General features: G+C 41.5%; 1 pseudogene; it reads right to left on the reverse strand.

The window, feature by feature from the left end:
• Nucleotides 1-21,699: 21,699 nt before the first annotated feature.
• LOC126212943 (5S ribosomal RNA) lies at nucleotides 21,700-21,817 on the reverse strand (annotated as a pseudogene).
• Between the last annotated feature and the right edge of the window lie 50,272 nt (nucleotides 21,818-72,089).

A 72,089-nucleotide genomic window follows, 5' to 3' on the forward strand; every position in this document is an offset into this window, starting at 1 on the left:
TTTGTGAGTTAATTAATCATCGCATATATCAATCCAAGACAGTTGTAAACCAAGAAGACTTAAAAACATAAGGTCGGTTTTGCCTCCATTACGGCTAACACGGGAATAACTATTGAATGGAGTGGCGACGTAATAGACTTACAAAGAAACACAAGAAGCTAAAATGTGAAAAGTCGAACTTTACAATACTTAACGGACACTGGACTGAGTGGGAGCGTCAACGAACTGATTTACACAGAAATTTAATTCCATTTTTTGCCTCAGAAGCGTGAGACAGCGGGTGGTCGATCAAATGTAATAATGCTGCATCAACATCTGTTATTTAGATTCTGTTTTATTAGGCAAGCAGTTTCAACGTTCCAGTGACGTCATCTTCAATCCTGTCGCATGAATGACACCAACCAAATACCTCTCGTGCATATATAGGACAAGGCACAGATATTCGTATATGGTTCCGTAGATATTCGAATTTCACGCCCATGAAATCATCCATGCGACAGGCCTGAAGATGACGTGCTTTGAACGTCGAAACTGGTTGATTAATAAAACAATATCAAAGTAACGGCTGTTGATACAGCACTATAACAGTTGATGCACAGAGATTCTCAAGACAGACGACTCACGGTGGTCTCATAAAAAGTCGAGATTTTATTGTTTTGATAATTTACTATACGGTCTGTGTTTCGCATCCGTAAATGAAGATGGAAAACCCGAGAGTTTGAATAAGCCAGACCTTTGCGGGGTTCTGTTCTGCCAGATGTTGGTGAGCTTCTTCATAGTCGCTCGTCCTAGCGTGATCCGTCTTCGTATCTCATGTTCACAACTTCCTATGTCGTAAATGTTTGATCCAAGAGAGATGAAAGAATGCACGGCTTCCTGTTACTTTAATCGATCTGTGAGTTGGACCTGTGCTCCTAGATAAATTACAGTGAACGTGGACTTCCTGAGATTGAGGTCAAATCCATATGATGGATCAATGTTCTTTATTTTTATTAGTAGCTCAGCAAGCTCATCTTCACTGATGTATAAAAGCAGGGTGTCAACAGAAAAACGGAGGTTGTTAATAGGATGAATATATTTAAAACACCTCATATATATATTTTTGTTTTGAAAATATGTTTTTCATGTCTGGCAAGGGTTGTTGCATTAGGTATGTATGTATCATTGGTAAAAATGTTGTAGCTTAGTATTCTGAAATGAATTACGTCTCTTAGACTGATTATTTCTAGCTCAAATGTACACTAACGTATGGTTTTCTGACAAAACGTGACCTTTTTATCACAATTATTCATCTTAATCGGTTTCCTCTCATCGTTCGCTACCTCTGACCGTAGCACACGTAGTAGCGGACCGATGTACCTTAAACCTTTAGAAGCCACTACTCGAGTGCAGTTCCGAGTCACTCACAAACTTCTCTATCTCAAAATTGCACCATTGTTTGCAGAAAGTGATAATGCTGAAGCTGATAGCTTGCAGACAGTCGCGGGTACCGACCATTTGTGCGTAGACTGTGCAAAACGTCTGTGACAAATTTGTGTTTTCTCGTGTTTTCAGAAATCGTTAGCGAGCATTCCGAAGTGCCAATAAACTTTCGTCAGTGAATATTCTCAAGTGTCAATAGACGATCGTGGTGAAACTTATCGGGTGTGTAGAGAGGATAAAATAATGCAATATGTATTTTTTCGTTTGTGCCCAATTTCACTTTTCAAGGGTACAACACCCCCCGAAACATAATTTGGCAAATTAGGTGTACAGGGAATATCTTCGAAACGGTGATGCATAAATGTTTCTCAAACAAAAGCTTATATGTAATTAACTTTCTTGAAAACTGTGTAAACGAATTTCGTAATAATTTGTAATTTTGCTGAATACCCCACCAACATTAATTAATTTTGAAAAATGAAACCTTTTGTTGCAATATAAACTAAACGAGCTTTCAAGCTACGTACATCTCAGTGTAATAAAGCTGATTTCTAAAATACTATTTTTGGAAAAGAAGCTGTAGGCAATGTGGTGAGGGAGTATTTTCAACATACCTAATCAAAATAACTAAACAATCAGTATAGTTCTAATTACGTATTTTAATTATACTTCTTTTAGGTTTTGAATTGTTTATTTTCAACATACCTAATTAAAATATCTAAACAATGAGTATAGTTCTAATTATTTATTGCACTTGTTTTATGTTTTAAAGTGTAATGTTATTTTGTACATTTATTTTTGTTTTTTAATTTACCGTTTCACATACATGCAGTTTGTTAATTGAAATTAATAAGTAACTCATTAATATAGTACAAAATCATTACAATAATGATCATCTGTAAATAAATGCTTAAAACATAACGTTTTCTTACACCATGCACATGAAATGAACGAAATTTCTTCACATGATATACACGACAGAGAAAACGATACAAAAGAAAATTCAACAGGATTTCAAATTGTTACGGGTGACTGTCTAAATACCCTGCTTTTTATCAGGCATATTTCAGTACACTGATAAGCCTTGGCGAAGAGGATTACGTACTAATGACTGTAGCTTGATTAGATTGTTTCTCGAGTGGAGATTGACATCATAATCACCCAGCAGTATTAGATCTGAAAATATTCTGACAGAGTTCTTCCAACATCGAAAGCCATGTACATCTCACGACTGCACCTTTGCCGTCGAGCCCTTTGGGGTCACCAGATGAACAAGTTCCTTGCCCCCATGTTCGAAGCTCTACACGGTTTTTTCACAACGACAACCACAAGAATCTAACAATAATACAGATTTTTCTCTCTCAATGGGAAGGAAAACATCTTTCAAATATCTTTTGACCTGCTCATACTTTTGTTTACTAGATTTCGATGCTGTCGCAAGGACATTTGGGGCTTCAAAAAGAGATTCTAGAATTCTTGGTCCAAACTCACCGTTAGATTCTTTTGCAACAGTGGTGGTCAGTGTGAAAAAGGCCGTTTTGAGCGTCGTATCCGAGGACAAGAAACCTCTGGTGATCCCAAAGGGCCGGCCGGAGTGGCCGAGCGGTTCTAGGCGCTACAGTTTGGAACCGCGCGACCACTACGGTCGCAGGTTCGAATCCTGGCTCGGGCATGGATATGTGTGATGTCCTTAGGTTAGGTAGGTTTAAGTAGCTCTAAGTTTTAGGGGACTGATGACCTCAGAAGTTAAGTCCCATAGTGCTCAGAGCCATTTGAGCCATTTTTTTTATCCCAAAGGGCTCGATGGCACAGGTACAATCATGGAAGGTACATAGCTTTCAATTTTGGAAGAACTCTATGAGAAGATTTTCAGATCTAGTTCTGCTGAGTGGTTATGTCGTCAATCTCCACACGAGAAACAATATAACCAAGCTGCACTCACTAGTACGTAATCAATTCTCTTCACTAAGGCTTATCAGTGTACTGAAATAAGCCTGATACAAATCAGGATATTTAGAGGGTTACCTGCAACAATTTGAAAACCTGCTGCATTTTGTTTTATACTATGTTCTCTGTCGCGTATGTGAAGAAATTTCGTTCATTTTATGTGCAGGGTGTAAAATAACGTATGTTCTAAGCGTTTATTTGTAGATAATCATTGTTGTAATGATTATGTACCATATTAATGAGTTACTTATCAATTTCAATTACTTTCAATTAACAAGTTATTCTTATGTGAAACAGTAAATTAGAAAACAAAAAAATAATGTAGAATGTAACATAACAGTTTAAAACATAAAACAAATATATGTACGATAAATAATTAGAGTAATGATGATTGTTTCGATATTTTAATTAGGTACGTTGAAAATACTCCGATAACACATGGTGTACAGCTTATTTTCCAAACATGGTACTTCAGAAACCAATAGATATATGTGGCTTGAAAGCTTCTTTAATTTGCGTTCTCGCAAAAGTTTTCATGTTTCAAGATTGATTAATGGTGTTGGGGTATTTTGCAAAATTTCGAACGTTAATTACATACCGACTTTTATATATGAGAGACATTTTTTTATATATAATCGTTTCAGAGATATTCCCTCCAAAACTAATACGCCAAATTGTATTTCGGGGTGTGCTTTGCCTCTTAAAAGTGAAATTGCTCACAAACGCAAAAATACATATTGCATTATTTTTGCCCCTTCTACGCATTCGCCAAGCTTCATCAGGATCGTTTACTGACAGTTGAGAATGTTCCCTTGTCAGCGATGAGGATCCTGCCTGACTGTTTAGCGGTTACCACGAGGTCAGTGAGCGTCGGTAGATGTACGTAATGCAGCGAGTCAGCTTCCCCACGAAGGCGTTGCTCGAAAGTTTTTCCGTCGGCAGTGGAAGACGGGAGTGCTCGTTAGATAGCACTTACGTAACAGAGATCTACGGACTGTTGGCACACGCTGGGTAGCGAGTCTTCCTCAGTTTAGTGAAGAAAGGACAGAGATTCGCAGCAGTTTTCACGCTCATGCATTGCCGTTCCGAAGTAATTTACTGCTCTTTTCCTTGTTTCGTTATTCATCAACCTTTCTTTGGCTTGAACGGCCAGTGCCTACTGTAGTGTTATGTTCTTCATAGGTATTTCTCAGACAGATAAAGCAACGGGGTAACCCTTTCATTTGTTTTGTTTTCACTGCTGCCGGTGGGCACCGTGAGAGTTCGCTGTTTCAGTACGGTCGTTGTTTGTATAGACTTTTCGCCGACCTTTTCTTGAAGGACGTTGCCCAGGGTACACCATCTTGGAGGACGGCTACACGTCGCACCAATTCCAACTTTAAAGTGGCAAGTGGAATGGACTACAGTAACTTTTTTAAAATCAAGAATGGACTACCTCAAGGCTCAGTCCTAGCACCACTACTATTAAACCTCTACACCAGCGATGTGACTAACACAGTGGGGAAAAAATTCGGGTACGCTGACGTCCTGGTCATAGCAGTGCACAGCCAATTTCTCAAACAAGGGCAAAGACTTTAACAGGTGACCTTGAAGTTCTTAACAAATTCTACAGAAGATGGCGTCTGCACCCAAACCCTTCTAAGACAGAAGGCTGCTCTTTTCACCTCAACAATAAAGCCGCCAATGAAAGGCTGACTGTATTATTTGACCAACAGAGGGTGAAACACAACTTCCATCCTAAATATTTGGTGTAACTCTGGAGAGGACCCTAACATACAAAGAACACCTTAAAATTGTTGGTCATAAGCTCAAAACACTTAATAATATTATTAGGAAACTGGCAGGTAGTTCCTGGGGTATAGATGCATCAACTCTAAGAACAGTAGCAACATCAATAGTCTACACCACTGCAGACTATTGTGCTCCTGTCTGTCAGAGAAGTCACCATACTAACATGGTAGACGTGCAGCTCCACGATACCGCGCGTATTATCAGTGGCACATTAAAATCTACCCCAATACCGTGACTCTCCGTTATCGGCAACATAGCATCGCCAAAACTACGATGGCAGAAAACAGCTGTTAAAGAATGTAAAAAAACGACACAAATAGATGACGAAAAATGCCTACCTATTCAAGACGTCATTAGAAATTTACCAAATCACCGATTGAAGTCTCGAGACCCGATAATCTGTTAATCTCCAAATGATTCCTCCATCTTAGTGGCCTGATTCAATTCTCGGACTGATAATGTGATTCATCTTTAGAAGCCCGAACGAAATGGACAGTGTTTGAAAAGAGCTTATAACATGAATGTCAACGAAGATAATGGAACGTCATCAAATTAAATCAGACGATTTAGAAACGAAACACTAAAATCAATAGATGACCATGGTCAAAGTAGAAATGACATAAAATGGTGGTGCAATCTTCTATAGAAGTGAAACTTGGACGATAAACTATCTAGATAAGAACAGAACAGGAGCTTTGAAATGTGGCGCTACAGAGAAACAGTGAGGAATAGGTGGGTAGTTAGAATACAGATTAACGCGTACTGTACATAAGTGAGGAGAGAATAAATTTGTTGCACAACTTGAGTAAAAGAAGGGATCGGTTGATAGGACATTTCCTGAGACACCAGCAATGTTCAGTTTGGTAAGGGAAGTGTGTGGGATAAAGATTGTAGAAGGAGTCCGTGAATCGATTGCAGTAAGCAGTTCCAAATTGGTATAGACGGCGGTAGTTATTTAAAGATGAAGAGATTTGCACAACAAAGACTAGCGAGTTGAGCTGCATTAAACCAGTCTTCCGAATGAAGACCACAACAACGATGACCACGTGGATAAATAATTGGAGTATCCTTCAAAAGTCTCTGTTGCTGTTTAATAACTCACTCGGACAGTTCTCGTCAACCTTATGTTCAAGCAGAACTACAGGGTGGCGCAAGAAAAACCGGCCCCCAGTACAGACTCCTCGCCAGTTAAGCACGAATTGTTGGCCGCCACAAGCAGGTAGAACAGTACAGAGATACACATGTAACAATTAGATAATAAAGAAATAACAAATGATATAATGCAAAGGTGTCCCCCCCCCCCCTTGAACCATGGACCTTGCCGTTGGTGGGGAGGTTTGCTTGCCTCAGCGATACAGATGGCCGTACCGTAGGTGACACCACAACGGAGGGGTATCTGTTGAGAGGCCAGGCAAACGTGTGGTTCCTGAAGAGGTGCAGCAGCCTTTTCAGTAGTTGCAGGGGCAACAGTCTGGATGATTGACTGATCTAGCCTTGTAACACTAATCAAAACGGCCTTGCTGTGCTGGTACTGCGAACGGCTGAAAGCAAGGGGAAACTACGGCCGTGATTTTTCCCGAGGGCATGCAGCTTTACTGTATGGTTAAATGATGATGGCGTCCTCTTGGGTAAAATATTCCGGAGGTAAACTAGTCCCCCCTCTGGACGGAGACTACTCAGGGGATCGTTATCAGGAGAAAGAAAACTGGCGTTCTACGGATCGGAGCGTGAAATGTCAGATCCCTTAATCGGGCAGATAGGTTAGAAAATTTAAAAAGGGAAATGGACAGGTTAAAGTTAGATATAGTGGGAATTAGTGAAGTTCGTAGGGCAGGAGGAACAAGACTTTTGGTCAGGCGAATACAGGGTTATAAATACAAAGTCAAATAGGGGTAATGCAGGAGTAGGTTTAATAATGAATAGGAAAATAGGAATGCGGGTAAGCTACTAAAACAGCATAGTGAACGCATTATTGTGGCCAAGATAGACACGAAGCCCACGCCTGCTACAGTAGTACAAGTTTATATACCAACTAGCTCTGCACGTGACGAAGAAATTGAAGAAATGTATGATGATATAAAAGAAATTATTCAGATAGTGAAGGGAGATAAAAATTTAATAGTCTGGAATAGACTGGAACTCGTTAGTACGAAAAGGAAGAAAGGAAGAGAAGGAAACGTAGTAGGTGAATATGGAAAGGGGGGGGGGGGTAAGAAATGAAAGAGGAAGCCGCCTGGTAAAATTTTGCACAGAACATAACTTAATCATGTGACTACGAAGGCTTTCCCGGCGTAATAATTTATAAAATTCTTCTCGGGTATGCAGCCGGATCATGACGTCTTCAAGACACAATATTTCCCCTGTCCAACTGGCCGCCATCTTCAGGTGACAGCGCTCGTGCACAATCTCGCCGGAACTTACTTCCCAGCGCAAGCGGCAGCCCCTATATAGGCCACAGAAGACTCACAACGCGTGCGCAAGAAGGTGCCGTCGCTGCCTTCTAGCGCAGTAAACATGCCGCGCCGCCAGTGGTGGAAAGAGGCGAAATCGAGATATCGCTGTCAAAAGTAAAAGAAATTTCAAAATTTTTATTCCGACGATTGAAACACAGACCGTTGTTTTTTAATGTCAGATAACACCGGGTCCCAAGTCTTACTTAAAAGATAACCCTTGTCTCTATTAATAAGATTGTCAGATGAACGAATCTCTATGGATTCTTTTAAAACACAGTCCCAATAGCGAGATGCAGGGGCAACCATTTGTGTCGCGTCATATAGCATTCTGTGTCCCTCGGTGAGACAGTGCTCCGCCACTGCGGATTTCTCAGGTTGAAGCAGCCGTGTGTGCCGCTGATGCTCAACACATCGGTCCTGAATGGTCCGGATTGTCTGACCAATATAAGCCTTCCCACAGTGGCAAGGGATCTTGTACACACCGGGCTTCCTCAAACCCAAGTCATCCTTAACAGAGCCAAGGAGCGCTCTAATCTTGGCTGGCGGCGGGCGCCGCCTCCACAGAGAACATCTCCTCTCTCGAAAGGGCAGCCGTCCGGTCCATTAGAGAAGACGAGGATCTGATAGTTCTACCAGCGGACAAAGGCAACGCAACGGTTCTTCTGTCACGTGATGACTATCTGGGAGAGATGGATCTCTTACATGAGGACTCAGCATACAGAACATTGCAGGACGACCCAACTGAACGGATAAAACGGAAGACGCTTTCACTGCTGAAGAAGAGTTCTTTACCTGACGACGTTCTCAAAAAACTTCGTCCTGGTGCTGCCGTGCCACCGAGACTATACGGCCTACCCAAGATTCATAAGAAAGGGGTCCCGCTTCGTCCGATCGTGAGTAACTTGGGTGCTCCTACCTACAATCTAGCCAAGTATTTAGCATCTGTTCTTGGCCCTCACGTCGGTAAATGCGAACATCACATTCCCAATTCTATGGTGTTTATTCAGAGATTGAAGTCCTTGTCTCTTAGTCCCTGCGATTTGCTTGTGAGCTTTGATGTTGTGTCGCTTTTTACCGGGGTTCCTCTGGAAGAATCCTTGCAATTAATTGGTGAGAAACTGGATGAGGAAACAACCAGGCTTTGTCGCCACGTGCTGACGTCGACGTACTTTTTATTCAATGACAAATATTTTGAACAGACTGACGGAGTGGCTATGGGGAGCCCATTGTCCCCAATAGTCGCCAACCTTTTTATGGAAGATTTGGAGGACATGGCGCTGAAGACGGCGTCCTTAAAACCAACCTGTTTCTGGAGGTACGTTGACGACACGTTTATGGTGTGGCCTCATGGGAGAGAAGCTCTTGACCGCCTCCTAGATCATTTTAATTCCCTGCATCCTAGCATCAAGTTTACCATGGAGGTGGAAAGTGATGGAAAGCCTCCGTTTCTGGATGTTCTGGTGTACAGAAAGGATGATGGGGCACTGGGACACAGTGTTTATCGAAAGCCTACGCACACGGACCGTTACCTGCATGCTTCTAGCTGTCATCCATCGTTCCAGCGTACGGGGATCCTGCGGACGTTGGCGAGAAGAGCTTATGCCATTTCAGATGGAGAAAGCTTGACACAAGAATTGGACCACCTTTAGGTTGTGTTCAAGCAGAATGGCTATACAGATAAACAGATCCGTCGTGCTTTCCAGTTTGGACCTTCGCCTGAACCACCAGAAGATACCTGCAAATCGGTAGCTTTTTTGCCTTTTGCTGGGAGCATTTCCTCGAAGATAGGAAGAATTCTAAAAAGATATCATACCAAAAGTATTTTTCGTCCGCCAGCCAAGATTAGAGCACTTCTTGGCTCTGTTAAGGATGACTTGGGTTTGAGGACGCCCGGTGTGTACAAGATCGCTTGCCACTGTGGGAAGGCTTATATTGGTCAGACAATCCGGACCATTCAGGACCGATGTGTTGAGCATCAGCGGCACACACGGCTGCTTCAATCTGAGAAATCCGCAGTGGCGGAGCACTGTCTCACCGAGGGACACAGAATGCTATGTGACGCGACACAAATGGTTGCCCCTGCATCTCGCTATTGGGACTGTGTTTTAAAAGAATCCATAGAGATTCGTTTATCTGACAATCTTATTAATAGAGACAAGGGTTATCTTTTAAGTAAGACTTGGGACCCGGTGTTATCTGACATTAAAAAACAACGGTCTGTGTTTCAATCGTCGGAATAAAAATTTTGAAATTTCTTTTACTTTTGACAGCGATATCTCGATTTCGCCTCTTTCCACCACTGGCGGCGCGGCATGTTTACTGCGCTAGAGGGCGGCTACGGCACCTTCTCGCGCACGCGTTTTGGGTCTTCTGTGGCCTATATAGGGGCTGCCGCTTGCGCTGGGAAGTCAGTTCCGGCGAGATTGTGCACGAGCGCTGTCACCTGAAGATGGCGGCCAGTTGGACAGGGGAAATATTGTGTCATGAAGACGTTATGATCCGGCTGCATACCCGAGAAGAATATTATAACTTAATCATAGCTAACACTTGGTTCAAGAATCAAAAAAGAAGATTGTATACATGGAAGAGGCCTGGAGATTCTCGAACGTCTCAGATAGATTATATAATCGTAAGACAGAGATTTTGGAATCAGGTTTTAAATTGTAAGACATCTCCAAGGGCAGATGTGGACTCTGACCACAATCTATTGGTTATGACTGTAGATTAAAACTGAAGAAACTGCAAAAAGGTGGGAATTTAAGGAGATGGGATCTGGATGAGCTGAAAGAACCATAGGTTGTAGAGAGTTTCAGGGAGAGCATTAGGGAACCATTGACAGCAATGGGGAAAGAAATACAGTAGAAGAAGAATGGGTAGCTTTGAGGGATGAAATAGTGAAGGCAGCATAGGATCAATCGGTAAAAAGACGAGGGCTAGTAGATTTCCTTGCGTAACAGAAGATATACTGAATTTAATTGATGAAAGGAGAAAATATAAAAATGCAGTAAATGAAGCAGGCAAAAAGGAATACAAACGTGTCAAAAATGAGATCGACAGGAAGTGCAAAATGTCTCAGCAGGGATGGCTAGAGGACAAATGTAAGGATGTAGAGGAATATCTCACTAGGGGTAAGATACATATTACCTACGGGAAAATTAAAGAGACCTTTGGAGAAAAGAGAACTACTTGTATGGATATCAAGAGCTCAGATGGAAACCCAGTTCTAAGCAAAGAAGGGAAAGCAGAAAGGTGGAAGGAGTATATAGAGGGTCTATACAAGGGCGATGTACTTGGGGACAATACAGGGTGATTCAAAAAGAATACCACAACTTTAGGAATTTCAAACTCTGCAACGACAAAAGGCAGAGCTAAGCACTATATGTCGGCGAATTAAGGGAGTTATAAAGTTTCATTTAGTTGTACATTTGTTCACTTGAGGCACTGTTGACTAGGCGTCAGCGTCAGTTGATGCTAAGATGGCGGCTGCTCAACAATAAGCTTTTTGTGTTATTGAGTACGGCAGAAGTGAATCGACGACAGTTGTTCAGCATGCAATTCGAACGAAGTATGGTGTTAAACCTCCTGATAGGTGGTGTATTAAACGTTGGTATAAACAGTTTACAGAGAATGGGTGTTTGTGCAAAGGGAAAAGTTCTGGACGGCCGAGAACGAGTGATGAAAATGTAGCACGCATCCAGCAAGCATTTGTTCGCAGCCCAGGAAAATCGACTCGCAGAGCTAGCAGAGAGCTGCAAATTCCACAATCAACTGTATGGAGAGTCCTACGAAAAAGGTTAGTTATGAAACCTTATCGTCTGAAATTGGTTCAAGCAATGTCTGCAGCTGATAAGATTAAAAGAATCGATTTCTGTGATTTTTCTTCGAAGGTGCTACTGTAACTGGACTACAGTATCTGGAGATGTTAGAGAATTGGCTGTTCCCTCAGCTCGAACAAGAAGCACAACAATTCATATTTCAGCAGGGTGGAGCGCCACGACATTGGCACTTATGTGTCCGTAACTACCTGAACGTCAACTACCCGAGGCGATGGATCGGCCGCCAGGCAGCCCGTGACAGAGCACTTCATCACTGGCCTCCAAGAAGCCCTGATCTTACCCCCTGCGATTTTTTCTTATGGGGGTATGTTAAGGATATGGTGTTTCGGCCACCTCTCCCAGCCACCATTGATGATTTGAAACGAGAAATAACAGCAGCTATCCAAACTGTTACGCCTGATATGCTACAGAGAGTGTGGAACGAGTTGGAGTATCGGGTTGATATTGCTCGTGTGTCTGGAGGGGGCCATATTGAACATCTCTGAACTTGTTTTTGAGTGAAAAAAAACCTTTTTAATTACTCTTTGTAATGATGTATAACAGAAGGTTATATTATGTTTCTTTCATTAAATACACATTTTTAAAGTTGTGGTATTCTTTTTGAATCACCCTGTATTATGGATATGGAAGAGGATGTAGATGAAGATGAAATGGGAGATATGATGCTGCGTGAACAGTTTAACAGAGCACTGAAAGACCAAAGTCGAAACAAGGCCTCGGGAGTAGACAACATTCCATTAGAACTACTGATAGCCTTGGGAGAGACAGCCGTGACAAAACTCTTCCATCTGGTGAGCAAGATGTATGAGACAGGCGAAATACCATCAGACTTCAAGACGAATATAATAATTCCAATCCCAAAGAAAGCAGATGTTGACAGGTGTGAAAATTACCGAACTATCAGTTTAATAAGCCACGTCTGCAAAATACTAACGCGAGAATTTTTTACAGACGAAAGGAAAAACTAGTAGAAGCCGACCTCGGGTAAGATCAGTTTGGATTCCGTAGAAATGTTGGAACACGTGTGGCAATATTGACCCTACGACTTATCTTAGAAAACAGATTAAGGAAAGACAAACCTACGTTTCTAGCATTTGTCGACTTAGAGAAAGCTTTTGACAATGTTGACTGGAATATTCTCTTTCAAATTCAGAAGGTGGCAGGGGTAAAATACAGGGAGCGAAAGGCTATTTAGAATTTGTGCAGAAACCAGATGGCAGTTATAAGAGTCGAGGAGCATGAAAGGGAAGCAGTGGTTGGGAAGGGAGTGAGAAGGGTTGTAGCCTCTCCCTGGTGCTATTCAATCTGTATATTGAGCAAGCAGTAAAGGAAACAAAAGAAAAACTTGGAGTAGGACTTAAAATCCATGGAGAAGAAATAAAAACGTTGAGGTTCGCCGATGTCATTGTAATTCTGTCAGAGACAGCAAAGGACCTGGAAGAGCAGCTGAACGGAATGGACAGTGTCTTGAAAGGAGGATTTAAGATGAACAACAACAAAAGCAAAACGACGATAATGGAATGTAGTCGAATTAAATCGGGTGATGCTGAGGGTATTAGATTAGGAAATGAGACGCTTGAAGTAGTAAATGAGTTTTGCTATTTGCGGAGCAAAATAACTGATGATCGTCGAAGTAGAGAGGATATAAAATGTAGACTGGCAACGGCAAGGAAAGCGTTTCTGAAGAAGAGAAATTTGTTAACATTGAGTATAGATTTAAGTATCAGGAAGTCGTTTCTGAAAGTATTTGTATGGAGTGTAGCCATGTATGGAAGTGAAACGTGGACGATAAATAGTTTGGACAAGAAGAGAATAGAAGCTATCGAATTGTGGTGCTACAGAAGAATGCTGAAGATTAGATGGGTAGATCACATAACTAATGAAGAGGTATTGAATATAACTAGGGAGAAGAGAAATTTGTGGCACACCTTGACTAGAAGAAGGAATCGGTTGGTAGGACATGTTCTGAGGCATCAAGGGATCACCAATTTAGTATTGGAGGGCAGCGTGGAGGGTAAAAATCGTAGAGGGAGACCAAGAGTACACTAAGCAGATTCAGAAGGATGTAGGTTGCAGTAGGTACTGGGAGAGGAAGAAGCTTGCACAGGATATAATAGCATGGAGAGCCGCATCAAACCAGTCTATGGACTGAATACCACAATAACAACAGGAAAACAATGCAAAGGTTTATATTTACTGAATTTATATTGTCTGTTACCTTACATTAGGTGCTGAAAATGACCTTCCTTGAACTTGAATGCACTTTCGCGCGCAATTAACATGTTAACATACTCTTTCCACAACTCTGTCCCATCAGTATTCAAAATTTCATTACGAATATTGTCTTTTAGGTCTTCTAACGTTATTGGGTTATTTGCGTACAGTTTTCCCTTTAGACTGCCCCACAGGTAAAAGTCACAAGCGGTTGGGTCCGGCGAACGCGACGGCCACAATGCTTTGCTGACAGTCCTTTCTTCTTTGAATCTTTCATGAATTCGTGAGATTGACTAGCGTGAGGTATGACAGGTCGCTCCATCCTGTTGAACGACAGTATACGTATGGTCATGGGGGGTAGACGGTGAGTAAAATTCCTCAAAGATTCGCATATACACAGCAGTGTTTACTGTTGTTTCAAAAAATATTGGACCCACACTCCAATATTACACCGTGAAGAGGTTTCTTATTAATTGCAAATGGATTGTTTGTTGACCAGTATTTGATGTTCTGTAACTTCACATTAGGGTTGCCAACTGCCCGGCTTTAGACCGAACAGTCCGGTTTTTAAGTAAAAACTATGGTGAACGTCCCGACCGGATGTCGAACGTCCAGTTTTCCGGTCCTCTTAAATTAGGCTAAATTCATATTTACTAATTTTATTTTTAATATTTTTTTACAGAAGCCAAAAAATAATAATGGAGTCAGTTAACTTTTCATTCTGTTTATTCGTTGGTTTCAATATTTTGTATCAGATTGTGTCACAAGTTGGAAGCATTGTGGATTTGTCACAACGAATTCCAATGTATTTTAATATAAGTTGGCGCGTTCATTTGTTCGACAAGCCATGTCAAGGAGATCAAAGAGGAATGACTCTAAGCACTATGGGACTTAACATCTCAGGTCATCAGCCCCTAGTCTTAGAACTGCTTAAACCTAGCACATCACACACATCCATGCCCGAGGCAGGTTTCGAACCTGCGACCGTTACAGCAGCGCGGTTCCCGACTGAAGCGCCTAGGACCAAGTCATTTGAAGAACGCACCAATAAGAACGAACTAGGAAAGACAGGCAGATAATAGCTTGTATTTTCTTATGACAGTTGAATGTCACCTGCACGTGGACAATAAAGCAGAGTTACAAAATCAGTTTATGTCTATTTGTTCTTCTGCACAGTTATATTATAGAGTGGCAAAAAACGACAAACGAAGCAAGCCGTGACAATGTCGCATTTTCATTTTATTATCGATGCTTGCAATAAAGATCTACTAATTTTAAAAGAAATCCCGCTTTCGAACAAATGAACGCGCCAAATTACCCATTGTTCCGCGCGGCTTATTGATGAAGTATTTTGTCGTAGCTCTACTAGGCGAACCGCACACGGCATGCGTTTCGTATAAAATTGAAGTGTTTAAGAACGATATTATAGTGACTGAGTGATACGTGTACATAGTATATAACATCTTATTATATTGAGCTTCTTAAATGCAGTAGGCTAAAAAACAGCGCCGTGATGTAAAATCAATGACAAATGGATACAAGAAACAGACTTTTCGCTGTGGCTTTCGAAACAAGATGAATGTACTGGATATTGTAAAACAGGCCGTGTAAGTTTTATCGTGAAATACGACTCAGTGAAAGAGGTAAAGCATCATGCCACTATCGAGACATATTCATAAGGTGCGGGAAGTGTTCAGAAACTCCACTGGTCAAAGGTATTTCGTGCCAGCGGGAACTAGTCAGGAAGAGGAAGTGTCAGCAACGGAACTAGCGTTGATATATCATAAAGTGAAACACCATAATATTTACCTTTCACAAGACTGTACAAATGCTCTCCTCTCTCACTTTTTGTTTCAAGATTCGAAACTACCATCCAAAATTCTCCGTGGGCGGACGGAAGCTGAAGTTGTAGGAGAGAATGTATTGGCTCCACATTCTCTGCAACAAATTCTGAAAAAATTTGATGCAACTCCATTCTCGATTGCACGTGATAACCCAAATAAAGGAAATGTTAAATTATTTCCAGTTGCTATCCGGTACTTCGACCAAGAAATGTGAACGACTTAAGCTGTTATAGATTTTTACGAAGACGCTGACGAAACGTCAACTTCTATAGCCTAAAAGCTTAAAGAGGGCATCATGAACACTTGTCTTTCAAAATCGCAAATAGTTGCTTATAGCGCCGACAACTATTCCGCCAATTACGTGGAAAACCAATCTGTTTTCGAGCAGTTGAAAAAAATGTTTCAAATTCCGCATATTATTGCAGGAAATTGTCACATGCATATACTGCACAATACTGCGAAATATGGACTAAAACTACTGTCACACGACGTTGAATCGTTAGTGGTTCACGTATTCAATGAGTTTCCTTCAAGTGCGAAGAAAGTGAGTGAGCTGAAGAACTTTCTTGAGTTGCTGCAGCCACAGCACTCCACACTACTCCAGCATGTCCCTACACACTTTTTTACTCTTTTATTCTGCTGTAGATGATTGCTCTAGAAATGGGCGTTGTTGAAGTCCTATTACCTAAGCCAGGGTGAAGACAATACTGCCAGACTTACTTGGACATTCGTAGCCCATGAAAACGGCAGTAAAGTGGACGAGGAAGTAACACTCCCAGAGATTTACAGTTACTTTGTCCACAATGTTATGCATTTATATAATACTACCATAAAGAAAGTGATTATACACAGATAACTGAAATATATTTTGTATTCCTGAAGTTGACTACAGAAATTAGTAATAGACAAAGAAATAATTTCTTCCATTTCAAGGTATTACAAGAGCTGAAAAAATGTCCGCAGTATGAACAAGCAAAATTTGTCAGGGAAGGCCAGTAATTCCATACCAGGATTCTGGAATATCTAGAAAAATGGTTTAATTTCAGTGAAGATTCAATTTTCAAGCTTAGCTCTCAGTTAAATCTTGAAGAGCCGCTTAAAATGGAGAACATAATGAAACTTCCAGATTATTTCAACATAAATATCAACGCTAACGAACTGTTTTTTGAAATATGTGCACTGAATGATCTCTTGCCATTCATTGAGGACTTACCAGAGTCAAACATTTCAAACGAATTGGTGACTTTTTTAAGAGATGCAATGCACATAATTTGTTCAACATGTGCTAGCAACAACCGTTCAATTCGTTTGTAGAGCAGATTTTCAGTGTGGTGCTAAATATCTGGAGCAATGAAAGAAACAGTCTGAAAGTGTAAAGAGTGAAAGCTGAACTACTTGTGAATTTTAACTGCGGTATGAAATGTGCTGAATTTCCTAAATTTGCCAAATCTGACAACGGGAAAGTACTTGTTAAAGCTGTGAAGTCGGAAAAGAAGTATAACTTCAAAATATAACCAGTAAAGAAAGTAGAGGCTTGCAGAAATGGCTGGATTCGCAGGTTTAACAGTGGATATCGTGATAAATAAATTCATGCTTCCTGTTGTAGCAGATATAATGTATGTATTGTGCAATGAGTTGTGAATAATTATAATAATAATAACATTGTAATAATAATGATAATAATAATGATAACACATTCTTGAGTTGTTCGGTTTTGGCTCCAGTTAAAGTTGGCAACCCTCCTTCCACGTCCTGTCATATGGAACCAGGCTTCATCATTCATGAAATACAATGACGGATCCAACATTCCCCTCTCAATTATTTGACTTAGCTCCGTACAGTGATTCATAAGTTTTGCCTTACCTTCCTCCTTCAGTTCTTGGACACTTGTCATTTTCTATGGGTTCTTCCCTATATGTAGATGGTGTAAAACACGTTGACAGACCCTGTGCTAAACTTTCAATTGTTGTGACAACTTACGTGTCGAGGTGGGTCATTGTGGACTCTGGATATTCGCGCTAGAATAACCATGATCGCAGTAGGTGAACGGACGGGGCTCGATTCTGACAAAAAAGAAAATGAAAACAGTAGAAAACCCATCACTTTTGAAAATAAAGTACAGAAAAACATGTATGGACTAGTAAAAGAAAATGAATAGCAGAGAATAAGGGAAAACAGACACCTCTGACAGTTAGACACACTACCTGACATAGTAGCGAGTGTGAAAACTAAAAGATTCAGGTAGTACTGACATGTGCAGAGGAGAGGGGAGAACACGGTAATAAAGGCAGATGCCAGACTGAGATTCATTGGAAAAATCCTAAGGAAATGCAATCCGAGAACAAAGGAAGTAGGTTACAGTATGCTTGTTCGCCCACTGCTTGAATACTGCTCAGCAGTGTGGGATCCGTACCAGATAGGGTTGATGGAAGAGATAGAGAAGATCCAACGGAGAGCAGCGCGCTTCGTTACAGAATCATTTAGTAATCGCGAAAGCGTTACGGAAATGATAGATAAACTGCAGTGGAAGACTCTGCAGGAGAGACGCTCAGTAGCTCGGTACGGGCTTTTGTTGAAGTTTCGAGAACATACCTTCACCGAAGAGTCAAGCAGTATATCGCTCCCTCCCACGTATATCTCGCGAAGAGACCATGAGGATAAAATCAGAGATTAGAGCCCACACAGAAGCATACCGACAATCCTTCTTTCCACGAACAATACGAGACTGGAATAGAAGGGAGAACAGATAGAGGTACTCAAAGTACCCTCCGCCACACACCGTCAGGTGGCTTGCGGAGTATGGATGTGGATGTAGATGTAGATGTAGATGTAGATGTAGAAGCCGAAGGAACGAGACCATAGGACGGCCGAGAACAAGAGGGAAAGATAATACGATGGGAGACATGCAGATCTGGGTCTGGGAGATGAAGCTGCAGCTGATAGGAAGGTGTGGAAGAGTAGAATGTGTGAGGCTAAGGAACGGCTGCTTTGTGTGGCCCCTATAAGTAAGTACGTAAGCTTGCTTTTATCGCGAATCTCTCGCCCACCGCGAAGTCCCAAGCGACTGGAAAAAACTGCAAGTGGCTCCTGCATATAAGAACGGCGAAAGAACAGACACACAAATTATAGACCACTAACCTTACTATCGGCTTGCTCCAGAATCCTTGACCATTTACTCAGTTAGAATACACTACCGGCCATTAAAATTGCTACACCACGAAGATGACTTGCTACAGACGCGAAATTTAACCTACAAGAAGATGCTGTGATATGCAAATGATTAGCTTTTCAGAGCATTCACAAGAGGTTGGCGCCGGTGGCGACACCTACAACGTGCTGACATGAGGAAAGTTTCCAACTGATTTCTCATACGCAAACAGCAGTTGACCGGCGTTGCCTGGAGAAACGTTGTTGTGATGCCTCGTGTGAGGAGGAGAAATGCTTACCATCCCGTTTCCGACTTTCATAAAGGTCGGATTGTAGCCTATAGCGATTGCGGTTTATCGTATAGCGAAACTGCTGCTCGTGTTGGTCGAGATCCAATGACTGTTAGCAGAATATGGAATCGGTGGGTTCAGGAGGGCAATACGGAGCACCGTGCTGGATCCCAACGGCCTCGTATCACTAGCAGTCGAGATGACAGGCATCTTATCCGCATGGCTGTAACGGATCGTGCAGCCACGTCTCGATCCCTGAGTCAGCAGATGGGGACGTTTGCAAGACAGCAACCATGTTCACGAACAGTTCGACGACGTTTGCAGCAGCATGGACTATCAGCTCGGAGACCATGGTTGCGGTTACCCTTGACGCTGCATCACATACAGGAGTGGCTGCGATGGTGTACTCAAGGACGAACTTGGGTGCACGAATGGCAAAACGTCATTTTTTCGGATGAATCCAGGTTCTGTTTACAGCATCACGATGGTCGCATTCGTGTTTGGCGATATCGCGGTGAACGCACATTGGAAGCGTGTATTCGTCATCGCCATACTGGCGTATCACCCAGCGTGATGGTATAGTGTGCCATTGGTTACACGTCTCGGTCACCTCTTGTTCGCATTGACGGCACTTTGAACGGTGGACGTTACATTTCAAATGTGTTACGACCCGTGGCTGTACCCTTCATTCGATCCCTGCAAAACCCTACATTCCAGCAGGATAATGCATGACCGCACGTTGCAGGTCCTGTACGGGCCTTCCTGAATACAGAAAATGTTCGACTGCTGCCCTGGCCAACACATTCTCCAGATCTCTCACCAACTGAAAACGTCTGGTCAATGGTGGCCAAGCAACTGGTTCGTCACAATACGCCAGTCACTACTCTTGATGAACTGTGGTATCGTGTTGAAGCTGCATGGGCAGCTGTACCTGTACACGCCATCCAAGCTCTGTTTAACTCAATGCCCAGGCGTATCAAGGCCGTTATTACGGCCAGAGGTGGTTGTTCTGGGTACTTATTTCTCTGGATCTATGCACCCAAATTGCGCGAAAATGTAATCACATGTCAGTTCTAGTATAATATATTTCTCCAATGAATACCTGTTTATCATCTGCATTTCTTCTTGGTGTAGCAATTTTAATGGCCAGTAGTGTATAATAAATTACCGTGAGGCGAAAGAGCTTCGCTCGTGCGAAATTCAGCTTGCCTTTTTCCCGCATGATGTCGTGCGAACCATGGATGAAGGCAAAGAGGAAGAATCCTTACTTCTAGATTTCCAAAACGTATGTGACTGTATCCCACAGCAGACTGTTAACGAAGGTACGAGCATACGGAGTAGGTTCTCAACTCTGTGATTGGCTCTAAGACTTCTTAAGTAACAGAACCCAGTTAATGAGGAACATTGGTATTCTCAGAAGTGGCCTAGAGAAGCATGATAGGGTTGCTTTTATTCTAAATACACACAAATGATTTTACAGACAGTGTGAGCAGCAATCTACGGTTATTTTCTGATGACGCTGTGGTGTATGAGAAGGTGTCGTCGGTGGGTGACTTTAGGAGTATACAAAATTTCTAGTTGGTGTGATGAATGGCAGCTTGCTCTAAATGTACTAAAATGTAAGTTAAATCGGATGAGCAGGAAAAACAATCACATTATGTTCGAAGACGGTGTTAGTTGTGTCCTGCTCGACATACACAAGTCGGTTAAATATCTAAGCATAACGTTGCAAAGCGGCATGGAAGGCGAAATGTCGATTTCGGATTACTGAGAGAATTTTAGGAAAGTGTGGTTCATCTGTAAAGGAGACCGCATATGGGACACTGGTGCGACCCATTCTTGAATATTGATCGAGTCTTTTGGATCCGTACCAGGTCAGATTAAAGGAGGACACCAAAGCAATTCAGAGGCGGGCTGCTAGATTTGTTTCCGGTAGGGTGGTCGAAAAACACGCAAGTGCTACAGAGATGCTTCGGGAACTCAGGTAACAGTCCTTAAAGGGAAGACGACGTTCTTTTTGAGGAACATTATTGACAAAATTTAGAGAAGTGGGTTTGAACCTGACTACAGAACGATTCACCTGCTGCCAAAGTACATTTCGTGCAAGAACCACAAAGATAAGACAAGAGGAATTAGGTACGTAGGTGGTCGCCTGTCCTTCGCTCTGTTTGCGAGCGTAACAGAAAAGGAAATTACTAGTAGTGGTGCAGTCCCCTCCGGCGTATACCATATGTTGGCTTGCGGAGTATGTATGTAGATGTAAGACGGCTTTCTTCGTTGTGGCGGGATTATTTCTAGACATTTCAATCATCAACTTTCTCCGACGAATGCGAAAATATGTTGTTGGCTAGGAACATAGGGAAGATTGGCCCTCTTAATCAAATAAGAAAAAAATCAGAACTTGAACGGGAATATTTAGGTGTTCATTTTTCCCACGTGCTTTTCGCGAGTGTAATGGTCGAGAAATAGTCTGAAAATAGTTCTGTGCAGCCTCTGCCAAACGTTTAAGTATGAATTATAGAATAGCTATGCAGATGTAGAACCCTTCCTCCTCCCGAACAGGCCATGAAGGCCCAACGGTACCCCCGGCCACCGTGTCGTCCTCAGCCCCCAGGCGTCACTGGATGCGGATGTGGAGGGGCATGTGGTCAGTACACCGCTTTCCCGGCCGTAGGTCAGTTTCCGAGACCGGAGCCGCTACTTCTCAATCAAGTAGCTCCCCAGTTTGCCTCACAAGGGCTGAGTGCACCCCGCTTGCCAACAGCGCTCGGCAGAACGGATGGTCACCCACCCAAGTGCTAGCCCAGCCCGGCAGCGCTGAACTTCGGTGATCTGATGGGAACCGGTGTTACCACTGCGGCAAGGCCGTTGACTAGAACCCTTCCTTTTGTATTATTACAGACACTGTAAAGTTTATGTTAAGAACTGAGTCATGAGGGTCTCTGCTCTTGTTTTTCTACAGTTTGTACGGAGCAGCACACGGTCCATCAATCTCTCTAAAGCGACAAAGCAATCTCTGCTCATCGGAAATACCCGGATGGGATATTTTCGAGGAGATAATCAATTCCATAATTTGCCTTACAATCAGGGGAAACAACTACAGCCCCGTGCGTATCGCTCGCATAAGGATCGTGAGAACAAGATTAGAATAACTATAGCACGCACACAGGCATTCGAACAATCATTCTCCCTGTGCTCCACACGCGAATGGAACGGCAAGAAACCCTAATAACTGGTACAATGGGACGTACCCTCTGCCACACACTTCACAGTGGTTTGCAGAGTATAGGTGTAGATGAAGAAACCACCGATAACATGGCCACACTAGTACGACTGGATAATTGTTGTTATTATATTTTTATGTGTTTCTGGGACCAAGTGTGCAAGCTTCCTACTTTCAATTCCAATCAGGACTTTAACAAAAATGGTAAAGGTAATGTTAATCAGAACACTGGTAAGAGTTGTGGTCTAAATAAAAATAGATTTATTCATTCTTAACAACAAGGCAAAAAATGATAGCTAAAGAAACATCACACAAACATTTTATTTGACAAACGCTTTAACTGATATGCGGTCTATGGTGAACAAAGTGATCAGGTGGGGATAAACAGAAGACACTAAGCAGAACTAATCGCTTTACCTGACTTCATACATGTGAATCAGTGGTATGGCCCAAAAAAAAAAAAAAAACTACGCTACAGTCAAGCATCTATACTATACCATGCAATACGGTGGCCGGACTCCCCCGAATGGGACCTCCCGCCCAACAACGCCATACGATCATTTCCATTTCTACTATTCGATGAAGAAAAATATGGTTCCAAAGAACAGGGTGCAGAGACGCTTATTCTGGACCCCTGCGCCGTAGCAGAGAATACTTTACCCTTCTGCAGGTCAGTGCAGCACACCGTGATGCGCTCGACGACTGGAGTCGTGGACGGCAGCAATCTGTTATTAATGGCGCGAGCCCGAAAAAAATGCAAGTACGCTGCTGTCTTACGTTCGCCTACTTCGGAACGCAGGCACTTCCCTAGGAGCCTCTGAAACTCCGGTGGATTCCAGTGGGCAGGTGGACCTGTTTGCTGGTTTCCCAAACCAATCTGACTCCGTGCCACGACTATGCGTGACGAAATATGTTTAGACGGCCGACTCAGAACAAATAAACACACCCACGCATTACTCGTTGTGTGCGTGATGCTAGAAGCAGTACCTCTGTCGGTTCAGATGGTGACTGGTACAGGCTCTAAGGGGCATACTCGCAAAAGATACAAGTCTCACCATTTAGGTAAAGACCTGAAGTTCTTTACTAGCGAAGCGCCACTACAGGAGTGTCCTCTTCTCTTTCTCTCAGCTTTTCTCGCCAGCTCAGTAGCATAGCACATTTACATCTTAGGCCACTCCCACTTTAGCACAAGCCAATCACGAGCTGGAGCACGGCATTCGAAGCTGGGAGAGGGCCCCCTTGCTCTGCATATACAAATCTGACCAAGCAGCGACATTAAAAATTAATTAGGAGAAAAGGGCCATTGATGTACGTATTTCAGCTATACTAGTTTCCCAACACTGGTGCCGAATTTTATAGATTCCTGTCTTTCGCAAAACCAGACCATCGGATTCTGAATTTCTGTTGTTGCCACCATTCAATCGATCCACAGACAGATAAGTAGTCTCAAATTATTTTATCAGTTACGGTGACTGTTTGAAAAGTCAACATACACTACTGGCCATTACAATTGCTACACCAAGAAGAAATGCAGATGATAAACGGGTATTCACAGGACAAATATATTATACTAGAACTGACATGTGGTTACATTTTCACGCAATTTGCGTGCGTAGATCCTGAGAAATCAGTACCCAGAACAACCACCTCTGGCTGTAATAACGGCCTTGATACGCCTGGGCATTGAGTCAAACAGAGCTTGGATGGCGTGTACAGGTACAGCTGCCCATGCAGCTTCAACACGATAACACAGTTCATCAAGAGTAGTGACTGGCGTATTGTGAGGAGCCAGTTGCTCGGCCACCATTGACCAGACGTTTTCAATTGGTAAGAGATCTGGATAATGTGTTGGCCAGGGCAGCAGTCGAACATTTTCTGTATCCAGAAAGGCCCGTACAGGACCTGCAACATGTGGTCGTGCATTATCGTGCTGAAATGTAGGGTTTCGCAGGGATCGAATGAAGGGTAGAGCCACGGGTCGTAACACATCTGAAATGTAACATCCACCGTTCAAAGTGCCGTCAATGCGAACAAGAGGCGACCGAGACGTGTAACCAATGGCACCCCATAGCATCACGCCGGGTGATACGCCAGTATGGCGATGACGAATACACACTTCCAATGTGCGTTCACCGCGATGTCGCCAAACACAGATGCAACCATCATGATGCTGTAAACAGAACCTGGATTCATCCGAAAAAATGACGTTTTGCCATTCGTGCACACAGGTTCGTCGTTGAGTACACCATCACAGGCGCTCATGTCTGTGATGCAGCGTCAAGGGTTACCACAGCCATGGTCTCCGAGCTGATAGTCCATGCTGCTGCAAACATCGTCGAACTGTTCGTGCAGATGGTTGTTGTCTTGCAAACGTCCCGATCTGTTGACTCAGGGATCGAGATGTAGCTGCACGATCCGTTACAGCCATGCGGATAAGATGCCTGTCATCTCGACTGCTAGTGATACGAGGCCGTTGGGATCCAGCACGGCGTTCCGTGTTACCCTCCTGAACCCACTGATTCCATATTCTGCTAACAGCCATTGGATCTTGACAACGCGAGCAGCAATGTCGCGATACGATAAACCGCAATCGCGATAGGCTACAATCCGACCTTTATGAAAGTCGGAAACGTGATGGTACGCATTTCTCCTCCTTGCACGAGGCATCACAACAACGTTTCACCAAGGCAACGCCAGTCAACTGCTGTTTGTGTACGAGAAATCGGTTGGAAACTTTCCTCATGCCAACACGTTTTAGGTGTCACCACCGGCGCCAACCTTGTGTGAATGCTCTGAAAAACTAATCATTTGCATATCATAGCATCTTCTCTTCCTGTAGGTTAAATTTCGCGTCTGTAGCACGTCATCTTCGTGGTGTAGCAATTTTAATGGCCAGTAGTGTATTAACACTTTCTCCTGGACTTTTTGCAGCATACAGTGAATACGTAGCGAATGAACAGATGCAGTCATGGCGATTAGTCAGATTAGAATTGCGTTTTGGTGTCCTTTGATACTCGTTTACAGTGAGGTGAGAAAACTGATGGGATATCTCCCATTGTCGTGTCGGATCTCCTTCTGCCCGGTGAAGTGCAGCAACTCGACCTGGCATGGATTCAACAAGTCGCTGGTAGTTCCCTGTACCAATATTGATGCTTCCCCTATAGCCATCCGTGATTGCAAAAGTGTTGCCGGTGCAGGATTGTGTCCACGAACTGACCTCTCGATTATCTCCCTCAATGGAATTCATGTCGGGCAGTCTGAACGGCCAAGTCATTCGCTCAAGTTGTTTAGAATGTTATTCAAACCAGTCGCGAACAATTAAGTCCTGGTCACATGGCTCATTGTCACCCATAAAAATTCCCTCACTGAATGGCTGCAAATGGTCTCCAAGTAGCTGAGTACAACCATTGCCAGTCAATGATCGATTCATTGGACCAGAGGACTTAGTCAGAGTGTAAACACAGCCCACATCACAACACAAGCTTGCACAGTGCCTTGTTGGCAACTTGGGTCCGTGATCTCATGGAGTCTCCGCCACACTCGAACACTACCATCAGCTCTTACCAACTGAAATCGGGTTTCATCTGAACAGGCAATTGTTCTCCAGTCGCCTAGAGTCCAACCGATATGGTCACTAGCCAAGGAGAGGCGCTGCAAGCTGTATCGTGCTTTAGCAAAGGCACTCGCGCCGGTCATCTGCTGCCATAAGTCTGTTCTTTGAGAATTTTGTTCTCGGGATGTGTTATAGATGTTGTTGTGGTCTTCAGTCCTGAGACTGGTTTGATGCAGCTCTCCATGCTACTCTATCCTGTGCAAGCTTCTTCATCTCCCAGTACCTACTGCAACCTACATCCTTCTGAATCTGCTTAGTGTATTGATCTCTTGGTCTCCCTCTACGATTTTTACCCTTCACGCTGCCCTCCAATGCTAAATTTGTGATCCTTTGATGCCTCAGAACATGTCCTACCAACCGATCCCTTCTTCTAGTCAAGTTGTGCCACAAACTCCTCTTCTCCCCAATTCTATTCAATACCTCCTCATTAGTTATGTGATCTACCCATCTAATCTTCAGCATTCTTCTGTAGCACCACATTTCGAAAGCTTCTATTCTCTTCTTGTCTAAACTATTTATCTTCCATGTTTCACTTCCACATATGGCTACACTCCATACAAATACTTTCAGAAACGACTTCCTGACATTTAAATCTATACTCGATGTTAACAAATTTCTCTTTTTCAGAAACGCTTTCCTTCCCATTGTCAGTCTACATTATATATCTTCTCTACTTCGACCATCATCAGTTATTTTGCTCCCCAAATAGCAAAACTCCTTTACTACTTTAAGTGTCTCATTTCCTAATCTAATACCCCCAGCATCACCCGACTTAATTCGATTACCTTCCATTATTCTCGTTTTGCTTTTGTTGATGTTCATCTTATATCCTCCTTTCAAGACACTATCCATTCCATTCAACTGCTCTCCCAAGTCCTTTGCTGTCTCTGACAGAATTACAATGTCATCGGCGAACCTCAAAGTTTTTATTTCTTCTCCATGGATTTTAATACCTACTCCGAATTTTTCTTTTGTTTCCTTTACTGCTTGCTCAATATACATATTGAATAACATCGGGGAGAGGCTACCCTTTCGCTCCCTATATTTTACCTCTGCCACCTTCGGATATATATTAACGTCAAATTCGGTCAAAATGTTTATTGATATTTCCTCTACAAACTGAACGAAACAAAATTTCGATGTAGACTTCCACGCGCGGTATGTCACAGGTCAGCCGGCTCGTCTGAAATCAAAATTGAGTCGACGTTAGCGAAGTTCAAATGGCTCTGAGCACTATGGGACTCAACTGCTGAGGTCATTAGTCCCCTAGAACTTAGAACTAGTTAAACCTAACTAACCTAAGGACATCGCACACATCCATGCCCGAGGCAGCATTCGAACCTGCGACCGTAGCGGTCTCGCGGTTCCAGACTGCAGCGCCAGAACCGCGCGGCCACTTCGGCCGGCGTTAGCGAAGTATATAAGATTCTTTAGGAGTTGTATCTCGCTTAAGTTATTTGGACCGTAGGAAACAAAATTGCGGTCATTTGAAAAAAAATACGGTTTTTTCATCGCTTTTTCGACTTCGTCGGCCAAGTAAAAATATTTATAGCTGATGGATCGGAATAAAAGTGGTACAGCTCCTAGACAATTTAGTTAGCTTCGTCGGAAACAAAGAATCATGCCAATCGGTTCAGTAGATTTGAAGTTACCATACTGTGAGCTAAAAAAAGAAAAAATCATTTAGAGAAAAACGCGTTTGAAGTTTTGACTACATATAAATGCAATATTATGCAACTTACGTTCAATCTGCTGTTCCGGGTCCATAAACTAGTCCTTCCTCTTCCCCAAAGAGGGCGTTCCGCTCGATCTGGGCCATCCTGCGCTGCTCCAGAGCCGCTCGTACGGCCGGTGAGAAGTGGTTTTCGGCCGCTTGAATCCGGTGGTCGTCCGAATGCTTGGCGAACTGCGTCGAATAGAGTCCCAGGATGGCGTCCATCGTTGTCAGGTCTTGAGAATTGCTGAATACCCTTCGTTGAAGCTGCTCACTGCCAGGAAAGTCGCAATCTCCACAGTCTTCGCACCAGAATGCAAATGCTTGGGGGCTAACTTCCAGACACACACGTTCAAACTTTCATTTTAATTTTGTGTGTTTCCTCCCAAGCAGTGGTACAATAACTCGTCCTCCGAAAGAAAAAAACAGGTGCGTGAAAAAGGCCGATTTCAGGCAGGTGCATTTTTTGTTCAACCGCGAATAACAAACAGGTACGTTCCGTATTCGGGAAAATCGTCTCAGGGGTGTGTTCTAAAAAATTTTATGGCTCCAAAAATGCAATTTTTTTAAAAAATCGATTTTTTGAAGCAAAAGATACTAAACCTCCCCTTAATGCCTTATTTCGCCGACTCTCATAACGGATGTGTTCGTCGTACGTCTAACATTGATTTATGCGCTATTTTACGCAGTGTTGCTTGTTGTTAGCACTAAAAACTCTACGCAAACCCCGCTGCTCTCGGTCGTTAAGTAAAGGCTTTCGGCCACTGCGTTTTCCGTGGTGAGAGGTAACGCTTGAAATGTGGTATTCTCGGCACACTCTTGACACTGTGGATCGCGAAATATTGAATTCCCTAACGATTTACGAAGTGGAATGTCCTTTGCGTGTAGCTCCAACTACCATTCCGCGTTAAAAGTCTGTTAGTTCCCGTGGTACGGCCACAATCACATCGGAAGCATTTTAACATGTCTACATCTACGTGATTACTCTGCTATTCACAATAAAGTGTCCCGCAGAGGGTTCAATGAATCACCCTCAAGTTGTCTCTCTACCGTTCCACTCTCGAACGGCACGCGGGAAAAACAAGCGCCGGCCGTGGAGGCCTTGCGGTTGTAGGCACTTCAGTCCGGAACCGCGTGACTGCTACGGTGGCAGGTTCGAATCCTGCCTCGGGCATGGATGTGTGTGATGTCCTTAGGTTAGTTAGGTTTAAGTAGTTCTAAGTTCTAGGGGACTGATGACCTCAGATGTTGAGTCCCATAGTGCTCAGAGCCATTTGAACCATTTTGAAAAACAAGCACTTAAATTTTTCTGTGTAGGCCCTGATTTCTCTTATTTTATCGTGATGATCATTTCTCCCTATGTAGTTGGGTGCCAACAGAATGTTTTCGCAATCGGAGGAGAAAACTGGTGATTGAAATTTCATGAGAAGATCTCGTCGCAACGAAAAACGCCTTTGTTTCAATTCACGTATCATGTCTGTGACACTATCTCCCTTATTTCGCGATAATACAAGCTGCCCTTCTTTGTACTTTTTCGATGTCATCCATCAGCCGCACCTGATGCGGAATAGGGCGGACAAGCGTGGTGTAAGCAGTCTATTTAGTAGACCTATTGCATCTTCTAAGTGTTCTGCCGATGAATCGCAGTCTTTGGTTTGCTCTACCCACAATATTATCTATGTGATTGTTCCAATTCAGGATATTTGTAATTGTAATCCCTAAGTATTCAGTTGAATTTACAGCCTTCAGATTTGTGTGACTTATCCAGTAATCGAAATTTAGCTGATTTCTTTTAGTACTCATGTGAATAACTTCACACTCTTCTTTATTCAGGGTCAATTGCCACTTTCCGCACCATACAGATATCTTATCTAAATCATTTTGCAAGTCCTTTTGATGATCTAATGACTTTACAAGACGGTAAATGACAGCATCTTCTGCAAACAATCTAAGACGGCTGCTCAGATTGTCTCAAAAAAAAATGGCTCTGAGCACTATGGGACTCAACTGCTGTGGTCATCAGTCCCCTAGAACTTAGAACTACTTAAACCTAACTAACCTAAGGACATCACACACATCCATGCCCGAGGCAGGATTCGAACCTGCGACCGTAGCAGTCGCACGGTTCCGGACTGCGCGCCTAGAACCGCGAGACCACCGCGGCCGGCTCAGATTGTCTCCTATGTCGTTAATATAGATCAGGAACAATAGAGGGCCTATAACACTTCCTTGGGGAACGCCGGATATTACTTCTGTTTAACTCGATGATTTTCCGTCTATTACTACGAACTGTGACCTTTCTGACAGGAAATCACGAATCCAGTCGCACAACTGAGGCGATACTCCGTAGGCGCGCAGTTTGGTTAGAAGACGCTTGTGAGGAACGGTGTCGAAAGTCTTCAGGAAATCTAAAAGTATGGAATCAATTTTACACCCTCTGTCGATAGCACTTATTACTTCATGAGTATAAAGAGCTAGTTATGTTTCACAAGAACGATATTTTCTGAAACCGTGCTGACTATGTGTCAATAAATCGTTTTCTCCGAGGTACTTCATAATGTTCGAATACAGTATATGTTCCAAAACCCTACTGCAAATAGACGTTAGTGATATAGGCCTGTAATTCAGCGGATTACTCCTACTTCCCTTTTTGCGTATTGGTGTGACTTGAGCAATTTCCCAGTCTTTAGGTACGTATCTTTCTGTGAGCGAGTGGTTGTATATAATTGCTAAATGTGGAGCTATTGTATCAGTATACTCTGAGAGGAACCTGAATGGTATACAATCTGGACCGGAGGCCTTGCCTTTATTACACCGAGGATATTTACTTCTATGTTTCTCATCTTGGCAGTTGTTCTTGATTGGAATTCAGGAATATTTACTTCCTCTTCTTTGGTGAAGAAGTTTCGGAAAACCATGCTTAATAACTCTGCTTTAGTGGCACTGTCATCAGTGACTTCACCGTTGTTATCGCGCAGTTAAGGCATTGATTGTGTCTTGCCACTGGTGTGCTTTATGTATGAACAGAATCTCTTTGGGTTTTCTGCCAGATTTCGAGACAGAATTTCGTTGTGGAAATTATTAATAGCATCTCGCATTGAAGTACGCGCCATATTTCGAACTTCTATAAAACTTTGCCAATCTTGGGGCTTTTGCGTCCTTTTAAATTTGGCATGCTTTTTTCGTTGCTTCTGCAACAACGATCTGACCCGTTTTGTGTACCATGGGGGATCAGTACCATCACTTATTAATTTATGTGGTATATACCTCTCAATTGCTGTTGATACTATCTCTTTGAAAACATTTTACAACTTTTCTACACTTACATGATCATATCGGAACAAGTGAAGACTGTCTCTTAAAAGGCGTTAAGAGCATTTATATCAGCTTTTTAAATAGATATATTTCGCGTTTCTTTTCGATGGTTGTAGGTGTTACGGTATTCAGCCTAGCAGCAACTGCCTTGTGGCCGCTAATCCTTGTATTCGCCACAATACTCGCTATTTGTCCAGGATTATTTGTTGCTAAACGGTCAAGTATGCTTTCGCAACCATTTACACTTCGAGTGGGCTCATGAACTAATTGTTCAAAATAATTTTCTGAGAAAGCATTCAGTACAATTTCGGATGATGTTTTATGCCTGCCGCCGGCTTTAAACATATAATTTTTCTAGCATATCGAGGGTAGATAAAAGTCACCACTGACTGTAATTGTATGAGCGGGGTATTTATTTGAAATGAGACTAAGGTTTCCTTTGAACTGTTCAGCAACTACGTCTTCTGAGTCGGGGGTCGGTAAAACGATCCAATTCATAGTTTAGTCCGATTCTCAGGTATAACCTCTACCCATACTATTTCACACGAACTATCTACTTCAATTTCGCCACAAGGCAAACTACCTTTGACAGCAATAAATACTCCACTACCAACTGTATTTAATCTATCCTTTCAGAACACTGTGAGGTTGTTTGAAAAATATTTGGTTGAACTTATTTCCGGCTTTAGCCAGCTCTCTGTAACTACAACTATTTTAGCGTCAGTGCTTTCTATTAGGGCTTGGAGCTCTGGTTCTTTCCCAACACAGCTACGACAATTTGCAACTACAATATGAATCGTTTCTACAACTACCTTACTGTGTTTTACCTGCCCACTTTCTGACGGACGTCCCTTCTGTGGTTCCCTGGGACCCTCTAACCTAAAAAACCGCCCAGTGCCTTCCACACAGCCCCCGCTACCCGTGTAGCCGCCCTCTGTGTGTAGTGGACTCCTGACCTATTACGCGGAACCCGGAAACCCACCACCCGATGGCGCAAGTCAAGGAATCTGCAGCCTACACGGTCATAGAACCCCCTGAGCCTCTGATTCAGAACCCTCCACTCGGCTCTGCACCGAAGGACCACAGTCGGTTCTGTCGACGATGCTGCAGATGGTGAGCTGCGCCTTAATCTCGGAAGCAAGACTGGCAATCTCTACCATTTCTGCTAGCCGCCCGAAACAACACAGAATCTGCTCTGATCCAAAGCGACACACGTCATTGGTACCGAGATGAGCCACCACCTGCCGTTGGCTGCACCCTGTACATGAATCTCCTGAGTACAAAAGACAGCTCCGCAAATGCACTCCAGTACAAAAGACAGCTCCGCAAATGCACTGCCGTTTTATACCTTGTGAGCGCGATACTTCCGCTTTCTGTGTATGTGCGTACCGCTATCGCATGATTGTTTGCGGGGACTTGAGAAGGAAAGGCTCATATGTCTTCCCACGCTAACACCATTACGCAACAAGAGTAGCGCATAGTCACAAGAAAATACCTGTTCCGCGTTTCTTGTAGGCTCAACTCTGCTGCTACACGGATCACAGGTGCATCACGGTGTGCCAATGAAATGGCACGGCAGTAGCGAACGAACTGCATAGGGGAAGTACGCAGGACCACACGATTCTTGTGAGCAACGTGTTTAAATTGCACAGAGATTCCAAGTGAAATTTTGGCGCTCTACGTACCAAAGGCAATGTCGCACCTAACCATAGTGTGATGGCGCCATCGATTTGACCAAGGCCTCACAGCGGTGGGTAGTGCTAATCAGGAAGGAAGGTCACCGACATCGACCACAGGCGATAATGTCCAGGCAATCGGGGAACTGATTCGCAGCAAACGCAGATTTTTCACCGATAAGGACGTTCATCCACCGATTCTCGAGTGGTTCCACAACCAATGAGCAGACATCTATCGTCGAGGAATTGAAAGATTGGTATGACGTTCCGACCGTTGTTAACAGACAGTTGATGACTACGTTGAAAAATAGTGTCATGTATGTGTGTCACTTGCGCAGCATTCAGTAAAAGTCACTTAGCCATGACAATGTGTAACTTACTTTTTGACGACACTCATAAATATACCAACTTTGCTAGTGCTTAGCGATCTTTTCCCTCCATCACTTGGATTTCTGTTTTGGCAATCCTTCATAGCCTCGTAATAATTGATGTAGTGTTTTTGGGTATATACGGATGTGTAGATTCGTAGTAATGTCAATGTGTTGTCTTTTCTATGTGTACGTGCGTATGCGTGTGTGAGTGTGTGTGTGTGTATGTGTGTGTCTGTGGGGGGTATATGTTTGTGTGTGTGTGTGTGTCAAAGCACTTGTGCCGTCAATAACACGTCGCAAGACCACATGAGACTATGGACAACATATTCACTACAGTTTCATTCCACAGGCAAGAAATTCTATCTTTGATATTGTTAAAGCTTTCTGTATTCAGGTGCCCGATAAATAAATCACTTTCGAGTGTTTGTATGTAAGTAAAATAAATTAGGAACAGACCGGCGTGAAGCACCTTAATCGTTTGCTTTTAGAAATATCTCAGGGTTGTAATGGAACGTCTTTAGCGTGAATAATAATTTATACTTCCGTAGGTTCGCGTGGAGAAACGCCTTTTCCGTGATACATTTATTATTAATTCAAAACTGAGCACTTTAACTGTGAAAAATCTCGTCACTTGAACAAAAGATAGCCGTGAACCGGCAACCAGAGAATCTGTTTTTATATCGATACTACTCTTTGCAAAATGTATGAAATTATCTTGACTTTAGTCTGTTTATCCAAGAAATTAATTGTAACCCATCTTCTTTTGACTTTATGCCACGTATTATTGGAGTAATTTGAAAAAGAATGTGCAGTCTTACAAATGGTGGCCAACAATACTAATTACAACTGGCACTGTATCGCACGTTACTAATCTCTAAAAATTGTACAGTTAATTTTTCACACATGTAGGGATGCTAATGCTACTAAAATGAGTGGTTTGGTTATCAATAACAGCATACACTCACGAGAAATACGTAACAAGATACATGCGTCTCCAGCCACATCTTTCTCGTAGGAGGCTTCGAACCAGAGTAAAAAGCTTATGAAAATCTATTTCTATCGTTTCCACTGTTCTCAGTAGCTTTACTACAAAACATACATTATCGTCAAATATCGATACTGCTTTTCATAGACATCACAGTAAGATAATTAATTTTTTGTATGTATGTACACCGAATAATAGTTCGTTTTATTACGTAAACATTTCGTGACTACCATAAATAAATGTTTCTCGTTCCCAGAGGACCAGTACATTGGGATCGTATGAACGGAAGTATGAGACAGAGATAGTAGGATTCAAGAACAATCAAAGTCAACTGATAACGATAAGATCTCGGGACCTGATGAAATACCCATTAGGTTCTATAATCTATACTGATAACGCATCAGAAGTAGCCCAACCTCTAACAGCCTTGTACTGCAAGTCATTAGAGCAATGAATCATGCCATGAGAAAGGGCGGCAATACGTTTAGTTACAGTTTATAGGTCGGTTCGCAGTCAGATGTCCATAAGGCTGTAAATAGCAACGATTAGGCCAATTCCACACTGATTAGCAGATAAAATACCAGTTTTAGCGATTTACACCCAGAGACTCTACTGGAACGAGGACTTGCCAGATAGGATCAAGTACGTCATCTGAACAAAGCAACGTCATCAAATAGGAAAGACGCTTAAGAGTACCGCGAAGTAGTGTTACGTGCCGTTGGCAAATACCTCTGTGGGGTTGTTCATGTATGTGCTCGTAAAAATATGAAAAGATCATATATTGTTCATTCAACCCTTCCCAAAACCCAAATGCTATAAAAGATCTAATTACATGAGTAAAACACGTTCAAACGTCTGATTATTTTAAAAAACACGTTCAAACGTCTGACTATTTTAAAAATGAGTTAATGTGTTAAATATTTGACGTTAATCATGTGAAACAGGGACAATAAACAGTTTAGACAAATATAATAGATACAGTGATAAATGGATTTATGAAACTAAACGAACTGTAACACTTGTGACTTCGGGTTCTTTATACTCATATACTCAGAAAATATTCTCGAGAGACCTCCAAAATTTTTTCGGTGGAGTTCGGGTTCATACTGTAGATAAGTTTTTTAAAAAAAGGCAGCGTCATTCGTCACTGATTTGTTCAATGAGAGTGGGGGGGGGGGGGGCGATAGGTGTGTCAACACATTCCGGTGGGGAACAAAGGCGTTGTGCATCAAACAGAGCGACACTCCATAATTTTATAGAAAATACTGCTAATCGTGCGCTGAAACTGGGTAGATCTACCCACGAGAAGTACGCAATCGGCGTAATGACTGATATACGCGGGGCGCTTGATAACCTCCGGTGGCCTATTTTGTTTTCTAGGCTGAGGCAGACGTCATAACTGAATAAACTCCACTTAGGTCTGTGAGTCTGTTGCAGAGATAGGTCGGTGAAAGGGTTTTATCTGAGCAGAATAATGAGAAGAATAGTGGATGTCCACGGAGCTCTGGAAGTGGACCAAACTTATCGTGGCAAAGCATCTTAGGAAATAACAAGCGAATAAATCTAAATAAAAAAAATGTTTTGTCTAGGCAGTACAGCAATGGTCATGCTCGCTTACCCGAATAGATGTGTCATATACTAAAAGTAAAGGTCAACACAATGTTTTAAGCAAATGAGAATTGCTGCTCATATTTTAAGGTTGAACTCTGTTCCTTACGTTTCTATCATAGAGAAAAATATTTTTTAAACATCACCATAGAAATTTTTGATCGTTATACGTACTGAAAGATGTCTAAAGCCGTAGACAAGTTTAGCCGAAAATTTTCCCAGAACCTAACGGTGGTTAGAAAGCATAGGCAAAACACAATCGGCGATGGCGTGTTCGTTGCTGTTAGAAGTAGTTTATTTTGTAGCGAAATTGAAGTAGATAGTTCCTGTGAGTTAGTATGGGGAGAGGTCATTTCTGGCAATCAGAATAAAATAATAATTGGATCCTTTTACCGACCTCCCAACTCAGATGATACAATTGCTGAAAGATTCAAAGAAAACTTGGGTTTAATTTCAAACACGTACCCGACTCAAACAGTTATAATTGGTGGTGACTTTAATTTATCCTCGATATGTTGGCGAAAATACATGTTTAAACGCATACGCATAAAACAGCATCCGAAATTGTGCTAAACGCATTCTCTGTAAATTATTTCCAGCAGTTAGTTTATGAGCCCACGCGAACAGTAGACAGTCGTGAAAACACACGTGACCTCTTAGTAACAACTAATCCTGAGCCAATATGGAGCATCAAAACGGATACAGGGCTTAGTGAACACTCCATTGTGGTAGCGAGATTGAATATTGTACCCCAAAATCCTCCAGAAATAAACGAAAAATGTACCTATTCAAAAAAGCAGATAAAAATTCACTTGACGCGTTCCTGAGAGACAATCTCCAGACCTTCCAAATTAACAATATAAGTATAGACCATGTGTGGCTTGGATTCAAAGAAATAGTACCGACAGCAACTGAAGAGATTTATACGAAATAAATCAACAAAGGACGGAGCTAATCCCCCTTGGTACTAAAAACGGGTCAAAACGCTGTTGCGAAAACAACGAAAAAAGCATACCAAATTCAAACGAACGCAAAATCTCCAAGACTGATGATCTTTTACAGAACCTCGAAATTTATCGCGAACATCAGTGCGAGATGCTTTAATAGTTTCCACATCGAAACTTTGTCTCGAAACCTGATAGAAAACCCAAAGACATTCTGGTCGCAGGTAAAGTATGCTAGTGGCAAGACGTAGTCAGTGCGTTCTCTGTGCGATAGCAATGGAAATACTATCGACGACAGTCATGCGAAAGCAGAGTTACTGAACACAGCCTTTCGAAATTCTTTCACCAAACAAGAGGAAGTAAATATTCCTGAATTCGAATCACGAACAGCTACCAACATGAATAACTTAGAAGTAGATATCCTCGGACTAGAGGGGCAACTGAAATCACTTAACAAAAGCAAGTCTCCAGGCCCAGACGGTATACCAATTAGGTTCCTTTCAGAGTATTCTGATGCAATAGCTCCATACTTAACTATCATATAAAACCGCTCGCTCGACGAGAGATCTGTAACCAAAGACTGGAAAGTTGCACAGGTCACACAAATATTCAAGAAAGGTAGTACGAGTAATCCGCTAAATTACAGGCCCATATCATTAATGTAGATGTTGTTATTGTTGTGGTCTTCAGTCCTGAGACTGGTTTGATGCAGCTCTCCATGCTACTCTATCCTGTGCAAGCTTCTTCATCTCCCAGTACCTACTGCAACCTACATCCTTCTGAATCTGCTTAGTGTATGCATCTCTTGGTCTCCCCCTACGATTTTTACCCTCCACGCTGCCCTCCAATACTAAATTGGTGATCCCTTGATGCCTCAAAACATGTCCTACCAACCGATCCCTTCTTCTGGTCAAGTTGTGCCACAAACTCCTCTTCTCCCCAATCCGATTCAGTACCGATTCATTAGTTATGTGATCTACCCACCTTATCTTCAGCATTCTTCTGTAGCACCACATTTCGAAAGCTTCTATTCTTTTCTTGTCCAAATTATTTATCGTCCATGTTTCACTTCCATACATGGCTACACTCCATACTAATACTTTCAGAAAAGACTTCCTGACACTTAAATCTATACTCGATGTTAACAAATTTCTCTTCTTCAGAAACGCATTCCTTGCCATTGCCAGTCTACATTTTATATCCTCTCTACTTCGACCATCATCGGTTATTTTGCTCCCCAAATAGCAAAACTCCTTTACTACATTAAGTGTCTCATTTCCTAATCTAATACCCTCAACATCACCCGACTTACTACGACTACATTCCATTATCCTCGTTTTGCTTTTGTTGATGTTCATCTTATATCCTCCCTTCAAGACACCATCCATTCCGTTCAACTGCTCTTCCAAGTCCTTTGCTGTCTCTGACAGAATTACAATGTCATCGGCGAACCTCAAAGTTTTTATTTCTTCTCCATGGATTTTAATACCTACTCCGAATTTTTCTTTTGTTTCCTTCACTGCTTGCTCAATATACAGATTAAATAACATCGGGGAGAGGCTACAACCCTGTCTTACTCCCTTCCCAACCACTGCTTCCCTTTCGTGTCCCTCGACTCTTATAACTGCCATCTGGTTTCTGTACAAATTGTAAATAGCCTTTCGCTCCCTGTATTTTACCCCTGCCACCTTTAGAATTTGAAAGAGAGTATTCCAGTCAACATTGTCAAAAGCTTTCTCTAAGTCTACAAATGCTAGAAACGTAGGTTTGCCTTTCCTTAATCTTTCTTCTAAGATAAGTCGTAAGGTCAGTATTGCCTCACGTGTTCCAGTATTTCTACGGAATCCAAACTGATCTTCCCCGAGGTCGGCTTCTACCAGTTTTTCCATTCGTCTGTAAAGAATTCGTGTTAGTATTTTGCAGCTGTGGCTTATTAAACTGATTGTTCGGTAATTCTCACATCTGTCAACACCTGCTTTCTTTGGGATTGGAATTATTATATTCTTCTTGAAGTCTGAGGGTATTTCGCCTGTTTCATACATCTTGCTCACCAGATGGTAGAGTTTTGTCAGGACTGGCTCTCCCAAGGCCGTCAGTAGTTCCAATGGAATGTCGTCTACTCCGGGGGCCTTGTTTCGACTCAGGTCTTTCAGTGCTCTGTCAAACTCTTCACGCAGTATAGTATCTCCCATTTGATCTTCATCTACATCCTCTTCCATTTCCATAATATTGTCCTCAAGTACATCGCCCTTGTATAGACCCTCTATATACTCCTTCCACCTTTCTGCTTTCCCTTCTTTGCTTAGAACTGGGTTTCCATCTGAGCTCTTGATGTTCATAGAAGTGGTTCTCTTATCTCCAAAGGTCTCTTTAATTTTCCTGTAGGCAGTATCTATCTTACCCCTAGTGAGATAAGCCTCTACATCCTTACATTTGTCCTCTAGCCATCCCTGCTTAGCCATTTTGCACTTCCTGTCAATCTCATTTTTGAGACGTTTGTATTCCTTTTTGCCTGCTTCATTTACTGCATTTTTAAATTTTCTCCTTTCATCAATTAAACTCAATATTTCTTCTGTTACCCAAGGATTTCTACTAGCCCTCGTCTTTTTACCTACTTTATCCTCTGCTGCCTTCACTACTTCATCCCTCAAATCTACCCACTCTTCTTCTACTGTATTTCTTTCCCCCATTCCTGTCAACTGTTCCCTTATGCTCTCCCTGAAACTCTGTACAACCTCTGGTTCTTTCAGTTTATCCAGGTCCCATCTCCTTAAATTCCCACCTTTGTGCAGTTTCTTCAGTTTTAATCTACAGGTCATAACCAATAGATTGTGGTCAGAGTCCACATCTGCCCCTGGAAATGTCTTACAATTTAAAACCTGGTTCCTAAATCTCTGTCTTACCATTATATAATCTATCTGATACCTTTTAGTATCTCCAGGGTTCTTCCATGTATACAACCTTCTATCATGATTCTTAAACCAAGTGTTAGATATGATTAAGTTGTGCTCTGTGCAAAATTCTACCAGGCGGCTTCCTCTTTCATTTCTTAGCCCCAATCCATATTCACCTACTACGTTTCCTTCTCTCCCTTTTCCTACACTCGAATTCCAGTCACCCATGACTATTAAATTTTCGTCTCCCTTCACTATCTGAATAATTTCTTTTATTTCATCATACATTTCTTCAATTTCTTCGTCATCTGCAGAGCTAGTTGGCATATAAACTTGTACTACTGTAGTAGGTGTGGGCTTCGTATCTATCTTGGCCACAATAATGCGTTCACTAAGCTGTTTGTAGTAGCTTACCCGCGTTGCTATTTTCCTATTCATTATTAAACCTACTCCTGCATTACCCCTATTTGACTTTGTGTTTATAACCCTGTAGTCACCTGACCAGAAGTCTTGTTCCTCCCGCCACCGAACTTCACTAATTCCCACTATATCTAACTTTAACGTATCCATTTCCCTTTTCAAATTTTCTAACCTACCTGCCCGATTAAGGGACCTGACATTCCACGCTCCGATCCGTAGAACGCCAGTTTTCTTTCTCCTGATAACGACATCCTCTTGAGTAGTCCCCGCCCGGAGATCCGAATGGGGGACTATTTTACCTCCGGAATATTTTACCCAAGAGGACGCCATCATCTATTAATCATACAGAAAAGCTGCATGCCCTCGGGAAAAATTACGGCCGTAGTTTCCCCTTGCTTTCAGCCGTTCGCAGTACCAGCACAGCAAGGCCGTTTTGGTTATTGTTACAAGGCCAGATCAGTCAATCATCCAGACTGTTGCCCTTGCAACTACTGAAAAGGCTGCTGCCCCTCTTCAGGAACCACACGTTTGTCCGGCCTCTCAACAGATACCCCTCCGTTGTGGTTGTACCTACGGTACGGCTATCTGTATCGCTGAGGCACGCAAGCCTCCCCACCAACGGCAAGGTCCATGGTTCATGGGGGGGATTAATGTAGATATGCAGCAGGATTTTGGAATATACATTGCGTTCGAACATTATGAATTACCTCGAATAGAACGGTCTATTGACACACAGTCAACATGGATTTAGAAAACATCGTTCTTATGAAACGCAGCTAGCTCTTTACACACACGAAGTGTTGAGTGCTATTGACAAGGGATTTCAAGTTGATTCTGTATTTCTAGATTTCCAGAAGGCTTTTGACACTGTACCACACAAGCGGCTTTTGGTTAAGTTGCGTGCTTATGGATACCGTCTCAGTTATGTGACTGGTTTCGTGATTTCTTGTCCGAGAGGTCACAGTTGATAGTAATTGACGCAAAATCATCGAGTAAAACAGATGTGATTTCTGGCGTTTCCCGAGGTAGTGTTACAGGCCCTCTACTGTCCCTTATAAATGATTTAGGAGACAATATGAGCAGCCGTCTTAGGTTGGTTGCAGGTGATGCTTCCGTTTATCGTCTAATTAAATCACCAGAAGTTATAAAAATATTGCAAAATGACTCAGAAAAGATATCCGTATGATACAAAAATTGGCAGTTCACCCTAAATAACAAAAAGCGTGAGGTCATCCAAATGAGTGCTAAAAGGAATCTGTTAAACGTCGCCGGCCGGGGTGGCCGAGCAGTTCTAGGCGCTTCAGTCTGGAACCGTGCGACCGCTACGGTTGCAGGTTCGAATCCTGCCTCGGGCATGGATGTGTGTGATGTCCTTAGGTTGGTTAGGTTTAAGTAGTTCTAAGTTCTAGGGGACTGATGACCTCAGAAGTTAAGTCCCATAGTGCTCAGAGACATTTGAAATTTTTTTTTGTTGTTGTTAAACGTCGGTTACACAATAGATAAGTCAAACTCATGGACCGTAAATTCAACTAAATACCTAGAAATTACAATTACGAACAATTTAAATTGGAAAGAACAACAGATAATGCTGTGGGGAATGCAAACCAAAGACTGTGTTTCATTGGCAGAACACTAGGAAAATGTAGCAGATCTACTAAAGAGACTGCCTACACTGCGCTTGTCCGTCTTCTTTTGGAGTACTGCTGCACCGAGTGGGATCCTTACCAGATAGGATTAACGGAGTACATTGAGAAAGTTCGAATAAGAGCAGCACGTTTTGTATTATCGAGAAATAGGAAAGAGAGTGTCACGGACATGATTCAGGATTTGGAATGGAAGCCATTAAAACAAAGGCGTTTTTCTTTGCGGCGGAATCATCTGACGAAAGTTCAATCACAACTTTCTCCTTCGAATGCTAAAATATTTTGTTGACGCGGACCTATATAGGGAGAAAGGAGCATCATAAAAATATAAGGAAATTCAGAGCTCGCACGAAAAGATATAGGTGTTCGTTTTTTTCTCGTGCTGTTCGAAATTGAAGTAAAAGAGAATTATTGTGAAGGCGGTTCGATGAACCCTCTGCCAGACACTTAAACGCTGTGGCGTTCTTAATCATAGCACACTCTGATTATGTATTTGGGACCAAAACTGATAGCCATCAGACAAAATATAAGTGCGACTACAGACCAAACAAATATTTTTTTCTGATTGTTTTGATCCTTGTTCCAGCCGACAGTATGTCGTAATATGTCTAAATAAAAGGATGTAGCGTATATATTGTACACCTGATAACAGAGAACTGAAGAAGATACTGGTAAGTTCGTCACGGTAGTGCTCATGCTGGGTCTTCTGACAGCAAGTTACTAGTAGCTACAAACAAAACATTGTGTATGATACTCAAAGGATGCATAACGGACAGCTAGAATACGTAACAACGCGATCTGAAAATAACTACAAAGAAAACTTTGTGTATGGTGCTCAAAGGATGACTATAGCGGATAGTAAGAATAAGTAAAATGCTTTTGAACAGTGTATGTTAACTAGAAACTACAGCAGCACTTTGACGAAAAGCAAACTTGTCATAAACTAACTGGAAGTGGCTGCAGACAAACTCTCAAACTCGGGAATAAAGCTGTAACTTTCAACAGCGCATGCTCGCAACCAGATTGTATCATGGGTCAAAAATTAAGCATTTCCTGCAAGAGGCAGTGGTCAGGATTCGCGTGTCAGTCCAGACAAGGTTTCTACCTATAAGGAAGTTTCAGCGTGTTATTGCAACATCGGTAAAATTACACCAAGTCCGCCCCCAAACAGAGACGCACAGGGTGCAAGTTATCCCCAGGCACCGCTCGAGAGTGGAATAACGATGGGGAACCAGTGGTACTTGCGTACTGCATAACCTTTGATTTTCAGCCAAACAGCGACTAGGATAGGACAAGTGTTCATCAGCGTCGATTAGATAACGTTAGGTTTATGAGCACTGATCTTGTTGTAGATAACGTGATATCCTGTTCTATCAGAAGATCTCTAACAGTTTGGGGAAAAATAAAGGAGGTTATACGTGATAAAAGAAAACGATGGCCGTTTAAATACTTCAGCATGTTACCAGTAACGCAGAACATTTGTAAATCACTGTATTTTTGCGGTAGTGTCACTGTGTGCAGAATTAAAAACCCGGTAGCCATGACCAAAGTAGGCCCTATTACATAGGGGTAAGAAATACAAAATGATTTGCATCCAGGGACTGTGACAAAGCAAAAAAGACTCTTATTTGCTGGCATCTATAAGCATTATACTAATTTATGTATGTGTGTGTGTGTGTGTGTGTGTGTGTGTGTGTGTGTGTGTGTGTATGTTTTTGTGTGTTTGTGTACATACGTGCGTTCCACATATTTTCCTAGACCGATTTCAACTAAACTTGGTATGCATATCCTTTACTATCAGACAACAATCGCTGTGGGGGTAAAAACCAACTACCTACCATAGTTCAGGAGATATGGCGTCATATCCACATGATACACGTGAAAAAATGCCGCATCTCCATGAGGTTTTAATACGTTTATTACACTACTGGCCATTAAAATTGCTGCACCACGAAGATGACGTGCTACAGACGCGAAATTTCACCGACAGGAAGAAGATGCTGTGATATGCAATTTATTAGCTTTTCAGAGCATTCACACAAGGTTGGCGCCGATGGCGACACCTAAAACGTGCTGACATGAGGAGAGCTACCAACCGATTTCTCATACACAAACAGCAGTGGACCGGCGTTTCCTGGTGAAGCGTTGTTGTGATGCCTCGTGTGAGGAGGAGAAATGCGTACCATCCCGTTTCCGACTTTGATAAAGGTCGGATTGTGGCCTATCGTGATTGCGGTTTATCGTATCGCGACATTGCTGCTCGCGTTGGTCGAGATTCAATGACTGTTAGCAGAATATGGGATCTGTGGGTTCAGGAGGGTAATACGGAACGCCGTGCTGGATCCCAACGGCCTCGTATCACTAGCAGTCGAGATGACAGGCATCTTATCCGCATGGCTGTAACGGATCATGCAGCCCCGTCTCGATCCCTGAGTCAACACATGGGAACGTTTGCAAGACAACAACCATCACCACGAACAGTTAGACGACGTTTGCAGCAGCATGGACTATCAGCTCGGGAGACCATGGCTGCGGTTACCCTTGACGCTGCATCACAGACAGGAGCGCCTGCGATGGTGTACTCAACGACGAACCTGGGTGCACGAATGGCAAAAAGTCATTTTTTCGGATGAATCCAGGTTCTGTTTACAGCATCATGGTGGTCGCATCCGTGTTTGGCGACATCGCGGTGAACGCACATTGGAAGCGTGTATTCGTCATCGCCATATTGGCATATCACCTAGCGTGGTTGTATGGGGTGCCATTGGTTACACGTCTCGGTCACCTCTTGTTCGCATTGACGGCACTTTGAACAGTGGACGTTACATTTCAGATGTGTTACGACCCGTGGCTCTACCCTTCATTCGATCCCTGCGAAACCCTACATTTCAGCAGGATAATGCATGACCGCATGTTGCAGGTCCTGTACGGGCCTTCCTGAATACAGAAAATGTTCGACTGCTGCCCTGGCCAGCACATTCTCCAGATCTCTCACCAACTGAAAACGCCGGCCGAAGTGGCCGCGCGGTTCTGGCGCTGCAGTCTGGAACCGCGAGACCGCTACGGTCGCAGGTTCGAATCCTGCCTCGGGCATGGATGTGTGTGATGTCCTTAGGTTAGTTAGGTTTAACTAGTTCTAAGTTCTGGGGGACTAATGACCTCAGCAGTTGAGTCCCATAGTGCTCAGAGCCATTTGAACCATTTGAACCAACTGAAAACGCCTGGTCAATGGTGGCCGAGCAACTGGCTCGTCACAATACGCCAGTCACTACTTTCGATGAACTGTGGAATCGTGTTGAAGCTGCTTGGACAGTTGTACCTGTACACGCCATCCAAGCTCTGTTTGACTCAATGCCCAGGCGTATCAAGGCCGTTATTACGGCCAGAGGTGGTTGTTCTGGGTACTGATTTCTCAGGATCTATGCACCCAAATTGCGTGAAAATGTAATCACATGTCACTTCTAATATAATATATTTGTCCAATGAATACCCGTTTATCGTCTGCATTTCTTCTGGGTGTAGCAATTTTAATGGCCAATAGTGTATTATACACTCCTACAATCGAGTCAACTTACGGAAATCCATGACACTTGGCATCGCTTTTGACAGTTTTCAACTGAGAAGCGCAAACAAGTGTAGGCGAAATCGACAGCCGTCTACAGAGCCATGAAGAGGCGTTGCCATAGAGACGTTTAGCAACTCGTGTTGTATACACGTGAAGCAATTAGTAAGCAAGCAGCGGTGGTTGGAATGTCCCGGGAGAGTGCTCACAGAACTCTTTATCCTGATTTAAAATGTAATCCGTACGAACTACAGATGGTGCAACAATCGAAGGACAAAGATTACCGGTTACGATTAGGAGCCGGCCCTATGTGGCCGAGCGGTTCTAGGCGCTACAGTCTGGAACTGCGTAACTGCTACGGTCGCAGGTTCGAATCCTGCCTCGGGCATGGATGTGCGTGATGTCCTTAGGTTAGTTAGGTTTAAGTAGTTCTAAGTTCTAGGGGACTGATGACCTCAGCAGTTAAGTCCCATAGTGCTCAGAGCCATTTGAACCATTTTTTTACGATTAGGATTCTGTCAACAAATGATAACAAAAATAAACACTGACGATGAATTTCTAAACAAGTTGTGGATGTCAGATGAGGCACATTTTCATCTCATAGGTTACGTGAGTAAACAGAACTACCGTTACTGGGCAAACATAAATCCTAATGACGTTCATGAGCGCCCTTTACACGCTAGTAAAGTCATAGTATGTTGTTGTGTTTCATCACAAGGGATTATCGGACCGCATATTTTCGCAATTGAGCAGAGAAACACAATAACTGTCAATGCCGATCATTACGTGGAGATGTTACGAACTTTCGTTACACCTGCGTTGAAGAACTTTCCAAACGTTCAGGAAGCCTGGTTTCAGCAGGACGGAGTGACATCACACACTGCATGGCAGTCAATGTGCGAGAATTGTTTGGCAACCGTGTAATCTCACAATTCTGTATCATTTTCTGTCCCCCAAAATCGCGAGATATATGCGTTTGTAATTTTTTATTGTGGGGCTACTTCAAGAGCAAACTCTACACGACTCGACCAAGAACCCCGGATGAGTTAAAACAGAGAATCCGGGATGCATTTCACATTACCCCAGCTGAGATGTTGCAGCGGTCAATGATGAATCTCAACAGCAGATTTCACGAATGCATTCGTACAGGAGGACGCCGTCTAAAGGACGTAATTTTTAAAAAATGATAAATGCCATCATCAATGTTTCGTAAATGGCAAAATTTTAAGGTTTCGATTACTATGAATGCAATTATTTCCTTCAACACTTCTAATTTTGTTGGATTGTGGAAATTTTACCGTTTTTCCGTGTCACCCTGTATATATACTGTGTGTGTTTGTTTGTATGTATATTGGTACTTGCACTGGATTCTATCAGGCAGCAGACTGCTAGGAAGTCCTAGGAAGAGGTGAATGAATGGGGCACGTCAAGACTTCCTGCGGCTGTGGTCGTGGAGAATTGGACACAGATAGCAGAAAACAGAAGCAGAAGAGAGCCTTAACTGTAACATCGCGCGGTCCTCTTGGCCTGACTGCCTGAAGTACCCACTTTTTGTTGATTTTATATCCTCAGGTTCACGGAGGCTGTTGACGCACAGATGGTAAGAGGTGCTGATCGCGTCGAGACATAAGCGCGACGCACTACAGTCTGGGTCGTTACTAAAACGTGTGCAAAACGCTCGCTAAGAAGAGACGATCAAGAGTTTCTGTTACATGTTCTTTATCTGGTAATTACATCATGCAGCTATGTAGCAGTAGTAGTAGTTTCATTCATCTACGGATCACTATTACAAGGGCACTGGACATGTGTTAGTATCACAGTTTAAGAAAAAAAAGAAGAAACACGATTCGCATACTTGGAAGTCTAGTTTCACAAGGGTGGAACACGTACTCGGTCCTGGTCTTGTAATAGGAACATCCCTGGAAATTGCCTCAAGTAAATTCGGGAACAAATAATCCCTAGCAAATAGGGAACATAATGACAGATAAGGGATTAGCGACCAAAAGGTTTTTGTAGCGAGACTGAAGACAACATCCACACCCACCAAAAATAAACGCAAAATACATTTAAAAAGCTGATAAAAATTCACTTTACACCTTCCTAAGAGACAGTCTCCTCCTTCCAATCTGACTATGTAAGCATGGATAATATGTGGTTTAAATTCAAAGAAATAGGAATGACAGTAATTGAGAGATATATACCAAATAAATTAATAAGAGATGGTACTGATCCCTTGGGGCACGCAAAATAGGTTATAACACTTCCAGAAGCAAGGTTATATACGGAAGAGGCAACACCTATGCACTTTGATAACACTTAAATTCAACCCACCTCTCCTACTGAAACTAGAAAAATAATTGACTCAAAAGTAGAAGCTTGCATGGAATTGATGGCGTGTCCAACAGAATTCTAATAGGTTATTCTCGACGGATAAGTAGGGTTCTCACCCACATATGCAGTCGCTCACTGAAACAGGGCATTTTTCTGGATGGACTGAAATATGCTATTGTTAAACCATTGCATAAAAAAGAGGGATAGGTCTGATACAAACAACTATCGACCAAGAAACTTCCTGGCAGATTAAAACTGTGTGCCCGACCGAGACTCGAACTCGGGACCCGAGTTCGAGTCTCGGTCGGGCACACAGTTTTAATCTGCCAGGAAGTTTCATATCAGCGCACACTCCGCTGCAGAGTGAAAATCTCATTCTGGAAACTATCGACCAATCTCACTTCTGACAGCATTATCTAAAATTCTTGAAAAAGTAATCTATTCAAGAGTAGCTTCACATATTTGTAAAAATGAAGTACTAACAAAATGTCAGTTTGGTTTTCAGAAAGGCTTATCAACAGAAAATGCTATATATGCTTTCACTGGCCAAATATTAAATGGTCTGAATAACTGAGAATCACCAATTGGGATTTTCTGTGATCTCTCAAAGGCTCTTGACTGTGTGAATCATGAAATTCTTCTAGATAAGCTTAAGTAGTGTGGTATGAGTGGGACAGTGCAAAAATGGTTTAATTTATATTTAACAGGAAGAATGCAAAAGGTTGAAATTAGCAGTACACATCCTCTACAAAAATCAGCGGAGTCCTCTAACTGGAGAGGTATCAATAACAGTGTCCCACAGGGTTCAGTCTCAGATCACTTATTGTTCTTAATATACAGGGTCGTCCATTGATAGTGACCAGGCCAAATATCTCACGAAATAAGCATGAAACGAAAAAACTACACAGAACGAAACTCGTCTAATTTGAAGGGGGAAGCCAGATGGCGCTATGGTTGGCCCGCTAGATGGCGCTGCCATAGGTCAAACGGACATCAATTGCGTTTTTTTAAATAGGAACCACCATTTTTACTACATATTCGTGTACTATGTGAAGAAATATGAATGTTTTAGTTGGACCATTTTTTTCGCTTTGTCATAGATGGCGCTGTAACAGTCACAGACGTATAATTACGTGGTATCACGTAACATTCCGCCAGAGCGAACGGTATTTGCTTCGTGATACATTACCCGTGTTAAAATGGAAAGTTTACTAATTGCGGAAAAGGTCAATATCGTGTTGGTGTATGGCTATTGTGATCAAAATGCCCAACGGGCGTGTGCTGTGTATGCTGCTCGGTATCCTGGACGATATCATCCAAGCGTCTGGACCGTCCGCCGGATAGTACGTTATTTAAGGAAACAAGAAGTTTTCAGCCATGTGAAACGTCAACCACGACCTGCAACAAATGATGATGCTCAAGTAGGTGTTTTAGCTGCTGTCGCGGCTAATCCGCACATCAGTAGCAGACAAACAGCGCGAGAATCGGGAATCTCAAAAACGTCGGTGTTGAGAATGCTACATCAACATCAGTTGCACCCGTACCATATTTCTATGCACCATGAATTGCATGGCGACGACTTTGAACGTCGTGTACAGTTCTGCCACTGGGCAAAAGAGAAATTACTCGACGATGACAGATTTTTTGCACGCATTCTATTTAGCGACGAAGCGACGTTCACCAACAGCGGTAACGTAAACCGGCATAATATGCACTATCGGGCAACGGAAAATCCACGATGGCTGCGGCAAGTGGAACATCAGCGACCTTGGTGGGTTAATGTATGGTGCGGCATTATGGGAGGAAGGACAATTGGCTCCCCTTTCATCGATGGCAATCTAAATGGTGCAATGTATGCTGATTTCCTACGTAATGTTCAACCAATGTTACTACCAGATATTTCACTGCATGACAGAATGGCGATGTACTTCCAACGTGATGGATGTCCGGCACATAGCTCGCGTGCGGTTGAAGCGGTGTTGAATAGCATATTTCATGACAGGTGGATTGGTCATCGAAGCGCCATACCATGGCCTGCACTTTCACCAGATCTGACGTCCCTGGACTTCTTTCTGTGGGGAAAGTTGAAGGATATTTGCTATAGTGGTCCACCGACAACGCCTAACAACAAGCGTCAGCGCATTGTCAGTGTATGTGCGAACATTACGGAAGGCGAACTACTCGCTGTTGAGAGGAATGTCGTTACACGTATTGCCAAATGCATTGAGGTTGACGGACATCATTTTGAGCATTTATTGTATCAATGTGGTATTTACAGGTAATCACGCTGTAACAGCATGCGTTGTCAGAAATGATAAGTTCACAAAGTACATGTACCACATTGAAACAACCTGTAAGAGGTCCGAGCAGATGTAATTTCGATGTATTGCTCATGCGCTGCCTGCAATAGGCAAGGTATAAGAGAATCTCTGACCAGAGAGCAGTGTTGACTGCAGTAGGAACTGTGTAGCTGTAGCAGTAAGTTGTTGCTAGTCTGGAGTCTGCTCTGGTCTGGTATGGTGTATCGTGTTGGCTGGCCCGGTCGCGGTGCAGCGATGTCGGAGCCTGAGCATTATTGTATAAGGTAAAAAGCAGCCTCGCGCATATGTAGTAATATTATCTCAAGTCGCATGTAAATGTTTTAAAACACTCGTAATAATAATGTTCCTCATAAAAAGTAACTTTCAACAACCATTCATTTCAATTTAAAGAATTTACTAATTTCTCCCATCCATGATCATCCCGATTATTGCAATAGAAAAATCAGTTGCTTCCTTTCATAAATGACAGATAGGTCGGCCAGCATTGCACAGAGCTGTGCCGGAAAAATTTATTGTAAGAGCAGATATATCCGGCGATTTCATTGAGGTAAGAAGTTTTTCCTTCTTTTTTTTTTATTCAGAATGATCTTTCAGGGCCATGACACAGCACTGCTGTCGTCCAAAATTTACCAGGTTAAATTCACAGTGAATTATTGAAAAGTCATAAGTGAGCGACAATTTAATTGAGAGGTTAGTTACATTGTATTATTACCAGGTTACTGAATTTATTTTTTTTATTGGGACGTTACACTGAATCTGAACGACATAATTATAATTTTTCTGTTGTGAGGTTACGCTAAATGTGAATGAATTTTGAACTTAGATTACACCAGAAAGAATTTTGTGTGGAGGTTAATGTGAAAAGAATTTTGTAGGGAGGTTACAAATGTAAACGAATTTTGTGTTGAGGTTACACTAAATTAGAATTGTACTCATATTATTTATATAAAATTATTGTGGGGAGGTTACACTTGGCGACAACCGGCCAGGATCGTATTTCTTTGTGAATCTCTGAGAAGTAGTCATATATCTGCTCTTATTTACTTAAATGGCAACGCATTTACTAATTTGTCACTTTTTGTTTCACAGATCATCGGCAATTTATTGCTCTTTGTTGTAATTTTGTTTGTTCCATTTCGCTTTGTCTTTGTTTCATTTTGTGCTTAACTTTGATTTGTGAAAAATGCCGCGAAAAACTGTTAACAGTACATCGCGATGTACAATGAGTGAAATAGCCGACTCGAATAATTTGACCGATAATACTTGCGACACTAAGTGTAATAATGATAATCCCCTAATTATAGATCATCAGTGCCTGCCGATCACTAGTATTGAGTTAAATCCTAATGATGGGCAAACAAATTCATTAAGTCCACAGTAAATGTAACAATTGATGACGCGGCACGTTCCGATACAATGAACGCTGCCCAGTTTGACACGCGCGGTTTGCAAAATTTGCATAGTGAACAGATAAATTTTTCTCACGAAGGTGAACAATGTAGTCAAAATACGTCAGATTTATTTGATTCCGAGGTAGTGACCCACAGTGCACATCCAATTGGCGAACCTTTTCAAGAATCAGAGAATGACCAAATGGTTACACAAAACATGACAATTGCAGGTACGCCATCAAACAGCACAGAGAATAGAGTAGGTAATTTTGGTATGGATCAAGTTGTAGCATTATTACTACAATTCAAGAAAGAACAAGACGACAGTTTCAAACAAATTAATGAAAAACAAGACAACAATTCCAAACAGCTTAGTGAACAGATTACAGCCGTTGCTGCGCAATGTCATGATACTAAAGAACAATTACGTGAGGAAATTAAGGCTTGTGCTAGGAACAGTAGTGAAGAAATTAGATCTGTGGCACAAGAATTAAGTAATACACATGCAGCCACAACTAAATTACTTAGAGATGAAATTAGTGCAGTCGCTAAACAATGCTCTGAAAACGCAACACAGTTACGCGACGAGTTTAAATTAATGTCAGCAGAACTTTCACGCACACTGGATGCGAAAGTAGACGCGAAATTTGACCAACAGAACAGCCAAATTGACGAACGTTTTAATCACCACCTACAAAACAGCGAAACGCGTTACAGTAAATTTATACAGGAACAGAATAAAGTAAAGCAACATGTCATGGAAACAATTACTGCACAGAGACATGAAGATAAGCGTAAATTATTTACGAAAGCAAAAACATACGTAGACAACATTACTGCTGCACTGCTACAGTATCGGACGAAATCAAACAGTTGAACACCGAATTGCATGATGAAATCTCCGATCTTAATACAAAAACAGACACACACACATTAGACTTTCAGACAATGACCAATAGACTTGAAAAGTTGGAACTAATACAGGATCCCGATGCCATCAAAGCAGACGTTAAGAAACTGAACAAAACCACACGTAAAATACAAAAACAAATTAATGCTTGTGATACTAAAAACGATGATCAGGTAAAAGCACTGACTGAAAAATATGATGAATTGGCCAGTCGTTTTGACGTTATCGAAAGTAATAATGACACCAAATCAGACGATACGTCACCCGTTTCGTTTAATCAAACACTCGAATTCCAAAATTTACAGCAGACGATCAGTGAGATAGGTTCCTCTAATAATACATTACGTAGAAAATTGTCATCTTTACAGCACGAAGTGACGGAGATGAAAAATATTTCAGTCACTAACACGTCACAGCATACGCCACGTTCCGAACATTTGTCATAATCACACAGCCAGTGTAACTTAAGTAATTTACAGAGACCACGCAACTTAGAATCCGAAGAGACACAGACAAACAGATTCTCATGCAATTCTGAACGTGCTAAGACATACAGAGACGATAATTTTTATTACAAACACTTTCTATCCGTAAGAAAATTTAAAGTACTTAATAATGACAGAACACAGAGTCACGCTTTGGACTGGATACGACAATTTGCTTTTGTATTTTCATCAGCTTGGCCTGTAATGCAGAAACTAGCATTGGATTGGATACAACAACTTGCTTTTGAATTTTCACCGGCATTGCCTGTAACACAGAAACCAAAATTTATTTGCAGCGCGTAATTGACCTCAGGGGATTCATTACGCTTCGATGAATATGTGCCGTAGCGTGCACAGGGCCCCGAGCTGTAGTAGTGCTATTTCATCTTTAGTTTTCTGCACTGCTGCCTTCTCTTTTACTATCCTTTACATCTGTCAAAACAGCTCTTCAACTATCGATCTATCTAGAATTAGGAATGAGTAAAGAAAACCCGATACGACAAATTTTACCGAAAGTGACAGTTTTCTTTAGACACTCCCGAAATGACAACTACCGCCGTAATTTTAATAACAGATAAAATTGTAATCATCAGTATGTACATCATTTTCAGCAATCGTCAAAATTATCAGCAACAGCATTTTGGTAACAATAGAGGCTTTTCTCCGCAACAGCAACAAAACCAGCCGGTTAGCATACCTAACCAACAATGTAATGTGCAAGGTCAACCAAGCTTTAATGTTTCGCAGCCTACACATATAGCGTCGGCTCCGCCAAGTAGTAACGCACAGCAACAAGGAAATCAGTACGTACAGAAAACACACCATTTCAACTCATATCGCAATGCATCGTATAGAAATGACTATCATGACAGACGTAAATGTAATGAGCACAATTTTCAGCGTACGTTTAATAACAGTCGGTCTTACCAGCAACAGAATCATCCGCAACAACAGATTATCATGAATGAACCAGACAGTCGGTATCATCCCGAACCTAATGCGTCAGGACGAAATAACAGAACAGTACAAATAGTCGAAATGCCACAGCATCCTCCCGCGAATAACAGCACGTCAGAAAGAATTTGACTAGATACACTACTGGTTGCATCTTCCAGCAACGCAAGCAATAGTTGTGACACAGAGAATCTTGTTCACGAAAATGTTATTACTTTTGACGACATCCGAGACACTCTTTTGCAGGAAAAACCAGTTATTCAAAAAACAATTTCCCAACCTGTCATTGAAGTAAAGATTGGATCATCGAAATTTTCAGCAGTAATCGATTCTGGATCACCTATGTCAGTTATAAATCAGGAAACTTTCAACGAGTGTAACAAAGAAAAATACCTATCCTACGTTACCATTAGGCAAAACTAAAGTAAAAGGAGCAGTATCTGGTAAAGGAGTAGATGTAAAGTTACAGACACACTTATCATTTTGTATTGCAGGTCATACGTTTCACTCAAATTTTTGGATTGTTCCCTTATTGACAACAGACGTTACTTTAGGTACGAATTTTCTGGTACAACACGACGCAATTATTGACTTTCAAAATTCCTATTTAATGTTAAAGGATGAAAATGTACTACTGACATTAGAATTTCAGCACTCTTTATCTGCAGAAGAACAAACAATTAATCGGACAGAGGTCATTTCTGCATCACGTAACACAGACTGTCATTTGACATTGTTCACAGATACGTACGTACACAACTATAATACTCCAGTAGAAGCCGACTATGACGTTATACAGATGATTTCTGATAAAGTTAAACAGGGCAATGCAAATACAGACGACGAACGCGCGCAACTACGCAAAATTCTTTTACATCAAGCTCCAGTTTTTGACAACGTCCCTGGTACTATGTCCGGTTTTATGTATGAATTTCAAGTTAAACAGCACGACACATTTAAAGCCAAACATTATCCCATTCCTTATATTCACAGAGAACAAGTTAAGAAAGAATTGCAAGCTATGCTTGACCAAGGAATTATTGAACCGGCAGTTAGTCCGTACGTAAACCTGCTCCATATTGTTAAGAAAAAGGATGGTTCACTTCGCCTCGTACTTGATTCGCGCCACATCAATGACATTATTATTAATGAAACAGATCGCCCACAGACACTAGAAGAACTTCTACAGAAATTTCATGGTACTGCTATTTATTCCACATTAGATTTGAAATCGGGATTTTGGCAAATTCAGCTCCATCCGAACTGCAGAAAGTACACAGCTTTTCTCTGTTTTGGTGACTGTTATCAATTTTGTAAATTACCGTTCGGTTTAACTATTTCTTCAGCAGCATTTATTCGCGGTTTGAATACTATACTTCCGACAGAATTAAAAGACAGAATCACAACGTATGTAGCCGACATTCTTATTGCAGAAGCTAACTGGTCTGAACACAATTTAATTCTTGAACAACTGTTACAAACCTTTCGTGCACAAGGACTCACAGTTAATCTTAGCAAATCGCACTTTGGCAAAACTTCTATAAAATTTCTTGGACATGTAATTTCAGCAGAAGGGATTGCGCCTGACACGGAAAAACTTCAAGCTTTACGTGACATTACTGTACCTACAACGAAGAAACAACTACGTAGCTTTTTGGGTTTAATTAACTTTTTTCGTAAATTTATTCATTACTCTGCTTTAGACACCCCTAGATTATGTCAATTGACGGGTAAAAACACTATTTGGTCCTGGGATAGCCAAGCACATTCTGAATTTGTCAATCTGAAACAAGCTTTGTTGAATGCACCACTTTTATCACATCCAGATCTTACTAGAAATTTTTCCATTGCCACCGACAGTTCTAACACCGCTTTAGGCGTACACATTTTTCAGGAAATTGAAGAAGTGGTACTACAGTAATCAAAAACATCGCCTTTGCGAATCGCATTCTGTCACCTGCTGAACGCAATTATTCTGTTACAGAACTTGAAACATTATGTGTTGTATGGGCATTTACGAGATTTCGGCATTTTCTTTATGGAAGACATACGACGGTTTACACTGATCATAGAGCGATACAGTTTTTACTTTCAGCGAAATTTACACACGACAGATTAAGCAGATGGAAACTTTATTTACAGGAATTTAATTTTACAATTGTTCACATTCCCGGCACACAAAATGTTGTAGCAGACGCACTATCCCGTTCTCTCAGCAACAATCAGCAAGACATCGCAACCAACTTCTGCAAAGTAAATTTCAGAGTCATGTATATTCAACAAGTTGCATTTGAAAATTTCATTTCGTCGTCATTACGAGACATAGCACAAGAGCAGAGTAAAGACAACGTATGGAAAGAAATTAAACACCTTTGGCAAGATAGGAATAATGTTACCATTAGAAACCATTACACTGTACGCAATAATATTCTGTTTCGCCGCTCTCACCCTGACAGCAACAATTGGTTACTATGTATTCCTGACGAGCTTGTTAACAAATTAATTTGGTATACTCATTTAAGTTACGCACATTATGGAGCCAGAAAATGTTTTCTTATACTGAGACACAACTGTTATTTTGCCAATAGGGAGAAACGTATTCGACGAGTTTTAGCGTCATGTAAAATCTGCCAGAAAGCTAAATCAGACACGACTTCACATATTCCTCCGTTACATCCCATTGTACCTGTTACATTAAGACACATGGCCGCTGTAGACATTTTCGGTCCGATTCCCAGATCTAATAGAGGTTTTTGCTACATCTTTGTCGCTGTTGAACTCACTTCAAAATTTGTTACCTTCACTCCGTTACGCAAAGCTACTGCTAAATCTGTTTCGAAAGCATTTGTAAAACATTTTCTATTTCATGTAGGGCATGTATTGAAAGTAATTTCCGACAATGGACCACAATTTCGATCTGCTATATGGACACGTATGTTACGAGCAAGAAACATTTCTGCGATCTATATATCCAGGTATCACGCTTCTTCGAACCCTTGTGAACGACTAATGAAAGAAATTGGTAAACTATGTAGAATATACTGCTATAAAAAACATATTGATTGGGATATACACATACTGTCATTCCAGGATGAAATTAACTCCATACCAAATGAATCTACTATGTTATCTCCGACTGTAATACTGAAAAATGTAGAACCACCTAACAAAATTAAAGAACTAGTATCCTTTCCTACATCTCGTCGACTACGACACCATGAAATAATTGACATTGCGCTGAACAACATCAAACGTGCCGCAGAGCGCCGGAGAAGACAGCAAAAACAGGTTTGTACACGCCGTGACTTTCACATTGGACAGAGGAAAGAGTAGTTGCAGTAAATTTGAGCTTCTATACGCAGGTCCATATCGAATTCGCAGCATTCCTCACCCCAATGTAGTACTCGTCGAAACTTTGAGAAACAGAAAAAGTAAAGGCAACCACCATGTCTCCAATATTAAACCCTTTATTGAATGAACATACTTCATGACTTGTCGCATTGTAATGCCATTTGCAGATATTTATATGAACACTTACTGATGATTATCGTATTTTTTCCTGGCAAGTGCCCGGCAAGGTAAGGTTAGCAGGTCGCTTTTCTTGTCGTTATATATCAGACCGTGCACATTTTTCGTGTATTTAAGATTGTTTTCCTGTTTTGTCTGTATGGACTATGTAATCTTTAAGATATAACAAACACCAGTTGACTTTAACATTTTGCCTTATGATATCTCAACATCTTGACTATTCTACACTTTTGGCTACTGCATTATGAGACTGTGTGTACTTTTTTGCACCTGAAAACTGTCTATGTTTTTGACATAATACGTTTTCTGTCATGCTATGTTGTATGCTTAATTATATCACTAGAAACCAGTTTTTATTTAATGGGTATATGATTTAAATGCAAGACATTAATCCTTATTCATCATTTTCAGAAAACAATAACGTGCAAAAGAAATAAATTAAACAAACCACAGTGGATTACTATGAAATGGGAATTTGACCTTCGGAATGAACGAAAGAAAATGGAATACCTTGTGATGAAGAGTATATGGATCAGAATTAACAAGCATTAACAAGAATATACTATACACATCGTATGATAGCAGTCTTAACTAATTATTTTTCTTTCAGAATACGAGGCGATTGATACAGGCTGTCAGACAGAACTACACATCTTAGTTTTAGTGATGAAATATGTTAGAAATAAGAAAATCTATACTATGAATAGTTGTATAAGTAAATGGTAATATGAATAATGAAGTGTCTTTTTTGCAGATGATAATGAATGATGATGAATAGTTATATGAAGAATATGCTAATATGAATAATGAAGTTTTTCTTTGCAGCTGATGATAGTAATGAAGTTATGATAATATGAATAATGAAGTTTTTCTTTGCAGATGAGGATAACGATGAAGTTTATATATTTACTGTTAGTTAAGAAATGCTATGTAGTTATTTAAGTATTTGTTGCAGTTCGCTTTGACAGTATGTCTTATATCACATGGTATAATGACTGAATGTTTTGGAAAGGACAGCTAGAGTATATACATATTGAGTACACGTTTCATTACCTGTTAATTCGAAGTTCACTACTTTTCAGCATAATATGCGTTTCTTCTTTCAGCTTAATAATCCATTTTGTATTTTTTCCAGGAGAAGCTATTAATGAAAATTAATGTGCTATAAGCAGTTAGTTATTAAACCTGTTCTAGTACTTGCATTTTTATTTTTTTACCCCTTTGTGTATGTCATTCATGAATGTAATCACATATACTCTACTTGTTTCATAACCTTGCTACAGCTGACTCATGACGAATGACGTTACTAATCCTTATTTTCCAGCAATAAGTCAAAAGCAAATATTTTTATGCCCCAGCAATTAATTATCAATCCCAACGCAATGCATTGCTGGCACAAAAAAATGTATTACCAGTCCCAAATAATGCTACTAGCTTAAGAGATATTTATAGTACTAAATATAATGCAGATTTCTCAGATGTATTAAATCCATTATATCTATGTGTTATTAGACCACAGACCTTGAGTAATAGTTACAGTGTGTTACATTTTAAATATGTCCTATGTCACTTGAATGATGAGTTCTGAGTAATACTGAATGTTTTCTAACCACAGACCTTGAGTAATAGTTACAGTGTGCTACATTTTAAATATGTCCTATGTCACTTGAATGATGAGTTCTGAATAATACTGAATAATGTTTTATAAAACTATATGAATACTTTGTAACTGGCCAATGAATGCCACTGTTTCTTATATTTTAAATTTGTTTTATGTCACTTACATGCTATTATATATGAATACCAGTAGCTTGATGCTACACTCATTAACTCTTGTTTTGAATGATGACTTCTGAACAATGCATAAAAATGGTTTGTAACTGGCCAATGAGTGCCAATGATTACTATAACTAGATGAATTATGTTAATGCTATGCCATTAATTAACTCCTGTTTTGAATGATGACTTCTGAACAATACATAAAAATGGTTTGTAACTGGCCAATGAGTGCCAATGATTACTATAATTAGATGAATTATGTAAATGGTATGCCATTAATTAACTCTTGCTTTGAATGATCACTTCTGAATAATGCATAAAAATGGTTTGTAACTGGCCAATGAGTGCCAATGATTACTATAACTAAATGAATTATGTAAATTGTATGCCATTAATTAACTCTTACTTTGAATGATCACTTCTGAATAATGCATAAAAATGGTTTGTAACTGGCCAATGAGTGCCAATATTTAGTGTAATCAGATGACTTATGAATAATGTTCTGTAATACGCCATACATAGTACAGAAATGTTTAGTAACTAGGCAATGAGTGCCAACAATTACACAAATCGGTTGATAGACTAGTATAATTCTCAATGATGACTAGCATAAGACTTAATGTCCTTCACCTTCTGACCTAATTACCAGAAATTACTGCAATATCCGTTTGTCCTGTCTATCCTCATGACCATGGAGCACTATATTTGGTTTTTGCACTAATTCTACGTTAGTGTACCTTACAGGAATGTGGTGTTGACACATCATGCTGTCCACCACCTTGAACGATGGAAATGTTATTATGGTCCCACTGTTTGGTGTACCTAATGTACTACGAAAATGATAACATTAAATATTAATACGACATTTCAGTGTCTTGGCTACACTGATTAATACTTCAGGGAAGAGGACTTCAGATTGTCTGACTTGGTGTTGTGCTTCTGTAGAAAGATATGGACTTTCAGTGCAGCTACGTGCAACCTACAGTGCTACAACCTTTCCTATCCTAGTTCTTGTAAAATGGTAGAGATATATACAGTGCATGTGCACTTTATGTCATTTATTAATATGTTTTGTACTCATCGGGTATCCTAGTTCTTGTAAAATGGAAAAAAATATATACAGTGCGTATGCATTTTATGTCATTTGTTAATATGTTTTGTACTAATTGCGTATACATTTTGTCATTGCTTGATATGTTCTGTACTCAGTGCATGTGCACTCTATTTCATTTCATGTTCTGCACTTATATATATATGTATATACTCTGTGTCTGGAAACTTAGTTAATTAAGTAGATTTTAGAAAAATTTGTTGCTCATGGCAAGTCCAATTGACTCACCATCGCTGCCAAATTTTTGCCCCCCCCCCCCCAGTGGAGGGTTATGTAAGAGGTCCGAGCAGATGTAATTTCGATGTATTGCTCATGCGCTGCCTGCAATAGGCAAGGTATAAGAGAATCTCTGACCAGAGAGCAGTGTTGACTGCAGTAGGAACTGTGTAGCTGTAGCAGTAAGTTGTTGCTAGTCTGGAGTCTGCTCTGGTCTGGTATGGTGTATCGTGTTGGCTGGCCCAGTCGCGGTGCAGCGATGTCGGAGCCTGAGTATTATTGTATAAGGTAAAAAACAGCCTCGCGCATATGTAGTAATATTATCTCAAGTCGCATGTAAATGTTTTAAAACACTCGTAATAATAATCTTCTTCATAAAAAGTAACTTTCAACAACCATTCATTTCAATTTAAAGAATTTACTAATTTCTCCCATCCATGATCATCCTGATTATTGCAATAGAAAAATCAGTTGCTTCCTTTCATAAATGACAGATAGTTCGGCCAGTATTGCACAGAGCTGTGCCGGAAAAAATTATTGTAAGAGCAGATATATCCGGCGATTTCATTGAGGTAAGAATTTTTTCCTTCTTTTTTTTTAATTCAGATTGATCTTTCAGGGCCATGACGCAGCACTGCTGTCGTCCAAAATTTACCAGGTTAAATTCACAGTGAATTATTGAAAAGTCATAAGTGAGCGACAATTTAATTGAGAGGTTAGTTACATTGTATTATTACCAGGTTACTGAATTTATTTTTTTTTATTGGGACGTTACACTGAATGTGAACGACATAATTATAATTTTTCTGTTGTGAGGTTATGCTAAATGTGAATGAATTTTGAGCTTAGAATAAATCAGAAAGAATTTTGTGTGGAGGTTAATGTGAAAAGGATTTTGTAGGGAGGTTATAAATGTAAATGAATTTTGTGGGGAGGTTACAAACCGAAATTAAATGTTCAAACGTACCTACGTTCTGTATTTTAATTTAAAAAACCGACCTGTTACCAACTGTTCGTCTAAAATTGTGAGCCATATTTTTTTGACCATTACAGCGCCATCTATCACAAAGCGAAAAAAGCGGTCCAACTAAAACATTCATATTTCTTCACGTACTACACGAATATGTAATAAAGAATGGGGGTTCCTATTGAAAAAAACGCAGTTGGTATCCATTTCACCTATGGCAGCGCCATCTAGTGGGCAAACTATAGCGCCATCTGGTTTCCCCCTTCAAGCTAGATAAGTTTCGTTCTTTGTAGTTTTTTCATTTGGCACTTATTTCGTGAGGTATTTGGTCCGGTCACGATCAATGGACCACCCTGTATATTAATGAGATGCTACTCTATATTCATGAAGATGCAGAGCTAGTTATTTTTGCTGATGATACCAGTATAGTAACCTAACAAACCAGAATCAGCTGAGGAAATTGTAAATAATGTCTTTCAGAAAATTGTTAAGCGGTTCTCTGCAAATGGACACACTGAATTTTGAGAAAAAACAGTGTATACAGTTCTGTACAGTAAATGGCATGACACCGTTGATAAACATAGAGTTTGAACAAAAGTCTTGTGGTAAGACAGAACATTCAAAATTTCTGGGTGTGTGCGTTGATGAGAAATTGAATTGGAAGAAACACATTGATGATTTGCTGAAACGTTTGGGGTCATATGCTTGTGCTCTTCGAATTATTGCCAATTTTGGTAGTAAAAATATCAGTAAATGAGCCAACTATGTCTATTTTTATTCACTGTTTTCATACAGAATCTTATTTTGGAATAATTTATCATTAAGAGAAAAAGTATTCATTCCACAAATACGTGTGATCAGAATAATACCTGGAACCTATCCAAGATCACCTGGCAGACATTCAACTAAGGAACATACAGATATTCACAGTACCTTCACAACACATATATTCACTTATTAAGTTTGTTATTAATTACCCATTCCAGTGCAAAATAACAGCAAAGTGCATAGCTACAACACTAGAAGAAAGGATGATCTTCACTAGTCTGGATTAAATGTGACATTGGCCCAGAAAGGGGTGAATTTTGATGCCACAAAAGCCTTTGGTCATTTACCAAACAGCGCTTAAACTCTGACAGATAGATATGAAGATAGATAGGTAAATATGAAGTAATAATTGTAATATATAGATATATATAAAAGCCTCATGTTAAGCTGACACATTCCACATTATTACGAAATGTCATATTCATTATCTGGAACAAGTATTAATGTAATGTAACGGAAAAAAACATGCCAAATGTAAAAGAAGGCAAGACCCCAAGAGTGTTGAAGTTTTACAAAACCTCGAAATTTAGAGCCAACTTCAATGCGAGATGCTTTTAATAGTTTCTACAACGAAACTCTGTCTCGTAATCTGGCAGAAAACCCAAAGAGATTCTGGTCGAATATAAAGTACACCATAGCAAGAAGTAGACAATGCCTTCACTACGCAGTAAAAATGTTGATAGTCGGCCGAAGTGGCCGAGCGGTTCTAGGCGCTGCAGTCTGGAACCGTGCGACCGCTACAGTCGCAGGTTCCAATCCTGATTCGGGCATGGATGTGTGTCATGTCCTTAGGTTAGTTAGGTTTAAGTAGTTCTACGTTCTATAGGACTGATGACCTCAGAAGTTAAGTCCCATGGTGCTCAGAGCCATTTGAACTATTTTTAAAAAAATGTTGATATTACTGATGACAGTACTACCACAGCAGAGTTACTAAACACAGTTTTTCGAAATCTCTTCACCGAAGAAGACGAAGCAAATATTCCAGAATTCGAATCAAAAACAACTGCCAACATGAGTAACTTAGAAGTAGATATTCTCATTGTAGAGAAAAACCTTAAATCACTTAATAAAGGCAAGGCCCCGGCCCAGACTACGCTACAGTCAACTCTCCTACAGAGTATACTGATACAATACCTCCGTACTTAGCAGTCATACACAACAGTTCGCTCGTCCAAACATCTGTATCTAAATACGAAAAATTGCACAAGTTACCCGAACGCACAAGAAAGAAAATAGGAGCAATCCTCCAAATTACAGACCCATATCACTAACGTTGATTTGCAGTAGGATTTCTGAACATATGCTGTGTTCGAAGAATATGAATTATATCGAAGAAAACAATTTATTAAGAAACGACCAACATGGATTCAGCAAATATCGTTGAAACACAACGAACTCTTTATTCTCACTAAGTAACGAGTGCTATCGACGTAGGACATTAAACTCAATGCATATTTTTAGATTTCCAGAAGGCTTTTGGCAGCATGCCTCGCAAGCAACCTCTAAATATATTGCGTACCTGCGGAGTATTATGTCAGTTGTGCGGCTGGATTCATGATTTCCTGCCAGAAAGCTCATGGTTCGTAGCAACTTACGAGAAAACACGACGTAAAACAGAAGTAATATCTGGCGCTCCACAAGGAAGTGTTGTAGACCCTCTACTGTTTTTTTTATCTAGATAAACGATTTAGGAGACAATCAGAACAGCGGTCATAGATTGTTTGCAGGTGATGCGTGATTTACCGTTCCGTAAAGTCGGTACATGATCAAAATCAACTGCAAAATGATTTAAAAAAGATATCAGCACAGAGCAAAGAGTGGCAATTAACTCTAAATAATAAAAAGTGTGAGGTCATCCACATGAGTACTAAAAGGAATCAGCTAAATTTCGATTACAGGAAAAATCAGTCAAATCTAAGGGCTGTAAATTCAACTAAATAGGATTACAATGACGAATAACTTAAACTGGAATAAAAAGTTGATAATTTTGTGTGGGAATCACATCAGAGACTACGATTTATTGGCAGAACACTTAGAAAATAAAACAGGGCTACTAAAGAAACTGCTTACACGACGCTTGTCCGCCATCTTTTTGAGTACTGCCGTGCGGTGTGAGATCCGCATCAGATAGGTTTGACGGAGGACATCGAAAAAGTCCAAAGAAGGGCAGATCGTTTTGTATTACAGCAAAATAGGGGAAAGCGTGACACAAGAATTTGGGTGGTAATCATTAAAACAAACGCTTTATTTCGTTGCGCCAGGAATCTCCCGTCAAATTTCAATCACCAATTTTCTCTTCAGAGTGCGAAAATATTTTGTTGGCGCCCACCTACATAGAGATGATCGTCATCGTAAAATAACAGTAATCAGAGCTCGGAAGTAAAGATTTAAGTGTTCGTTTCCCACGCGCGCTGTTCGAGAGTGGGACAGTAGACGGGTAGCTTGAAGGTGGTTCGATGAACCCGCACTTTATTGTGAACTGCAGAGTCATCATGTAGATGTAGAACTCCCGAAAGAGTTAAATCAGGATGGCCGGGTGGTGTCTGGAGTCTCTGTCCTCTGGAATTCCAAGGATACTGTATTATAAGCATATGACATGACGCGACGTTGTGACTGACGTTTGAAAGTTAGGCATATGTTACAAAAAGCATTACAATGCGTCCCTGAGTCAGTTTTGGAATCCATGTATTTCGTTAAAGGCGTGCAAAGTTTCTTGTGTTTTTTATCAAGATCTTGCGCAGTGATTTTACTTTCGCGCACGAGGAAAATTCTTCCGACGTCCTTTTATAGACATGATGTACCTCTTCTTTCTTGACTGTGCCACCTAGATTTTAAAGTAATTAACTTTTCTCCTCAACAGTGCTTAATGAAAAGAACCAAACTTAAATTCCTTTCTTTTGAACTATATTCTTGCTATAGGTATGGCTGCGATACTTTACACTTTATGCATTTCTCTCTTACTTGATAGAATGACTTTTGTTTATTATTCAGAAATGACATTTAGTTTAGCGTCTTCCCCAGTGCTCTGGGGAAAAAGCTCAAATAACGCACTATAGAGTTCGTGAGACTTCAAGTAATAACACGTCTTTAATCTGAAACCGTCTACAATGTAATATACTGTCTCACAATAATTGTTCTTAGACATAAAACGTTAATGCTGAAAACACAGCTAATTTTACATTATATAAAAGTTAAAACATTCTTATTTGGTTTTCTTTCTCATTTGACATCTTTTAACGTTCATTAGGACGAATTCCATAATTTTAAACATCAGCCTACAGAAGGCGTCGTACACTTGCACGATATACACACATCAAAAAAAGTTCTGCGGCATCTCGGTTCCGAGAGTTCCGGAACCTGTACAGAAAATTTGAATAGAGATCAACATAAACATCATTTCCGCCATTTTTAATGCGCATGAAAACCACACATTACATGTTGTACCACCATACAGCGACACCTTTAGAGAGGTGGTGGTCCAGATTCCTGTACACACTGGTACCTCTAATACCCAGCAGCACGTCCTCTTGCGCTGATGCATGCCTGTATTCGTCGTGGCATACTGAAATGAGTCCACAAGCTCATCAAGGCACTTTTGGTCCAGATTGTCCCACAGCGTAGATCCCTCAGGGTAGTTGGTGGGTCACGTCCTCCATAAACAGCCCTTTTCAATCTATCCCAGGTATGTTCGATACAGTTCATGTCTGGAGAACATGCTGGCAACTCTAGTCGAGCGATGTAGTTATCCTGAAGGAAGTCATTCACAAGATGTGCACGATGGGGGCGCGAATTACATCTACATTTATACTCCGCAAGCCACCCAACGGTGTGTGGCGGAGGGCACTTTACGTGCCACGGTCGTTACCTCCCTTTTCTGTTCCAGTCGCGTATGGTTCGCGGGAAGAACGACTGTCTGAAAGCCTCCGTACGCGCTCGAATTTCTCTAATTTTACATTCGTGATCTCCTCGGGAGGTATAAGTAGGGGGAAGCAATATACTCGATACCTCATCCAGGAACGCACCCTCTCGAAACCTGGCGAGCAAGCTACACCGCGATGCAGAGCGCCTCTCTTCCAGAGTCTGCCACTTGAGTTTGCTAAACATCTCCGTAACGCTATCACGGTTACCAAATAACCCTGTGAAGAAACGCGCTGCTCTTCTTTGGATCTTCTCTATCTCCTCCGTCAACCCGATCTGGTACGGATCCCACACTGATGAGCAATACTCAAGTATAGGTCGAACGAGTGTTTTGTAAGCCACCTCCTTTGTTGATGGACTACATTTTCTAAGGGCTCTCCCAATGAATCTCAACCTGGCACCCGCCTTACCAACAATTAATTTTATATGATCATTCCACTTCAAATCGTTCTGCACTCCTACTCCCAGATTTTTTACAGAAGTAACTGCTACCAGTGTTTGTTCCGCTATCATATAATCATACAATAAAGGATCCTTCTTTCTATGTATTCGCAATACATTACATTTGTCTATGTTAAGGGTCAGTTGCCACTCCCTGCACCAAGTGCCTATCCGCTGCAGATCTTTCTGCATTTCGCTACAATTTTCTAATGCTGCAACTTCGCTGTATACTACAGCATCATCCGCGAAAAGCCGCATGGAACTTCCGACACTATCTACTAGGTCATTTATATATATTGTGTAAAGCAATGGTCCCATAACACTCCCCTGTGGCACGCCAGAGGTTACTTTAACGTCTGTAGACGTCTACCCATTGATAACAACATGCTGTGTTCTGTTTGCTAAAAACTCTTCAATCCAGCCACACAGCTGGTCTGATATTCCGTAGGCTCTTACTTTGTTTATCAGGCGACAGTGCGGAACTTTATCGAACGCCTTCCGGAAGTCAAGGAAAATAGCATCTACCTGGGAGCCTGTATCTAATATTTTCTGGATCTCATGAACAAATAAAGCGAGTTGGGTCTCACACGATCGCTGTTTCCGGAATCCATGTTGATTCCTACAGAGTAGATTCTGGGTTTCCAAAAACGGCATGATACGCGAGCAAAAAACATGCTCTAAAATTCTACAACAGATCGACGTCAGAGATATAGGTCTATAGTTTTGCGCATCCGCTCGACGACCCTTCTTGAAGACTGGGACTACCTGTGCTCTTTTCCAATCATTTGGAACCTTCCGTTCCTCTAGAGACTTGCGGTACACGGCTGTTAGAAGGGGGGCAAGTTCTTTCGCGTACTCTGTGTAGAATCGAATTGGTATCCCGTCATGTCCAGTGGACTTTCCTCTCTTGAGTGATTCCAGTTGCTTTTCTATTCCTTGGACACGTATTTCGACGTCAGCCATTTTTTCGTTTGTGCGAGGATTTAGAGAAGGAACTGCAGTGCGGTCTTCCTCGTGAAACAGCTTTGGAAAAAGGTGTTTAGTATTTCAGCTTTACGCATGTCATCCTCTGCTTCAATGCCATCATCATCCCGGAGTGTCTGAATATGCTGTTTCGAGCCACTTACTGATTTAACGTAAGACCAGAACTTCCAAGGATTTTCTGTCAAGTCGGTACATAGAATTTTACTTTCGAATTCACTGAACGCTTCACGCATAGCCCTCCTTACGCTAACTTTGACATCGTTTAGCTTCTGTTTGTCTGAGAGGTTTTGGCTGCGTTTAAACTTGCATTGAAGCTCTCTTTGCTTTCGCAGTAGTTTCCTAACTTTGTTGTTGAATCACGGTGGGTTTTCCCCGACCCTCACGATTTTACTTGGCACGTACCTGTCTAAAACGCATTTTACGATTGCCTTGAACTTTTTCCATAAACCCTCAACATTGTCAGTGTCGGAACAGAAATTTTGGTTTTGATCTGTTAGGTAGTCTGAAATCTGCCTTCTATTACTCTTGCTAAACAGATAAACCTTCCTCCCTTTTTTTATATTCCTATTAACTTCCATATTCAGGGATGCTGCAACGGCCTTGTGATCACTGATTCCCTGTTCTGCACTTACAGAGTCGAAAAGTTCGGGTCTGTTTGTTATCAGTAGGTCCAAGATGTTATCTCCACGAGTCGGTTCTCTGTTTAATTGCTCGAGGTAATTTTCGGATAGTGCACTCAGTATAATGTCACTCGATGCTCTGTCCCTACCACCCGTCCTAAACATTTGAGTGTCCTAGTCCATATCTGGTAAATTGAAATCTCCACCTAAGACTATAACATGCTGAGAAAATTTATGTGAAATGTATTCCAAATTTTCTCTCAGTTATTCTGCCACAAATGCTGCTGAGTCGGGAGGTCGGTAAAAGGAGCCAACTATTAACCTAGCTCGGTTGTTGAGTGTAACCTCCACCCATAATAATTCATAGGAACTATCCACTTCTACTTCACTACAGGATAAACTACTACTAACAGCGACAAACACGCCACCACCAGTTGCATGCAATCTATCCTTTGTAAACACCGTCTGTGCCTTTGTAAAAATTTCGGCAGAATTTATCTCTGGCTTCAGCCAGCTTTCTGTACCGATAAAGATTTCAGCTTCGGTGCTTTCTATCAGCGCTTGAAGCTCCGGTACTTTACCTATGCAGCTTCGACAGTTTACAATTACAATACCGATTGCTGCTTGGCCCCAGCAATATCGTCCATGAAGACGAATGCGTGGCCAATATGCTGCCGATATGGCTGCACTATCGGCCTGAGGATGGCATTCACGTATCGTAAATCTGTTACGGTGCCTTCCATGACCACCAGCGGCGTACGTCGGCCCCATATAATGTCACCCAAAACAGCAGGGAACCTCCACCTTGCTGAACACTGTGTCTAAGGAGTCGACATATGAAACATCCCCTTTCAAAAATCAATGAATTGCTGTACTGGTAAACCTCTTACGTTATTTGATTTTCAAACAGCTGAGCATAACTGAACGTACTCAGACATTTCTCTCTTTACTTATTCTGATCCAACAGTAAACTGACACACAGTATTTTTTTATCTGACTTTCAATAATCCCTACAAAAGAATGGGCCTGACTAACAATAACCTATACCTTTCATGAATCACTGACCTCACAAAAATCTTCGTTACTCGAACTACTGCAATACAGCGAGCGCCAATACTGCCAGCTAAATAAAGGATTCTAACTACTGAAGGCACTAACTACTGACAGGCATAGTTAACAAATGAAAGATTTTGACAGAGAACAAACAATGTATTTACCTTAATAAATATCAGTTCACGATATCCAATATTACAAATTTACTCTTTCTGATGGACACACGTCCAGATCGTCCGCTCTCAAAATTCTGCCATCTCTCTCCCCACATCCACCACTGCTGGCGGCTCACCTCCAAGGTTGCTAAATAGCTCACCTCCAACTGCGCAACGCTACGCGCTGTTCACATCCAACTGCTTAACACTACAATAGCGAATATTCCAACAATGCCAACCAGCCACAGACTGCACACAGCACAGCCAGTGATTTTCCTACAGAGCGCTACGTGACGTTACCAACATAAAAACCTAAACTGCCTACTTACACATGTTTCCCTCTTGGCACATCAACTCGCCCATAAGTTGAAAACAATGAAAACATTGACACATCGGACCAAATGTCTGTCGTCCTTTGCTCTATTGTCCACCTTTTAAGGCTTCGGCATCACGTTTTGCTGTTACAGCCATTTGCATAGCTGATGAGTGGTTTTGGAATTCCACCTCACCCTGCGGTTCCCTTCTTAAGGTGCCCCCTTCGTGTTGTTTTGGTGAGACTTTTGCAGCTGTCATCCTATTACTTTTTGTCACAGTCCTCTTTACTGACTGTCTGTCACGTTCACTCGACACACACGTTCGTTCGCGTTGTGTTTTAGCGGATGATGTTTCTTCGTTTTCCCTGTATTCTGCATAAATCTTCGATACGGTACCTGTTTAAATATCAAACATTTCGGCTACTTTGGTTACGGAAGCACACACCATACCAGCGCCAACAAATTACCCACGTTCGATTTCACTTAGCTTCCGACATTATGCACTCACAACTATACAAAATACTGTTTTGACCGCCACTGATATTTGCGACGTATTGAGGACACTGCATAGGTGCGCTTCATGGTCAAATACAATAGCAGGCTTTGCTGACATCGTCATTTATGTTCAAGCACGCATTTCTTGCGGTCTTTCCATATTTTTGCCCAACACTTGTGGACTTCCATACCAACCTACTGGCAAAAACCTTCATGAACTGATACGTCGTATGTTTCAGGCATGGCGAGCATTTCCTCGATATGACAATCGGTGGATTTTGCTTCCATGCCACGACGAATACGAATAATGTATTCCTGCCCCTCAGGTCAAACGTGGTCATACTTCATACTGATGCTGATGGTGGACGTCAGTTTCGAGTGGAATGAAAGTTTAATCATTTAATATCCGTTATGTGATGAACATCTTCACTACGTTTCATAACTATCGAACTGGTGCTTCATGGTGTAACGTTTTCCACTTCCTTCTGTTTGTTACAGGGTAGCATCATTCTCCCAATATCTTCCAGACTGAGTGGGCGCCTGCTCACTGCATTTCCCCGTTTGTCATCGAGCAAAAATGCTAGTATGACGGCAAGAGAGTTAACGGCTCGTTTGTGGGTGGTAACCCTCTCTGAAATCCGAACTGCGGCGCGATTTCGCGGTTTTACGTAGCGTTGTCAGATATAAGGGATAATGAGGCAGGTAACAAACGCAACGCTTGCTAGAAGATTGCACAGTGAAGAGTTCCCGTTATAGTGTGCCAAATATTCAGTGCTGTCGGACTGCCGACTTTTCCGCTGAATCTATTACGGAAGAATAATTCATTGTTAAATTCAGTAGGGAAGATCTGCTAGTAGGAATCTGGAAAACCTACTATAATTCCCAGTGGAAATTTAAATCTGTTTCAGCGTTTGATGTGATGAAGACGTGCACCACCGATGACCTCGCAAGATTTTCTAGTATACCAACAGTAAACCTAAGGGGAGAAAATTTTGACAACATTTCACTGAGACATTATTTTTCTGTTTTCCTGTTATCAGTTTTCCTACGCTGTTAGGACGAGTTTCTTTACTTTAGTAATAATTGAGTGCTCTTGTACTCAATTTCCGGTCCAGATTGTTCAAAATGCTTTTTTCCAGAATTTTTTGTACTCTTCTACATTTGTTGTGTTGAGTCGTTGAAGGCAAAATAGCTGTCCTATAAATATTGCGATTTTCTCCGGAACCGAGGAGATAACGGCTAATTGTAACTTATCGTAGTTCAGATTGCAGGAACTGGATAACTTACAGCAATACAGATGAAATTGTCTCCAATTACAGCCTGCAAGCAGTATTAAATTCGCGTGGGGATAGTGGTATTGAGGATTGTGTTATGATTACTACTTTTCCTGTGAAGGTTGAAGTGCTAAAGTGGCTGATACATGGTGAAACAACGCTCTGGTGGGCGGTTTGCGGGTTTAAATCACCTCGGGGTATGACCCTGCGGGTCTGCAGCTCGTGGTCGTGCGGTAGCGTTCTCTCTTTCCGCGACCGGGTTCCTGGGTTCGATTCCCGGTGGGGTCAGGGATTTTCTCTGCCTCGTGATGACTGGGTGTTGTGTGATGTCCATAGGTTACTTGGGTTTAAGTAGTTCTAAGTTCTAGGGGAATGATGACCATAGATGTTAAGTCCCATAGTGCTCAGATCCATTTGAACCATTTTATGACCATGCGGTGCATTTGACCTGCGGTCGTCCCACGGTGGCGCTGGTAGCAGTCCACATACTCAAGAGGTGTGTTGGTTCATGTCAGAGTACGGTGCAGCGAGTGAGTGTGCAGACTTTTTCAGACTTGCTAACGGTGACTGTGTGTCGAGAACGGCTCAAAGAAGACATATTGATGACGTTATGAGGGATAGAATACTAAGGCGACTGGAGGCTGGTCAAACACAGCAGGTCGTAGCATGGGCCCTCCGTGTGCCACAAAGTGTGATCTCAAGATTATGTTAACGATTCCAGCGGACATTAAACGTGTCCAGGCGCTACAGTACTGGACGTCCACAGCGTACAACACCACAAGAAGACCGATACCTCACCATCAGTGCCCGCAGACGGCCACGGAGTACTGCAGGTAGCCTTGCTCGGGACATTAGCGCAGCTGGAAGAGTTGTTTCCAGACACACAGGCTACACACGACTGAACATACATAGTTTATTCGCCTGGAGACCTGCAACGTGCATTCCAATGACCCCTGGTCACAGGAGAGCCCGTAAAGCCTGGTGTCAAGAACACAATACATGGTCATTGGAACAGTGGTCCCAGGCTATGTTCACCGAAGAGTCCAGGTATAGTCTGAACAGTTATTCTCGACGGGTTTTCATCTGGCGTGAATCAGGAACG

The sequence above is a fragment of the Schistocerca nitens genome, chromosome 1 (genome assembly GCF_023898315.1).
Source record: "Schistocerca nitens isolate TAMUIC-IGC-003100 chromosome 1, iqSchNite1.1, whole genome shotgun sequence".
In the NCBI taxonomy this organism is placed as follows: Eukaryota; Metazoa; Arthropoda; class Insecta; order Orthoptera; family Acrididae; genus Schistocerca; species Schistocerca nitens.